Source organism: Coturnix japonica, chromosome 1, assembly GCF_054131305.1.
Source record: "Coturnix japonica strain WE chromosome 1, WE-NBRP24, whole genome shotgun sequence".
NCBI classification, from domain to species: Eukaryota; Metazoa; Chordata; class Aves; order Galliformes; family Phasianidae; genus Coturnix; species Coturnix japonica.
Genome location: NC_140663.1, coordinates 128,843,625 through 128,913,848, shown reverse-complemented (window position 1 = coordinate 128,913,848; position 70,224 = coordinate 128,843,625). Strand labels below are relative to the sequence as shown.

The window sequence follows — 70,224 nt, the reverse complement described above, 5'->3', positions numbered from 1 at the left end:
CAAGAGGATTATCAATTTGTCTTTTTGGTCATGTATTACTTAACTGCAGAAATTAATCGACATGATGTTTTGAACACTTGCTTTAGGTTCTTTAGGCCTCATAGTTCGTTTTTATTCAGCTGAAAGACAGAAAATATTTTTCTATCACTGCATGACCTCAGATACAGAAATACCAGGGCAGACTTTGTCGTAATTTGTTGCTGTTGAGTTGTATAAAATACAAAGGAAATCTCCAGTATGGCAAGATGTGAGAATTCACAATGAGACCCTGCACAAAACTAATGGTCTATTTGCTGCAACAGTTTTGAAATCCAACAGTGCAAATTTGGTTTCATAGTTTATCAAACAGACCCTGACAAAACACTAAAAATTTAAACTTGTAAATGGTTCTAGACAAGCAGTCTTTTTCAGATGAAATACATTACACAGCACAAAGAAGGTGCAGTAATATTCCTTGTAATAATCATAATGCATCTTCAGTGGAAAACCTGGAATTTTCAATTTGTAGTTAGTAGATGATGGAAAGATGTGCAGGAATGGCGTGCACTTACTGAACTGAGAGGATAGGATTCCAGTAGAAATGCTGCTTATCCTGGAGGTCTCTCTCTACTGCTTTGGAACATCTTTGTCTATACTCTTTAGTTTGTTTGTTTGTTTTTTGTAGAGATTCATTCTGAAGCTGAGTTTTTAATTCCAAAGGAATATGGTGTACTGGGTATAAACGGCACGATACCAGCTGCAGAGGTGGCCTCTGTGAGAAGAGACCAGCGGTTGCCCTGTGATGGATACAGCCATCTCCATTTCACTGGCCACAGCTGAGCCCAACAACAACTCTTGATGATAACATATTTTGTTATCATCATTTTGTTATTGTCAACTAAGTCAAAAATAGACCTAATGGTCAAATACATGCCAAGAGTAATCAGAAGTAAAGGCTGAGAAGAAGAGATGAAACAGTCTGAGCCTCTTGAGGCTCAGGGCAGTGGCTGATGTATCCAAAACAGATGAAGAATTGGCTGAGCTGAATGCAGAGTTGTCACTCCTGAAGTCTTATGGTACAGGAAGATGGGAGTCACTTGGGAAAAGGAATAAAAGACTGATTAAATGCAGAGAGGGGAGGGTGCTTCATTTCTCAGCAGATAGCTGGTAATTTCAGCAGATTGAAAAAAGTGCTTAGGAGAATTAATGCAAACTAAATACATGATCATCCTCTAGGGGAGTGGTGGGAGCCCAAGGGGAAGAGCCTGCAGGGAAAGGAGAGTTTTGCAGACTTTCTTGGCACAGCATTTGCTGTTGTCATCGGTAGGGATGAAGCTGTGCTTGGATAGACTATCACACCTATCCTGAGTGGCTTTCTGTGGTCCTACATGAATTCAAGGATGGAAGAAGAGAAACTAGTCCTTTAGGTTGATACTGGCATAGGAACATATACATTTAGGCTGGATATGGAAACATTTATTTTGGCAGCTCTGGTGTAATTAGCCATTAGAGTAACTCAGTCACAGATAATCTTTTCTGTGAGAGTGGTGAGGAGAAATGGCATTCAGTGCTCTAAGGGTCAAGCTCAGGACACTGTTGGAAGAAAGTTCTTTGATATGGCACTGCCAATAGAGTGGATGCACCAGTCAGCTCTCTCAAGGTCTTTGTTCCTGTAAGCTTCCAATCTAGATAATAAGAGGTCTCCTTTGGGAAGTGGCTTTGAGCCCAGACCTAGGCTCCAGTGCCAGAAATGCACGTGTAGAGATTAAAACATGAAATACAACAACAAATTTAAGTCACAGAATCACAGAATCACAGAATTACCCGGGTTGGAAGGGACCTCAAGGATCATGTAGTTCCAACCCCCCTGCCTAGCAGGGCCACCAAACATACACATTTACTAGATCAGGTTGCCCAGGGCCCTGTCCAACCTGGTCTTGAACACCTCCAAGGACGGGGCATCCACAACCTCACTGGGCAGCCTGTTCCAGGACCTAACCACCCTTCTAGTAAAGAACTTTCCCCTAACATCCAACCTAAATCTTCCCTCCTTCAACTTAAAACCATTTCCCCTAGTCCTGCTATTATCAGCCCTTTCGAAGAGTTTACTCCCCTCCTGGGAGTAAGTTCCCTTCAGGTATTGAAAGGCTGCAATGAGGTCACCTCGCAACCTTCTCTTCTCCAGGCTGAACAAACCCAACTCCCTCAGCCTGTCCTCATAGGGGAGGTGCTCCAGCCCCCTGATCATCTTCGTGGCCCTCCTCTGGACCCTTTCCAAAATCTCCATATCTTTTTTGTACTGAGGACTCCACACCTGGACACAGTACTCCAGATGGGGCCTCACAAGAGCAGAGTAGAGAGGGATGATCACCTCCCTATCCCTGCTGACCACCCCTCTCCTGATGGAGCCCAGGATCCCGTTTGCTTTCCGGGCTGCCAGAGCGCACTGCTGGCTCATGTTAAGTTTCTCATCTATCAGGACCCCTAGGTCTTTTTCAGCCGAGCTGCTCTCAAGGACAACTCCTCCCAGCCTGTACAGGTGCCTGGGGTTCTTCCGGCCCAAGTGCAAAACCTTGCACTTTGCCGTGTTGAACCTCATTAGGTTCACCCGAGCCCAGCTTTCCAGCCTGAAAGTCGTTAGCAAAGCTTGGCAATTCTCCCTTGAATGCTGGAATTGCAGCACTCTGAATCAGTAATTAAAGGTGCTGTTGCTCGCTGTTTATTAGGAAAGCTTTTAGCACCTGACATAGGAGCAAGGTACTTATGAAGAAAGCAGTGACCTTCCTTTTCTTTGACCTTCTCTGTAACTACTTGCACAGGCTTTAAGGATAAGAGGGAATTTGGCTGCGTCTCACGGAATCAGGTCATTAAAGGACTCATAACTGCCACAGCCATAAAAGCAGTTCTAGGGACAATCTAAAGAGAAGCTCTGCCGAGCATGAGTTTGCAGTAACTTGGAAGCTCCCTTCGTGGTTTCAGAAATCACAAAAATCTTGCACTTCAAGGATTTTCAGACACTCAGAGTCACTGGCAAAGCAAAAGTTTCCTGTCACTGTTGAGACAAATAACACAGGAATGTCAAACACGGTGAATTATCAGTAATGCAGAATCTCCTAATAAACAGAACTGCATGATTCCTTCCTTCCATTTGGAGATTATAAAAGAAGCAAAAGGGCCACAAATCATAAAGTCCTATGAAAAAAGCAGTCTACGAGCAGTCTCTGGTTTGTATTGACTGGGGAGTGAGGGAAGTCACCCATAAAGAAATCTGCTGTCTCTCACACAACACCAGGACTGCTGGAGACAGATGGGATGCACCTTTCTCACAGCAGAAAAAGGATTATTGTGCAGGAGATAGCAGGGCTGACTGTTGGAACTTTAAAGTACATTCACAGGGAGAAAGGGATGAAACCAGGCTTGCAAGTGATAAGCTATGGGACATCCCATACAAACTCAGCATCAGAAAGGAATGAAGACCAGAGCTTTTGAAACACTATTAAATCCCAAACCCACGAGCAGCTTCCACAAGTACCTGTTATCCACTGCTGTTGGTCAGAAACAAAGACAAGAACCTACAGTGCCTGCCTCGCAAGTGTTTTGCAGTAGAGCCAAATTTGCAGTCTTATTTGATTACTTTTGTACTAGACATTTTGCATCATGAGACCTTTGTATTTGCCATTTTAGCTTGCGCGATTGCGGCTTGGTTCTGCAAGTGCTAAAAGCATGGTTCTATTCTGTAATTATGCTAATAAAAATGTTTCCCACCAGGCTTGGGTAGTTGCTGATGTTGGGACTGGATGCATATTAACAGCATCTCAGAGCAGAGAGAAATGGATCTAGCAAAATCTCTCCTTCCCTCTCCAAAATATTCAAATGTGACTAGAATGAAACACATTCTTGATAATTACACCGATTAGTATCTTTGTACCAACCTGCCAACACAAAGATTGCTGCATTGCACATACGAGGATATTTAGGGCTTCAATCTCCCTCCTGCAATATTTGTGCAATAGAAACAGCAACAACTACAAGGACTATACATTTTTTTACATGTGCCTACAGCTGAGCACCAAGATTTAAAGAACTGACAGAACTGATGTGGCAATAACAATACACTGAAAATGCCTAAAATGAATAGCGAGTGAACAATCAGCCATTGAGGAGGTTTGGAAGAAGTCTGGTAGCTGCACTCAGATTTCTAGAGGCAACATGACTTGGCAGACCTCTAAATCAGATTCCTCAGAATAATTCAGATTTCTGCAATTTCTGCATCACTTGCCACATGGATCAGATTTTCTCCTGTCTGAATTGTTGCCTGCAAAAGCTTCCATAAGGCTGCATTGGCAGGTCCATTAAGTGAAAGACATGTGGAATGCCACCTACTGGAATTTGTAACAGTAGAAAATACTACAATAAAATTAAAAATACAACCCTGACTTGGAAAACTACAATGCATTGACAGGGTTTTGTAATTTTGCTATTAGTATACCACATCATAATATCATGTGAAGCATGGATAATTGTACCGAATGTGCAGCTGACAGAAGAAGACTACATATCCCAGAGAACATCACAGTCGGGGATAAGTCACTGGACAAGAACAATATAAAATCTCACTTCGGGGCTGCACTCAATCTACTGAATCCGCGACGCCAGGGGGGAGCGTATGGGAGCCTTCCAGCCGTTTAGCCTAGAGCTACAGTAGGCCTCTCGGTTTTGGGACTCACTCTCTCTCCTATTTTGCTTGATACGTTAGCCTTAATTTCAATTATATTGTGTTATATTGTGTTATCCTGTGTTTCGATATAGTATTTAGTAAATAAGTGTGCCTCCTTAGATCGTTGCTGCAGTTCTCTTTTCTAATTTCCCTTTTTTCCCTTTCCTTTTCGGCCAGCGACCCTGCGGGCCAGCTGTCCCGCCGTCACGGGTGCAGGTAGATTTTCGCTTAACCCGTGACATGCATAAAGCAGCACAAATTAATACTGTAGTCCTACTTGGTCTGCGTTTTAAATACAGAAGTCACACTTAGGCTGTATTATTCTGCACAGGAAACATAGCTATATTTGTCAGGGGATGGGATCAGTGCGATTGCTGTTGTTTTGCATCCTGATACACTTCAGTCTGCGGTGAAGCTTGAGATTCCTTCAATGTGTACAGATGAGCATGAAGACAGTATTGCACATCCAAACCAACTCTGCAGGAATACTAAAACAACGGGCCTTGTTTGGAAACTTACATCTTAATAAGGTGCTCAAGAAGTTCTAACTCAGAAAGGCCGAGCAGAGTTTTCTTGCCTCAAGGTGTGCCTCAAGAGGTGCATTGTGAGGTCATAATGGGCACCATGGTGACGTTCAGGAACCCCATACTGTGTCACGCCAGGAGGTACCAGTTGACCAGTCTTGCCTCTAGCCTGCAAGGAGGGTGCTTGCTGGTTGTGGACGAGAGGTAGCATGGGGCAACTACGGGAGACAACTGCTCCCAGCTGTTGCTTTTTGCTCTTCCTTCTCCTTTTCCTTGCGACTCCGTGTCATGGGCGACCCCGCAATGTCGCGTGGGAAGCACTGAGTCCAGGTAGGTTCGGCACTGAGCGAAGCAGAGGGGAAACAAACTCTTAAAGCTGCCTGGAAAGCAGCCTTGGGTGGTGGGTCTGCCAGGGAAAAAACAGGCTCTAACACTGACTCTGTTCCCTTTGAAAAAATGGCTTTCCAGCTTCACCAGGCATCCCACCATGGAGCAGAGAGGGACATCCTAGAGGGGAGAGCTGTGCCCACTGAGCACAGAGGGCCTGGAACACAGCAAACTTGATGGGTAAATGGTGCAGCAAGGAATATTGCATGGCATTTCTGCTTTTCTCTATTCCAGATTATCGTGTCGGTGACACGTATGAAGCAGATCCCATGGAAGGTGATCTGGAACGTCTCCAGGATTCCAGGGGTATGTTTTTACTTGGGGATGCACCTGATCCCTGGCCATGGCTCACCCAGGAATCTACTCTAGGCCTGGCAGAATCTGGACCTACGTGTGGCTCTCAAAACACTACGTGATCCCCTGCCAGGCTCTGCAGGCTCCTTATCTAGAAGCCCGGCACAATATGGAAAGGAAGCCTTTCTTCTGTTTCTTTATAGATCTGCCTGTAAGCCGTATAAATGGGATGCGCCGTTTTAATCGGCCTCAAGGCTACCCCAGGGGTGAGTGGTCTGTCTTTGTTCATTTCACAGCATCACCAGGTACTTTCAGCCTTGTCTTCCTGTGGAACATACCTTACAATGGTCTTTGCTGCTGCTGGGATGTGAAGAGGAGCAGAGTAGCAGTCAGGAGAGCACAGGCATACGGCCTGGGATTCTTTGTCCTGCACAGCAGTGTTTGTCAGCAGCTTCATCCCTGTGTCTCCTGAAGTGTTATCAGCAAAGGCAGAAGCATTTGGGGCATGGTTTAGAGCTTCCTTCTAAAAGGGACGTGGAGATTCAGAAAGCATGTATGTCCATGCTGCAGTTCAGGTCTCAGGCTGCAGAGAATGCCTGGTCCTGTCTCTGCTACAGGAGGGCAGCAGGGATACCGCCCGTGTGCGGTGTGAGCAAATGGATGATCTGCTCAGCCTGGTGGTAGAACTAAAGGGGGAAGCAGAATGGTTTAGGAGCATCCAGGATTGTGAGAGGGTGACTGACTGATGGAATCACTCTGCCATACCTACAAGAAGGGTGCACAGGAGATGCTCTTCAGGCAATAGGGGATAATCTACCCACTCACAGTCAGATGAGAGGGGGGGAACCTCAGAAACAGCAAAGGATGGAAAACAAGTCCCCGTTCAGGGCAGTGAGCAGATCGCCTCTCAACTTATCCCACCTTCCCACATGCTTTTACATAACAGCTATGAAGCTCTGGAGCTGCAAAACAAACTTGGATGGTGGGTCCACTGGAGAAACAACCAGGCTCTGACACAAAGTCTGCTCACCATTGCCCCAAGTAGGGGCTGGGATGGTGTCAGCAGAGCCATTCGCTGGCCAGCAGGTTCTGCACTCATGACTAATGGAAATGCACACTTTTGTCCTTATGTGCTCCCCATGTGTTTTACGTATGCTTCAAGGATGTCACAGGGTCCCCAGTGAGCAAGGGCAGACTGTCCTGCAGACAGGCTTAGGACTACAGGCTGTTTCCTCAAGACAGCATCTGGGGAGCTGCCGTGTCAAAGCCCACAGCTGAAACAGGCTCATGCAAGCACTGAAAGAATGTTCATACGTGTGTGGATTCTGCCTGTGGCTCACGCAATCCATCTCTGGTCACTGTGGATCCCTTAAGAAGCAGCATATCGTAATATGACCTGACAGATTTCTGCTTTTCTCTATTCCAGATGCTGATCGTGTTGGTGACACATATGAAGCATATCCCATGGAAGGTGATCTGGAACATCTCCAGGATTCCAGGGGTATGTTTTTCCTTGGGGATGCACCTGGTCCCCGGCCATGGCTCACTGAGGACTCTACTCTAGGCCTGGCAGAATCTGGACCTACGTGTGGCTCTCAAAACACTACGTGATCCCCTGCCATGCTCTGCAGGCTCCTTATCTAGAAGCCTGGCACAATATGGAAAGGAAGCCTTTCTTCTGTTTCTTTATAGATCTGCCTGTAAGCCGTATATCTGGGATGCGCCGTTTTCATCGGCCTCAAGGCTACCCCAGGGGTGAGTGGTCTGTCTTTGTTCATTTCACAGTGTCAGCAGGTACTTTCAGCCTTGTCTTCCTGTGGAACATACCTTACAATGGTCTTTGCTGATGCTGGGATGTGGAGAAGAGCAGAGTACCAATCAAGACAGCACAGGGACATGGTCTGTGATTCTTTGGCCTGCACAGCAGTGTTTGTCTGCAGCCCCAGCCTACTGTCTTTACAAGTGATGACAGCAAAGGCAGAAGCATCTGGAGAAGAGTATAGAACTTCCCAGGGATCCTTTTCCCTAGCTGATCTATACATGGTTTGTTTTGTGCCAATATGGTGCCTCTTTTGACACCTGGTACCCATTTGACCCATACTTGTGAGTGGAAGAGGGAGAGAAGTGTCTGTCAGTAGGAGTGTTTGTTGCCATTCAAGCCTGAACAGATTAATTGCAATGTATGTCAGGAGCTGCCTCTGCTTGTGGATGTGGCCTTCAGTGCTGGCTCTGCAGGTTCTCAAAGGGTTCCTTATTTTGAGTCTTGGAGGAATTGCATGGCTAAGAGCTGTGTGTAGGTTTCTTTTGAGAGATGCCAAGTGCATCCAGAAGGCCAGCCTGACCCTCCTGCAGTTATTGATAATGAAAATAGTTACCACCGTCTGTAATAAAACTGTTTCTCCTCTGTGTTTCCTTCTAGCTGTTGCACCTCAGATTCCTTATCCACGTTCTCAGTTGGATCTTGATTTTGGGCCTGAAGAGTATCCCAAAGGTATGTTGTCTGTGCTGATTTACATGAAGGAATAAACAGTTTCTTCCTGAGAGGAGGATACTATCAACTGCTGTGGAGAGCTTCTGTAGAGGATGTGTTTGCTGCCATTCAAAGCAGAAGAGGTGCATTCAAACATGCAACTGGAGCTGTTCTGCTGGTAGTGGTGGAGCTGGCAAAGTATGATTAGTAGTACCATTACAAGTAGGCTCTTACTCAGGTGGACTGTAAGACATCATCCTCATCCTCTGCTACTAAGGCACAAGAATCAGGGATGATAATGGTGTGAATACTACAATCACCTGCACTTCTTCACTACACTGTGATGCCGTCAGTAGTGCAGAACTCATGAGTGTGTTGCACTGTCTTGTGTTCTCCAGCTGCTGGAGGTGTGAGAACTGCAGAGCATGAGGAACAGAAACAAGGAGGATATAAATCTGCATTTGCAGTGCTTGCCGTTCTGTTCTTTCTGATGGTTCTGGCTGCTTTGGCTTACCTGGCAAAACGTCTGCTGATGAAGAGACAAAAGTGAGTTGTTTCTCCAGTACTCTTTCCTAGGTGGCTTCTTTGTGCAGGGAAGCTCTTGCAATGAGAGCCTCCCAGAGCACAGTGAGCAGTGGGCAGCCATCTGCTGGGATTTCTGTTCAGGGATCAAATTTGCATCTTCAGCCCTACAAATCTGGACTCTTGTCTAAAACTCCATTCTTTTTGTTGCAGAGATGCAATGCCATTTGAAGCTGTCATGAAAAATGAAGACCCAGCTCCAGCAGAAAAACGACAGCCTATAGCTCGAATTACCATAGAAATTCAAGATGTTTCTGGGAATTCACAGTCACATGCGCAGGGTCTTGTCCGATGTATATTCTCACCAATCACTGCCTTATTAAGACAGTCCCCAGAGCGATCCTCTAAGCTTGACCTTCGCAACCAGTCAGGAATCTCTGGTACAAGCAAAAAGGCACTAACATCAGGAAAAGAGGAGAAAAATACATCCCGATGGGGAAAAGCAGTGAAATTGGGTGAATCATAGAACTCCTGGTGGACTTTCCCAGTTCCAGCAGTCCATTTCATGATGTCCATACTTAAGGATGACCATTATAGCATTCACCGATTATTCCATATCATGACATCATGCCTAAGTTGTACAACACATATATGTATATCTAAACAGTCAATAAACTATAATTACCATCATATACAGATTTATGTACTTATGTGCATATATACCTAAAACTTCTGACTGTTCTCTCCCATCATCAAGTTTCCTTCCGGTACAAACTCAACATCCCTGTTTGGTTTTTGCATTTCCCACCATGTCCCTGAGCAAAATCAGTCCCACAGGTGGGCTGGCATTTGCCCGAGGCAGGGGTGACCCAAACTGTTCTCCCTCATAAATTCTTCTTATGTACCACAGGGACTCCATCCCGTTGTACAGTACATAGGAGGCTGGACTGAGCAGGGCTATCAAGACCAGCAGATCCCAGAGTGTTGACTAACCAGGTGGCTTCGGTTAAACGTTTATCCCAGTGCATGAATGTTCTGCCAACTATTGCTTTCAGTGAAGTTTTTAACTCTCCAAAGTATTGATTGCCTTTTCCAAAAGCTGGTGCATTGCAGAGTATGTGAAATATCCACTCAGTGACATCCTAATTGGCCCAGGAGTTTATGAGGTCATTATTAAAATGAGTTCCATTATCCTAAGATTTGCTTTCTGGAATTTTGGATGGAGGTATGGGACACGAGTGTTTCCAGACCTCAGATGTTTGCTTCCACCATTGCAAGCACATTGTGCTTTCCATGGCAGGTTTATGGGAGTGAGATAGAATTCACCTCCAGGCCTCCCCATATTTCTACTTAATCCACTGTCCCCCACACCAAAGAGTCTTCATGGGCTTGGCTTACTTTTATGGTTTTGCAATTTGGTCGGTGTTGGTATTCCACATCAGAACACCATGCTTCATAATGGGAGTAAAGGGGACAAGTTTTTTTTCTGTGAACTGCCTTAATGGGCATGTGGGGAGGGGCACCGGAAGGGAAGTGAGGAAGGGGAGGGGGTTGCTGGACCGGCTCCCTGCGAGGAGACAACGTGGTCAGAGCTTCCTGCCTTCCACAGCTCCATCGGTGAGATTGGGGACTTGGTATTCTCTTTGTTGAAACTCTCTTGTTGTTGTTTAGTGTTATTAGGTTATTAAACTGCCATTCGTTCTCAGATCACCTTTTTTTCTCCCTTATTTTTTTGTTAGACCTAATCGCAATCTCCCTTCCCTTCCCCTCTCCCGAAACGCACTTTGCCATACCGTGCCGTGAGAGAAAAGGGGGGGGGGGGGGGGGGGGGGGGCTTTTGTTCCTGCTGCCCCGGGTTTGTGACCACTGTCCCGGAGTGAGCTCTAGAGAGAACTCCGTGACACTTACTTATTTGCAGCACCAGATTCACATTCACAGATTACCTGTGCAAGAGTGTCCATGGTCAAGCCCACCCCTCAGTCCTGTGCCCATCCATATGTTGCATACCTTCCTTGATGGCTTCTGGTGTCATGAGGCCAGTGAGCTAGAAATGGCTTTTTATTACATTGCAGCGTAGATCTACCAGAGCACGAGACATTCAGCACACCCTGTGGACATTTTCACATTTGAAAGCATTTCTTTGGAGCTGTTTGCTTTCAAACAGGAAGGCCCAGGAATGTTTCCTGGCCAAAGACTGGCTGGGGCACCACTTCTGAAGATCAGCACCTCCTGACACCCAGGCAGTGCTGGATCAAAGCATGGTTAACTGCTTTGGTTTGCTGTTGTTAGGAAAATTTCTGCTCCAAGAAGCTTGCTCGATCATCTTTATCCCAAAAGGAGACAGAGGAGAGTCCTTGGATTTCTTTAGTCCAATAGCAAGAGAGTCCCCTAGGGCATAATGAAACATTTGATAGTTTTCCCTTAGAAGCTTTCCCAATTCCATTAGTTCATTTCATGATGTCCATACTTAACGACTTCTTCATGGAAAGGGTTGTGAAGCACTGGAACAGGCTCCCGGGGAAGTTGTTGAGTCACCATCCCTGCATGTGTTCAAAATCCATTTGGATGAGGTTCTCAGGGACATGACATAGCGGTGGGTTGTTACAGTTAGGTAGGGTGGTCAGGTTGAGGTTGGACTTGATCTTTAAGTTCTTTTCCAACTTGAGCGATTCTTTGATTCTATGAATGGCTAAACCAATAAGGATTTACAAGTGCTTGTTCTCGACCTGGTGGGCAAAGTGAATAACAGTCTCCCTTCATCTGCCTCCCCGGAGCAGATCCTATATATCACAACTTTGTCAGTGCTAGCTCCCATTGTAGCCCCCTTGGAAGAGTTAGTTAAGCTGGACTTAGGGCCTGGAGTGCAAAACCCTTCTGTCAGCACAAGAAGATGGATATGAGTGCACCTCAGCAAGTTTACAGATGACACCAAGCTGAACAGTGCAGTCAATGCATTAGATTGGAAGGGAAGACATCTAGAGGGACTTGGACAGGGTGGAGAAGTGGGCCCATGAGAATTTAGTGAGGTTCAGCAAGGCCAAGTACAGTGTGTTGCACTTGGGCTGGGGCAATCCCAGGTTTTTATACAGACTGGGGAAAGAACTCCTTGATGGCAGCCCTGCGGAGAAAGATGATCTTAGATGATCTCGTAGGTCTTTTCCAAGACTTGGTGATTCTGTGATTCTATAATTTGACAGCTACGTCAAGTGGAGACGCTGATATGATAAATGTGATAGACGTGATGAATGTGATAGTGTGAATGTGATTTGCGATTGTGGAGTCTGTGTAGTGATTATGGAGAGTGGTTGTATTTATTCTATTGTAATCTTGTGCACCAAGAGTGGTCGGGGCCAGTAATTTTCTCCAGAGTCAGCACTGGCTTTTCCAGTCACCGAGGGAAAAGCCTTGGATTCCTTGTTTGCAGAGGAGAGGTTCTTTGCCCCTGGCACTGCGGTCGACCCCCCACTTACACCAACTCCTTCTGCTCCTTCTGCACCACACCCACCCAACGTGCAGTTCAGGCGTCTCCTTATACATTACTATGCCATTGGCGGCTGTTGCCTTCACAGAGGCTCGCGGAGGGGGAGGGTGGTGGAGATGATTTACCACAGAGGCTGTTGGAGGAACTGCGGCAGCTTTCAGTTAACTCCAGACCGTTAGCTCAGGCAGTTCAAACTCGGGCTGCGCAACAACAGCGGCAGCGCAGGTCAGCAACGCCCCTTAAAGATCCGGTGGACTGTTGGCATGTGACCGTTAAGAACTGCGCACTTCAAGGAGATCTTTCAACCATCAGAGTGGGAAGGGCTGTTTGTACGCCCCGTGGTACGGGATCCTCAGGGCCGGCCCACTGAGGAGACTTTGGATTGGCAGCTAATTAAGGAGTTTCCTTGATCGCCGAGGATCGCGGCTCGGAGCTGTGTCAGACTGACCCTCTGCGGCTTTGAGCGAGGTAAAAGCGGGTGCGATTGCTTCCCTCATCAAGGGATTCCCGCGGCAACAGGGCGGCCCCCTGCCTATAAAAAGCCTACAAGAGGGCAGAGACGAAGAGGAGGTGTAAGAGGGTGAGAACCGCTGTGACGGAACTCCTCAGCAAGGTGTCGAGTGGTAAGTGCCGGGGCTCCTGTTAACAAACCCAGTAACGGGGTGAGAGCTGAGGCGGCAGCAGGGCAGAGCTGATCATTCGCACCCCCCCCAGGGCTTTTCTTTGTATTTGTATTGAGCCTGCTGGTTGCCATGGGTGCACCCATGTCCCCAGTGAGCAAGGGCTCACTGTCTGTCCTGCAGCCAGTCTTAGAACTGCAGGCTGTTTCCTCGAGGCAGCATCTGGGGAGCTGCCGTGTCAGAGCCCACAGCAGAAGCAGATTCATGCACGCACTGAAAGAATCTTCATACGTGTGTAGATTCTGCCTTTGGCTCACGCAATCCATCTCTGGTCACTGCGGATTCCTTAAGAAGCAGCATATTGCGACAGCTCTTGACAGCTTTTCCGGTTTTCTCTATTCCAGATGCTGATTGTGTTGGTGACACGTATGAAGCATATCCCATGGAAGGTGATCTGGAACGTCTCCAGGATTCCAGAGGTATGTCTTTCCTTGGGGAAGCACCTGATCCCTGGCCAGGGCTCACCCAGGACTCTACTCTAGGCCTAGCAGAATCTGGGCCTACGTGTGGCTTTCAAAACACTATGTGATCCCCTGCAAGGCTTTGCAGGCTCCTTATCTAGAAGCCTGGCACAATGTGGAAAGGAAGCCTTTCTTCTGTTTCTTTATAGATCTGCCTCTACACTGTATATCTGGGCTGCACAGCTTTGATCAGCCTCAAGGCTACCCCAGCGGTGAGTGGTCTGTCTTTGTGCATTTCACAGTGTCAGCAGGTACTTTCAGCCTTGTCTTCCTGTGGAAGATACCTTACAATGGTCTTTGCTGATGCTGGGATGTGGAGAGGAGCAGAGCAGCAGTCAGTAGAGCACAGAGACATGGCCTGGGATACTTTGCCCTGCACAGCAGTGTTTGCCAGCAGCCCCAGTGCTGTGTCTTCTGAAGTGCTGACAGCAAAGGCAGAAGCATTTGGAGAAGAGCTTAGAGCTTCCCGGGGATCCTTTTCCCTACCTGATCTATACATGGTTTGTTTTGTGCCAATATGGTGCCTGTTTTTAGCACCTGGTACCCATTTGACCCATACTTGTGAGTGGAAGAGGGAAAAAAATATAGCTCTGCTTTGGCTTACCTGGCAAAACAGCTTCTGATGAAGAGACAAGAGTGAGTTGTTTCTCCAGTAGTGTTTCCTAGGTGGCTGCTATGTGCAGGGAAGCTCTTGCAATGAGAGCCTCCCAGAGCACAGTGAGAGGACAGCCATCTGCTGGGATTTCTGTTCAGGGATCACTTTGCCTCATAAGTCCTACAATTTTGGACTCTTGTCTAAAACCCCTTTCTTTTTGTTGCAGAGATACAATGCCAAGTGAAGCTAACATGGAAAATGAAGACCCAGCTCCAGCAGAAAAAGGACAGAGTGTAGCTCGAATTACCATAGAAATTCAAGATGTTTCTGGGAATTCACAGTCACATCTGAAAGGTTTTCTCCGATATATATTCTCACCAATCGCTGCCTTATTCAGACAGTCCCCACAGCGATTCTCTAACCTAATGTTTGCAAGCAGTCAGGAATCGGTGATGCAAGCAAAAAGGCACTAATGTCAGGGAAAGAGGAGAAAAATATGTGCTGCTGTGGAAAAGCAGGGAAATTGGATGAATCGTAGAACTCCTGGTGGACCAAGAATGTAAAGATCTGCACCTCTGGGAACTGTGTGCCACTGAAGAGAGCACACAGTGTCCATGAGAGAAATATTAGACAAATGGGAGTGTTTCCTTACCATGGTGCAAGCTCGCCAATGCAGAGCAATAGGGAACATACATAAGGAATGTTCTTATATCAGTATGTCACTTTGTCTCTACCTCCTGGAGACAATGTGGGAAGGACTGGAGCATTTAGGAAACTCTTGTTCTCCCTTAGCAACTTTGCCAGTTCCAGCAGTCCATTTCATGATGTCCATACTTGTGGATAACCATGAACTGCTAAGATAACAACAGCGATACGAAGAAGCACCTCACCGGGTGCCCAATGATGTTATGGTTTATACATGGGAGGACTCTGGGAGTAGTAAGGGTCGTGCGTGGGGCTGCGTAGCATGTGTACAGGGCACGTGTGCGTGGAAGCCATATTAGTATATAAGCCATATGACGCAGCAATAAATTGAGAGAAGACCTCATGACATCCATGACTCTCTCCCCTTGTCTGTTGTTGTTCCGGAATGATTGGGCTATTTGACAGCTGTGTCACTTTCCTAGAGAGACAATAAAGCCTGACTGATGTGTAGTTTCTCAAGTCTTTCTTTTTGCTCTTTTTTAGATGAACATATTATTAATCCCCTCCTACTTGTCTGTTACTCTGTGACCTGTGCAATCTTTCAGATGATAGCAAGAGGTGTTGCAATGATGTCAGCCAATTTTTATCTCTCTCAATTGCATTACGTTATATGCATTAAATAATGCATTCTGCCATGGGTGTGTGTGAGCTTTTGGTGCTTATGGATGATTATATGGCTTCAGCGACACCTGCAGAAAGGCAGGGCATCAAATACTGTGGAATTCCACTGATAGCTGTGGTAGTTGTGCCACCTGGTGGAAAAACAGCAGCAGCTCAGGGGCTGGCAGCTCTTAGAGGCGGTCAGAAAAACTTTTTGAAAGCTTTTTAAAATCGTGTGTTCTGACACCGAAGCAGGCAAAACACAAACCTGTGAGCAGAGGAGAGGAGCAAAAAGCATAGTCTCCTTTGTGTCCATGTGTAGCCTATGCAGACCTGGCAGCTCACAAAGAGAACGCGGTAAAAGCAGCGGTGTTCAGCTTGCAGGCGTGACTCAGGCAAAATTTCCCTTGAAGTCAGTGGAAGTTCTGCCTGAATTAAAAACGGGACTGGTCCAGCATGAGTTTGGCCTCACCGTACCCTTGCAGAGCAACACATTGCATTCAGGAAGGATATGCAAGTTCCAGCACTAAACCAATGACAAAGCTGATTTTGAAATGGTTTTAATGATGGTCAATCTGCATACCAATTGACTCATTTGCATTTACGAATGCTTGGAACAATACCAGAGAAATATGTAGAAAGTCTGTAATGCTCTATGACAATAGCTTCCAAGTACACTGACCTTTGGTAAATGAAACAAACAGAAAGTACAGTACTCTTTTGATGAGGCATTAATGAAAGATTAAGAACGGATACAGCTGCATCACACGAGCACTTTGTTAGATATACTGTTTTCCCTCCATGCCTCTTCCATAATCACAGAAGAAGCACTCTGGAAGGCAGTCAGTGAACACATGCTGTACATGTTTCTATTTAGCTGCAAGCAGGATGTACAGAGCAGCACAGCACGGCTGACCCCAGGGATGCAGAGGAGGCCGGCCACAGAATGGACAGGGCTGCAGCTGTGGGTGCTCCTGTGCTGCTCTGAGGATATCCCAGCTGGGAGTGGGGGAGAAGTCAGGATGGCAAGATCCTGCCCACCTCTGCAGGTAGGACACCAGAATTACATCCCAGCCAGCCACACTGCTGCTATGCACTAAGGTGGGGTACACAGGAGACAGCAATACAACACCTAGGGCAAAAAAAACAAATAAACCAGTAAGTGAATGGAAAGGACATGAACACTCATGCAACTATTGTGTCACTAGGGCTGTGACGCTGCTTTTAGCAGCTGCAGAGAGCAGGGCTCATGGAGGGGCTTGTTGGCTGTACCTCAGCATCACGATGTGCAAAGCAATCTTCTAATGTACAGCTGACCCTACCCATACAAAAGATTCCAGCTGTTTGAAGCTGTCCTCAAACACTCACTAAGTGAGGAGTGACTATGTACATTTTTGTTCTTACCTCAATTCATTCCCTTGCTGTCCATCATGCTGGGAGTCATCCTATGTATGGATGAAAAAATAAACTATGTGTTTTTTCCTTTTTTAATATCATTACATTGTGTTTCTTTCAAGGTAATTTGTAAGGAAAGTGTTCTGTAAAATAGAAGCTGTGAATATGCCCAGAGACTTCCTATTTTAATAAAATAAACAGTTCAGTTCAGACACAGCTGATCTTTTTCTTGACTCTTCCCACTGTCACATCCCCAAGATAAGTACCATGGAGCCCAGGAAAAGATTTTGGTTTTGGGTTGGTTGGTTGGGTGGGTGGGTGGGTTTTTTTGATTCTTCATTTACGTTATCTGCTTTCCAGTTCTAACACCAGGTCTTTACAGATCCATAGTTCTGTACAAGAAAACAAAAATGCAAAATCAATAGGCCGTATCTGTCATTTTTATAAAAAAGAGGGAAAAAAAACCCAAAAAACAACCTGAGTGGTCTCTTTTGATCATTGGTTTCATTCCTGTAGAGATGGCAAAAGTGGAATAGAATCAGGTCCAATTATGTTTTGCAGGCCACCAGATCATTTTAACTTTATTCATGAATCTGCCAAGCTTTCCACTTCCTTCCTTCCCTCCTTCTTTCCCTCCTTCATTTCTTCCCCATGTCCCTCTTTCCCTCCCTCCTCTCCCCCCTTCCTCTCAAAAGACACTTTGTCTAATAAGGTATTTTAGCACGTAAACAGGTCTTTGGTAAGAGGTGTGTAAGGTACTATCAGAATAATACTGGATAGTCCATCCCACAGAGAGTTTACAGTCTAAGAAAAAATGACTACTAGAAACAGTAGGAATTTAATTTCTGATTTTGAATCAGTGACGGGATTAATTTAAAAATATCTTGTCACTGAATCCACTGGAAAATTAGAACTAGAGGCTGTGTAACTCTATAGGTTCAGAATGAAGATTCTGCAAATTGAAAATTTGGGGAGCCAAAAAGGTGAAGGGTAAAAGTCTGGGATGTGAAGAGAAGCAGAGTAGCAGTCAGGAGAGCACAGGCATATGGCCTGGGATTCTTTGCCCTGCACAGCACTGTTTGCCAGCAGCCCCAGCTTACTGTCTCTACCAGTGATGCCAGCAAAGGCAGACGCATTTGGGGCAGAGTGTAGAACTTCCTGAGGATCCTGTTCCACAGACAATCTGTACATGGTTTATTTTGTGCCAATATGGTGCCTCTTTTGGCACCTGGTACCCATCTGACACATACTTGTGAGTGGAAGAGGGAAAGAAGTGTCTGTCAGTAGGAGTGTTTGTTGCCATTCAAGGCTGAACAGATTAATTGCAATGTATGTCAGGAGCTGTTATCTTCTACCTTTGGTTGCAGATGTGAACTTGGGTGTTGGCTCTGCAGCTTCTCAAAGGGTTCCTTATTTCGAGCCTTGGAGGAATCGCATGGCTGACTGGCAGGGAATATGGAAATGTTTAGGAAAAATCTTAGAAGCATGGGGACCCGCAGTGCCGTGGGATTTCACTCTTGAACACCTAAGGGACCCTGAGAAATTAAGTGAGTATTTGGGTCAGAGATCTAAGGAAGTAAACCTCATTTGGGGTTTGGCTTATGCATACCGTGCTCTGTATCATACTGTTCTGGAAAAAGAGAGTTTCCAATCTGAGATTCAAGCCAAAAAAGAAAAATCCCAAGTTAACTCTGATCAGTCACAGGAGGCATCATTAGCAATATCAGTTGCCCCTGTGGAAGGCAAGAAATGGAAATGGGTGTCCACGTGTCTAGAACGAAAAGAAGGAGAAGCAGAGGAGGAGGAAGCAGAAGACCCAGGTGCCAGGCATGGATCAGTACCGAGATAGGCAAAAAGAAAAACCAAGAGGCATGAAGAAGAGACTGATGAGGAGGAAGAAATAACTTATCATCTACCTCTGATACTGACTGAAATCCAAGGCTCAAGAAAGGAGTTTACGCGGCGTCAAGATGAAGGTATCCTTGCTTGGTTGCTTCGCTGCTGGGACAACGAGGCCAACAGCTTGTCTCTAGATGGTAATGAAGCTCGCCAACTAGGAAGCATTGCCCGAGATGCAGGTGTCGACAGAGGGATTAACAGATGTTCCGATGGAGCTGCCACTCTCTGGAGCCGGCTGTTAGAAGCCATGCTTTGAAGCCTAAAATTATTAGTTGGGATATCATCCAAAAAGGTATCCAGTACCTGAGGGAAATGGCCATGATGGAAATGTTGTACAACCCTGATCCAAATGAACATGATCCTGAGAGAGTGAAGACCGATCCTGACATGTGGCAGAAAATCACAAGTACAGCACCAGAGAGAATCACAGTCATTGGTAACAGCATCTAGAGGATTTGGGGACAGATGGCCCCGAGTTATTGAACTGATTATAATACTTAAAACCGCCGATCAGCAGCTTCCCCCACTGTGTGCCGCAGTTTCTGCCATCTCATGGCTAGAAGACCGACTAGATGAAATGTACAAGAAATTGTTTCCATCAACTAATTGTAATGATCCCGTAATAGTATCAGAAACGACTGATGAAGGCCAATCCTTGTACGGGCCACCAGGTCTAATGAAGGATCTGATCAAAGTATTCCAGTCCTACTCCTCACCTGTATCATCAAAAGTCTCAGCTATTAGACGCACACGCTTCCCAGCTCGAGCAAGGAACAACAGTACGATTGCACCACGTGATTCCATGTGGCACTACCTACGTGACAATGGAGAAGACATGAGGAAGTGGCATGACCAGCCTACTTCTGTACTACGTGGAAGTATTACTTCTCAGAAAGGGTAGTCAGGTATTGGAATGCACTGCCCAGGGAGGTGGTGGAGTTACCGACCATGGGAGTGTTCAAGAAACGTTTGGATGTTGTGTTGATGAATATGATTTAGCTGGGAAGTATTGGTAATGGTTGGACTAGATGATCTTCTAGGTCTTTTCCAACCTTGATAATTCTGTGATTCTGTGACTCTGTATGAGCACGGGTGAGAGAACTACAAGACGTACCAACCACCAGTGGAGTTGCTCCAGTCATCACAGGTAACCAATAGAGGGGCCCTGCCCTCACTCAGGGGAGGGAGAGAGATAATAGAGTTTATTGGACTGTGTGGATTCGATGGCCTGGCACATCAGAACCACAGGAATATAAGGCGCTGGTGGATACCGGTGCACAGTGCACCCTAATGCCCTCCAGTCATGAAGGGACAGAATCAAGCCATATTTCTGGAGTGACTGGGAGCTCTCAAGATTTGACTGTGCAGGAGGCTGAAATAAGCTTCACTGGCAAAGACTGGCAAAAAAATCCTATTGTGACTGGCCCAGGGGCTCCATGTATACTGGGTATCGATTACCTCAGAAGGGGGCATTTCAAGGATCCTAAGGGGTATCGATGGGCCTTTGGAATACCTGCCGTAGATATGGACAACATTAAGCAGCTGTCTGTTTTGCCTGGCCTGTCAGAAAACCCGTCTGTTGTGTGGCTGCTACGAGTAAAAGAGCAGCAGGTAACGATTGCTACAAAGACAGTGCACAGACGGCAGTATCGCACCAAAAGGGATTCCTTGATCCCCGTTCATGATTTGATTCGAAAACTGGAGAATCAGGGAGTGATCAACAAAACTCACTCACCTTTTAACAGCCCCATATGGCCACTGCATAAAGCCAGCAGACAATGGAGGCTGACAGTAGACTACCGTGGCCTGAATAAGGTCACACCCCCATTGAGTGCTGCTGTGACGGACATGTTGGAAGTCCAGTATGAGTTGGAGTCAAAAGCAGCCAAATGGTATGCCACCATTGACATTGCCAATGCCTTCTTCTCTATTCCTTTGGCCGAGTTAGGTAACTAACTCCGAGAATAGGTAAATCTAGGTAACCCGTGACACTTGCCTCACAGACCAGATTTTCTCCCGTCTGAATTGTTGCCTGCAAAAGCTCCCATAAGGCGGCATTGGCAGGTCCATTAAGTGAAAGACATGTGGAACGCTACCTACTGGAATTTGTATCAGTAGAAAATACTACCATAAAATTAAAAATACAACCCTGACTTAGAAAACTACAATGCATTGTCATGGTTTTGTAATGTTGCTATCAGTATTCCACATCATAACATCATGTAAAGCATGGATAATTTTACCGAATGTGCAGCTGACAGAAGAAGACTATATATCCCAGAGAACATCACAGCCGGGGATAAGTCATGGGACAAGGACACTATATAATCTTACTTCAGGACTGGACTCACCCTCTTGAAACCTTGGAGCCAGGTGGGAGCGTGTGGGAGCCTTCCTGCTGTCTCACCTAGAGCTACAGTAGGCCTCTCGGTTTTGGGACTCACTCTCACTCCTATTATGCTTAATGCGTTAGCCTTAATTTCAATTATATTGTATTATATAGTGTTATCCTGTATTTCGATATAGTATTTAGTAAATAAGTGTGCGTCCTTAGATTGTTGCCGCTCTTTTCTAATTTCCCTTTCCTTTTGGGCCAGCAACCCCCTGTCAAGGGCGCAGGTAGATTTTTGCTTAACCCGTGACATGCATAAAGCAGCACACATGAATACTGCAGTCCTACTTGGTCTGTGTTTTAAATACAGAAGTCACACTTAGGCTGTATTATTCTGCACAGGAAACATAGCTATATTTGTCAGGGGATGGGATCAGTGGGATTTCTGTTGTTTTGCATCCTGATACACTTCAGTCTGCGGTGAAGCTTGAGATTCCTTCAATGTGTACAGCTGAGTATGAAGACAGTATTGCACATCCAAACCAACTCTTCAGGAATACTAACACAACAGGCCTTGTTTGGAAACTTACTCCTTAATAAGGTGCTCAAAAAGTTCTAACTCAGAAAGGCCGAGCAGAGTTTTCTTGCTTCAAGGTGTGCCTCAAGAGGTGCTTTGTGAGGTCATAATGGGCACCATGGTGACGTTCAGGAACCCCATACTATGTCATGCCAGGAGGAACCAGTTGACCAGTCGTGCCTCAAGCCTGCAAGGAGGGTGCTTGCTGGTTGTGGACGAGAGGTAGCATGGGGCAACTACGGGAGACAACTGCTCCCAGATGTTGCTTTTTGCTCTTACTTCTCCTCTTTCTTGTGACGCCATGTCATGGGCAACCCCAGAATGTCGCGTGGGAAGCACTGAGTCCAGGTGGGTTGGGCACTGACTGAAGTAGAGGGGAAACAAACACTTAAAGCTGCCTGGAAAGCAGCCTTGGACGGTGGGTCTGCCAGGGAAAAAAACTGGCTCTTGCCTGTGGCTCACGCAATCCATCTCTGGTCACTGCGGATCCCTTAAGAAGAAGCATATCGTGACAGGACTTAAAAGAATTTCTGCTTTTCTCTATTCCAGATGATCGTGTTGACGACATACAAGAATCATATCCCATTGAAGGTGATCAAGAACGTCTCCAAGATTCCAGGGGTATGTTTTTCATTGGGGATGCACCTGATCCCTGGCCATGGCTCACCCAGGACTCTAGGCCTGGCAGAATCTGGACCTACATGTGGCTCTCAAAACACTACGTGATCCCTCCCAGGCTCTGCAGGCTCCTTATCTAGAAGCCTGGCACAATATGGAAAGGAAGCCTTTCTTCTGTTTCTTTATAGATCTGCCTGCACACCATATATCTGGGATGTACCGTTTCCATCAGCCTCAAGGCTACCCCAGGGGTGAGTGGTCTGTCTTTGTGCATTTCACAGCGTCAGCAGGTACTTTCAGCCTTGTCTTCCTGTGGAACATACCTTACAATGGTCTTTGCTGATGCTGGGATGTGAAGAGGAGCTGAGTAGCAGTCAGGAGAGCAAAGGCATATGGCCTGGGATACTTTAGCCTGCACAGCAGAGTTTGCCAGCCGCCCCAGCCTACTGTTTCTACAAGTGATGCTAGCAAAGGCAGAAGCATTTGGGGCAGAGTATAGAACTTCCTGAGGATCCTGTTCCACAAACAATCTGTACATAGTTTATTTTGTGCCAATATGGTGCCTCTTTTGGCACCTGGTACCCATTTGACACATACTTGTGAGTGGAATAGGGAGAGAAGTGTCTGTCAGTAGGAATGTTTGTTGCCATTCAAGGCTGAACAGATTAATTGCAATGTATGTCAGGAGCTGTTCTACCTTTGGTTGCAGATGTGGCCTTGGGTGTTGGCTCGGCAGCTTCTGAAAGAGTTTCTTATTTTGAACCTAGGAGAAATCGAATGGCTAAGAGCTGTGTGTAGGTTTCTTTAGAAAGTTGCCAAGTGCATCCAGAAGGCCAGCCTGACCCTCCTGCAGTTGTTGATTATGAAAATAGTTATCACCATCTGGTATAAAAACGTTTCTCCTCTGTGTTTCCTTCTAGCTGTTGCACCTCAGATTCCTAATCCACGTTCTCAGATGGATCTTGGTTTTGGGCCTGAAGAGTATTCCAGAGGTATGTTGTCATTGCCGATTTACCTGAAGGAATAAACAGTTCCTTACTGAGAGGAGGATACTATCAACTGCTGTGGAGAGCTTCTGTAGAGGATGTGTTTACTGCCATTCAAAGCAGAAGAGGTGCATTCAAACATACAACTGGAGCTGTTTTGATGGTACTGGTGGAGCTGGCCAAGTAGGATTAGTACTACCATTGCAAGTAGGCTTGTGCTCAGGTGGACTGTAAGACATCATCCTCATCCTCTGCTACCATGATACAAGTATCAGGGATGATAATGGTGTGAATAGTCCAATCACCTGCACTTCTTCAAGACACTGTGATGCCGTCAGTAGTGCAGAACTCATGAGTGTGTTGCACTGTCTTGTGTTCTCCAGCTGCCGGGGGTGTGAGAACTACGATGCGTGTGGAACAGAAACGGGGAGAATATAACTCTGCATTTGCAGTGCTTGCCATCCTGTTCTGTCTGGTCATTCTGGCTGCTTTGGCTTACCTGGCAAAACGTCTGCTGATGAAGAGACAAGAGTGAGTTGTTTCTCCAGTACTGTTTCCTTGGTGGCTGCTTTGTGCAGGGAAGCTCTTGCAATGAGAGCCTCCCAGAGCACAGTGAGCAATGGACAGCCATCTGCTGGGATTTCTGTTGAGCGATCACTTTCCCTCTTATGTCCTACAAATCTGGACTCTTGTCTAAAACACCTTTCTTTTTGTTGCAGAGATGCAATGCCATATGAAGCTGTCAGGAAAAATGAAGACCCAGATCCATCAAATGACGAGCAAACCACCGTGAGATTTATGGTAGAAATTGAAGATCTTTCTGGGGATTCAATGTCAAATCTGAAGGGTCTCCTCTCTGCTATCTCACAAATCACTGACATATTCAGTCAGTCCCCACAGCGATCCTCAAAGCAGTCAGGAATCGCTGAAAGAAGCAAAAAGGCACAAAAGTCACGAGAAGAGGAGAAAAATACATGCTGCTGTGGAAGAGCAGTGAAATTCGGTGAATCATAGAACTCCTGCTGGACTTTCCCAGTTCCAGCAGTCCATATCATGATGTCCATACCTAAGGATGACCATTATAGCATTCACTGCTTATTCCATATCATGACATCATGCCCAAGTTTTACAACAGATATATGTCATCTATACAGTCAATAAACTATAATTATCATTAAAGACAGATATATGTACTTACGTGCACATATACCTAAAACTTCTGACTGTTCTCTCCCATCATCAAGTCTCCTTCCGGTACAAACTCAACATCCCTGTTTTGTTTTTTCCATTTCCCACCATGTCCCTGAGCAAAATCAGTCCCACAGGTGGGCTGGCATTTGCCCGAGGCAGGGGCGACCCAAACCGTTTTCCCTCGTATACTGCTCTTATGTACTACATGGACTCCATCCCGTTGTTCAGTACATTAGAGGCTGGACTGAGCAGGGCCATCACGACTGACAGATCCCAGAGTGCTGACTAACCAGGTGGCTTGGGCTAAACGTTTATCCCAGTGCATGAATGTTCTGCCATCTATTGCTTTCAGTGTAGTTTTTAACACTCCAAAGTATTGCCATTTCCAGAAGCTGGTGCATTGCAGAGGGTATGAAATGTCCACTCAGTGACATCCTCATTGGCCCAGGTGTTTATGAGGGCATTATTAAAATGATTTCTATTATCCTACGATTTGCTATTTAGGTATTTTGGGTGGAGGTATGGGAAATGGGGTGTTTCCAGACCTCAGATGTTTGCTTCCACCATTGCAAGCACATTGTGCTTTCCATGGCAGGTTTATGGGAGTGAGACAGAATTCACCTCCAGGCCTCCCCATATTTCTACGTAATCCACTGTATTCTGCACCATAGAGTGTTCATGGGCTTGGCTTACTTATTTGCAGCACCAGCTTCACATTCACAGATTACCTGTGCAATAGTGTCCATGGTCAAGCCCACCCCTCAGTCCTGTTCCCATCCATATGTTGCATACCTTTCTTGATGGCTTCTGGTGTCATGAGGCCAGTGAGCTAGAAATGATTTTCTGTTACATTGCCAGCATAGATCTACCAGAGCACGAGACATTCAGCACACCCTGTGGACATTTTCAGATTTGAAAGCATTTCTTTGGAGCTATTAGCTTTCAAACAGGAAGGCCCAGGAATGTTTCCTGACCGAAGACTGGCTGGTGCACCACTTCTGAAGATCAGCACCCCCTGACACCCAGGCAGTGCTGGATCAAAGCATGGTTAACTGCTTTGGTTTGCTGTTGTTAGGAAAATTTCTGCTCCAAGAAGATTGCTCAATCATCTTTATCCCAAAAAGAGACAGAGGAGAGTCCTTTGATTCCTTTATTCCAATAGCGAGAGAGTCCCCTAGGGCATAATGAAACATTCTATAGTTCTCCCTTAGCAGCTTTCCCAATTCCAGTAGTTCATTTCATGATGTCCATACTTAATGACTTCTTCATGGAAAGGGTTGTGAAGCACTGGAACAGGCTCCCAGGGAAGTTGTTGAGTCACCATCCCTGCATGTGTTCAAAATCCATTTGGATGAGGTTCTCGGGGACATGACTTAGCAGAGGTTTGTTACAGTTAGGTAGTGTGGTTAGGTTGATGTTGGACTTGATCTTTAACTTCTTTTCCAACTTGAGCAATTCTTTGATTCTTAATGGCTAAACCAATAAGGATTTACAAATGCTTGTTCTCGACCTGGTGGGCAAAGTGAATAACAGTCTCCCTTCATCTGCCTCCCCGGAGCAGATCCTATATATCACAACTTTGTCAGTGCTAGCTCCCATTGTAGCCCCCTTGGAAGAGTTAGTTAAGTTGGACTTAGGGCCTGTAGTGCAAAACCCTTCTGTCAGCACAAGAAGATGGATATGAGTGCACCTCAGCAAGTCTGCAGATGACACCAAGCTGAGCAGTGCAGTCAGTGCTTTAGATTGGAAGGGAAGACATCTGGAGAAACTTGGACAGGGTGGAGAAGTGGGCCCATGAGAATTTAGTGAGGTTCAGCAAGGCCAAGTACAGTGTGTTATACTTGGGCTGGGGCAATCCCAGGTATTTATACAGACTGGGGAAAGAACTCCTTGAGGGCAGGCCTGAGGAGAAAGATGATCTTGGATGATCTCGTAGGTCTTTTCCAAGACTTGGTGATTCTGTGATTCTGTAATTTGACAGCCACGTCAAGTGGAGACCTCGACATGATAAACGTGACAGACGTGATGAATGTGATAATGTGAATGTGATTTGCGACTGTGGAGTCTGTGTTGTGACTGTGGTGAGATGTTGTATTTATTCTTTTGTAGAGTCTGGTGCACCAGTGAAGAGAGCGGACGGGGCCACTAAGTTTCACCAGAGTCAGCACTGGCTTTTCCAGTCACCGAGGGAAAAGCCTTGGAATCCTTGTTCGCAGAGATGTTGTTTGCCCCTGGCATTGTGGTCGCCCCCCCACTGAAGGTGGTGAATGATAGGGAATATGATAAATCCATTCAGTGCCATGATTTTTGGCCCAAGTAGTTACAAGGGAATTCTTGAAATGAGTCCCATTATCTGATTCAATTCTTTCCGGAGTGCCATGCCACCACAGGATTTGCTTCTCCAACAGTAATATTGTGTTTCAGGCGGTAACATGGGGTACTGTGTATGTTTCAAGCCGCCCAGTGGTTGCCTCCACCATGGTGAGTACATAACCATTACCATTGCAAGATCGTGGCAAGGTGATATAATCAACCTGCCATGCCTCTCCATATTTATACTTTTGCCATCGCCCTTTCCCCCCAGAAAGGTTTCCTCCTCTTGGCTTTTTTAATTATGGCGCATGTTTCAAAGGCATGAAAAACCCGAGCAAATGCGTCCATAATTAAGTCCACCCCTCGGTCTCTGGCCCACTTATATGTTGCATCCTTTCCTTGATGACCTGAAGTCTCACGGGCCCACCAAGCTAGAAATAATTTACCCTTGTTCTGCCAGTCCAAGTCTATATGAGCCACCTCAGTTTTGGCAGCTCAATCAACCTGATGGTTATTTTTATGTTCTTACAGTAGGCACATGAGCATCTACATGGTGCACCTTTACAACAATGTTCCTTATTCGGGCAGCAATGTCTTTCCATAGTTCAGCAGCCCAATTAGGTTTACCCCTTCATTGCCAGTTGTTTTTTTCCCACTGCTATAAGCACCCCCATAAGGCATTTGCCACCATCCATGAGTCGGTGTAATGATGAAGCATTGGTCACCTCTCCCGTTCAGCAACATCCAAGGCCAGTTGGACAGCTTTTACCTCTGCAAACTGACTTGATTCTCCTTTACCTTCAGTGGCCTCTGCAACCTGTCGTGTTTACATCCTGTCCTGTCCATACTGACCCCATGGCCACGGCATAAGCTATCTCCTGTTTAATTTGTTCAAAAGGCTGCTGCTGCTCAGAACTCTATGTAAAATCATTCTTTTTCTGCATCACCTGATAAAGGGGGATTACAATGAGGCTATAGTTTGGAATAGGTATCCTCCAAAAGTCCCCTGTGCCAAGAAAAGATTGTGTCTCTTTCTTTTTAGTGGGTGGAGACATAGCAGTGATTTTGTTGATCACATCTGTTGGGATATGGCAACATCCATCCTGCCACTTTATAACGAGGAATTGAATTTCCCAAGCAGGTCCTTTCACTTTGTTTCGCTTAATTCAAAGCCTGCATGTAGAAGGATCTGGATTATTTGTTCTCCTTTCTCAAAAACTTCCCTTGCTGTATTGCCCCACACAATAATGTCATCGATTTACTCTAAGTGCTCAGGAGCACTGCCCTGTTCCAGTGCAGTCTGGATCAACCCATGGCAAATGGTTGGGCTGTGTTTCCACCCCTCGGGTGAACAATTCCAGGTATACTGAATGCCTCTCCAGGTGAAGGCAAACTGTGGCCTGCATTCTATGGCCAAAGGAGTGGAGAACAATGTGTTGGCAATGGCAGTAGTGGCATACCATTTGGCTGCTTTTGATTCCAGTTTGTACTGGAGTTCTAGCATGTGTGGCACAGAAGCACTCAGTGGGGATGTGACTTCATTTGGGCCACGATAGTCTACTGTTAGCCGCCATTCTCCGCTGGCTTTAGGCATTGGCCATATGGGGCAGTTAAAAGACAAGAGAGTTTTACTAATCACTCCCTGACTCTTCAGTTGACGAATCAACTCATGAATGGGGAGCAAGTAATCCAGTAATCCCTGTTGGTGCAGTACTGCTGCCTGTGCACCGTCTTTGTGGCAATCGGTACCTGCTGCTCTTTTACTCGTAGCAGCCCCACAACAGATGGATCTTCCAACAAGCCAGGCGAAACAGACAACTGCTTAACACCTTCTGTGTCTACAGCAGCCACTCCAGATGCCCATCAATACCCGTTGGGATTTTTAAAATACCCCATTCTGAGGTAATCAATACCAAGTATACAGGGAGCCCCTGGGCCAGTCACAATAGGATGTTTCTAGTCTTTACCAGAGAGGCTCATTTCCACCTCCAACATAGTCAGCTCTTGGGAACCCCCAGTCACTCCATGAATATGATTTTGTCCAGTGGTGACTCGAGGCCATTAGGGTGCACTGTGCACCAGTGTCCATTAGAGCCTTATATTTCTGTGGTCATTTTTATGTTCTTCAGTAGCCTTACTTTTGGGCACATGAGCATCTACATGGTGCACCTTTACAACAATGTTCCTTATTCGGGCAGCAATGTCTTTCCACAGTTCAGCAGCCCAAATAGGTTTACCCTTTCGGTGCCAGTTGCCATCTTCCCACTGCTGCAACCACCCCCAAAAGGCATTTGCCACCATCCATGAATCAGTATAAAGATGAAGCATTGGCCACCTCTCCCATTCAGCCACATCTGAAGCCAGCTGAACATCCTTTACCTGACTTGATTCTCCTTTACCTTCAGTGGCCTCTGCAACTTGTCGTGTGGGGCTCCATACAGCAGCTTTCCATCTGCGATACTTCCCTACAATACGACATGATCAGTCTGTGAATAGGGCAAATTTCTTTTCATTTTCTGGTAGCTCATTGTATGGTGGTGCCTCTTTAGCACGTGATACCTCTTCTGTAGGTGATGTTTCAAATTTTTTACCCTCAGGCCAGTCCATGATCACTTCTAGGATGCCAGGACAGATGAGTTTTCCCATTTGAGCTCGTTGTGTAATGAAATCCACTTACTCCAAGTGGCATCAGTAGCATGATGGGTGGAAGGAACCTGTCCTTTAAACATCTGGTTTATTACTGTCAAGCGAGGTGCTAGAAGAAGCTGAACCTCTGTCCCAACTACTTCGGAAGCATCCCGAACCCCCTCATACACGGCTATAATCTCCTTCTCAGTCGGAGTGTAGCGTTCCTCAGACCCTTCATATGCTCGACTCCAAAATCCCAGGGGTTGGCCTCGGGTCTCTCCTGAGGCTCTTTGCCACAAACTCCAAGTGGGACCTTTCTCTCCAGCAGCAGTGTAGAGGATGTTCTTCACATCCTGTCCCATCCGTACTGGCCCCAAGGCCACAGCACGGGCTATCTCTTGTTTTATCTGCTCAAAAGCCTGCTGCTGCTCAGGACCCCATGAGAAATTATTCTTCTTCCGTGTTACCTGATAGAGGGGGCTCACTCTGTGGCTGTAGTTTGGGACATGCATTCTCCAAAAGCTCACTGCTCCCAGAAAAGACTGGGTCTCAGTCTTGTTGGTGGGCGGAGACATAGCAGTGGTTTTGTCAATCACATCTGCTGGGATGTGACGATGTCCATCTTGCCATTTTATACCTAAGAACTGGATTTCCTGGGCAGGCCCCTTCACTTTGCTGCGCTTAATGGCAAAACCAGCTTGCAAAAGAATTTGGATTATCTGTTTTCCTTTCTTGAAAACCTCTGCTGCTGTATGGCCCCACACAACAATATCATCAATATACTGCAAGTGTTTGGGAGCATTACCCTGCTCTAAGACAGCTTGGATCAACCCATGGCAAATGGCTGGGCTGCGCTTCCACCCTTGGAGTAAACGGTTCCAGGTATACTGAACAACTCTCCAGGTAAAAGCAACCTGTGCCCTACATTTTGCAGCCAATGGGATGGAAAAGAAGGCATTAGCAATGTCAATGGTGGCATACCACCTAGCTTCTTTTGACTCCAGTTCATACTGGAGTTCCAACATGTCTGGTACAGCAGCACTCAATGCAGGTGTGACTTCATTCAGGCTGCGGTAATCCACCATCAGCCTCCATTCTCCACTGGCTTTACACACTGACCATACGGGGCTGTTAAAAGGCGAGTGAGTTTTGCTAATCACTCCCTGATTCTCTAATTGGCGAATTAGCTTGTGAATGGGGAGAAACGAGTCCCTATTGGTGCGGTACTGCCGTCTGTGAACCCCTTTTTTTAGCAATTGGTACCTCTTGGTCTTTTACCTGGAGCAACCCCACAGCAGAAGGATCATCTGACAGACCAGGTAAAGCTGACAGCTGCTTAACACCGTTTGTGTTAACAGCAGCGATCCCAAAGGCCCATCGATACCCCTTGGAATCCTTAAAATATCCCATCCTAAGGTAATCGATACCCAGAATACATGGAGCCTCTGGACCAGTCACAATAGGATGTTATTAAACCATGACATATAGTTATACATTTAGTTATGTTACATTTAATTGTACTATTTAGCTATCATAGTTTTACATACGTGTATATATGTATATATATTAACCATGATGTAATAATGTAGAATAAGGGGTGGAATGTCATGGTTTTGTAATTTTGTAATTTTGCTATCAGTATTCCACATAATAATATCATGTAAAGCATGGATAATTTTATCGAATGCGCAGTTCACAGGAGAAGACTAGATATCTCAGAGAACATCACAGTCAGGGATAAATTATGGGACCAGGACACTATATAATCTCGCTCCCAGGCTGGAGTTCTCTCTCTCTCGGACTTCTCAGAGAGTGGGAAGCATTCCAGCCATGTCGCCCAGAGTTCACAGTAGGCCTCTCGATTTTCGGGGACTCTCTCTCTCTGTTTCGTTCTATTTATTAGCCTCAATTATTTTATATAATATTGTGTTATCCTTTATTCCGATATCATATTTAGTAAAATAAGTTTTCCTCCTTAGATTGCTGCTGTTTTTATCCCATTCCCCTTTTTTTCTTTACTTTCTGGGCCAGGGAAGCCCTTCGGGGTCGCTCCCCCCTATCACAGTCATAGGTAAATCTAGGTAACCCGTGACACTTGCCTCACGGACCAGATTTTCTCTCGTCTGAATTGTTGCCTGCAAAAGCTCCCATAGGGCTGCATTGTCAGGTCCATTAAGTGAAAGACATGTGGAATGCTACCTACTGGAATTTGTAACAGTAGAAAATACTACAAAAAAATTAAAAATAAAACCCTGACTTAGAAAACTACAGTGCATTGTCATGGTTTTGTAATGTTGCTATCAGTATTCCACATCATAACATCATGTAAAGCATGGATAATTGTACCGAATTTGCAGCTGACAGAAGAAGAAGACGACTACATATCCCAGAGAACATCATGGTCGGGGATAAGTCACGGGACAAGGACACTATATAATCTCATTTCTGGGCTGGACTCGCCCTCTTGAATCCTCGGAGCCAGGGGGGAGAGTGTGGGAGCCTTCCAGCCGTTTAGCCTAGAGCTACAGTAGACCTCTCGGTTTTGGGACTCACTCTCTCTCCTATTTTGCTTGATTCGTTAGCCTTAATTTCAATTATATTGTATTATATTGTGTTATCCTGTATTTCGATATAGAATTTAGTAAATAAGTGTGCCTCCTTAGATTGTTGCCGCTGTTTTCTTTTCTAATTTCCATTTTTTCCCTTTCCTTTTGGGCCAAAGACCCTGCATGCCAGCTGTCCCCCCGTCACTGGCACAGGTAGATTTTCGCTTAACCCGTGACATGCATAAAGCAGCACACATTAATACTGTAGTCCTACTTGGTCTGCGTTTTAAATACAGAAGTCACACTTAGGCTGTAATATTCTGCACAGGAAACATAGCTATATTTGTCAGGGGATGGGATCAGTGGGATTTCTGTTGCTTTGCATCCTGATACGCTTCAGTCTGCGGTGAAGCTTGAGATTCCTTCAATGTGTACAGATGAGCATGAAGACAGTATTGCACATCCAAACCAACTCTGCAGGAATACTAAAACAACGGGCCTTGTTTGGAAACTTACTTCTTAATAAGGTGCTCAAGAATTTCTAACTCAGAAAGGCTGAGCAGAGTTTTCTTGCCTCAAGGTGTGCCTCAAGAGGTGCTTTGTGAGGTCATAATGGGCACCATGGTGACGTTCAGGAACCCCATACTATGTCACGCCAAGAGGTACCAGTTGACCAGTCTTGCCTCAAGCCTCCAAGGAGGGTGCTTGCTGGTTGTGGACGAGAGGTAGCATGGGGCAACTACGGGAGACAACTGCTCCCAGCTGTTGCTTTTTGCTCTTCCTTCTCCTTTTCCTTGTGACTCCGTGTCATGGGCGACCCCGCAATGTCGCGTGGGAAGCACTGAATCCAGGTAGGTTGGGCACTGAGCGAAGTAGAAGGGAAACAGACTCTTAAAGCTGCCTGGAAAGCAGCCTTGAATGGTGGGTCTGCCAGGGAAAAAACAGGCTCTTTAATCGACTCAGTTCCCTTTGAAATGATGGATTTCCAGCTTCACCAGGCATCCCACCATGGAGCAGAGAGGGACATCCTAAAGGGGAGAGCTGTGCCCTCTGAGCACAGAGGGCCTGGAGCACAGCAAACTTGATGGGTAAATGGTGCAGCAAGGAATATTGCATGGCATTTCTGCTTTTCTCTATTCCAGATTATCGTGTCGGTGACACGTATGAAGCAGATCCCATGGAAGGTGATCTGGAACGTCTCCAGGATTCCAGGGGTATGTTTTTCCTTGCAAATGCACCTGGTCTCCAGCCATGGCTCATCCAGGACTCTACTCTAGGCCTGGCAGAATCTGTACCTACGTGTAGCTTTCAAAACGCTACATAATCCCCTGCCAGGCTCGGCAGGCTCCTTATCTAGAAGTCTGGCACAATATGGAAAGGAAGCCTTTCTTCTGTTTCTTTATAGATCTGCCTGTACGCCATATATCTGGGCGGCACCGTTTTCATCGGCCTCAAGGCTACGCCAGGGGTGAGTGGTCTGTCTTTGTTCATTTCACAGCGTCAGCAGGTACTCTCAGCCTTGTCTTCCTGTGGAACACACCTTACAATAGTCTTTGCTGATGCTGGGATGTGGAGAAGAGCAGAGTGCCAATCAGGAGAGCACAGGGATATGGCCTGGGATTCTTTGCCCTGCACAGCAGTGTTTGCCAGCAGCTTCATCCCTGTGTCTCCTGAAGTGTTATCAGCAAAGGCAGAAGCATCTGGGGCAGAGTTTAGAGCTTCCTTCTAAAAGGGATGTGGAGATTCAGAAAGCATGTATGTCCATGCTGCAGTTCAGGTCTCAGGCTGAAGAGAATGCCTGGTCCTGTCTCTGCTACAGGAGGGCAGCAGGGGTACCACCCTAGTGCAGTGTTTTCAAATGGATGATCTGCTCAGCCTGGTGGTAGAACTGAAGGGGGAAGTAGAAAAGCTTAGGAGCATCCAGGATAGAGACAAGGTGACTGACTGATGGAATCACTGTGCCATACCTACAAGAAGGGTGCACAGGAGATGCTCTTCAGGCAACAGGGGATAATCTACCCACTCACAGTCAGATGAGAAGGGGGGAACCTCAGAAACAGCAAAGGATGGAAAACAAGTCCCTGTTCAGGGCAGCAAGCAGATCGCCTCTCAGCTAATCCCACCTTCCCACATGCTCTTACATAACAGCTATGGAGCTCTGGAGCTGCAAAACAGACTTGGATGGTGGGTCCACTGGAGAAACAACCAGGCTCTGACACAAAGTCTGCTCACCTGTGCCCCAAGTAGGGGCTGGGATGGTGTCAGCAGAGCCATTCGCTGGCCAGCAGGTTCTGCACCCATGAGCAATGGAAATGCACACTTTTGTCCTTACGTCCTCCCCACGTGGTTTACGTATGCTGCAAGGATGTCACAGGGTCCCCAGTGAGCAAGGGCAGTCTGTCCTGCAGACAGGCTTAGAACTGCAGGCTGTTTGCTCGAGACAGCATCTGGGGAGCTGTCATGTCAAGCCCACAGCTCAAAAGGGCTCATGCTCGCATTGAAAGAATGTTCACACGTGTTTAGATTCTACCTGTTGGTCACACAATCCATCTCTGGTCACTGCGGATCCCTTAAGCAGCAGCATATTGCGACAGGTCTTGACAGATTTCTGCTTTTCTCTATTCCAGATGCTGATCGTGTCGGTGACACATATGAAGCATATCCCATGGAAGGTGATCTGGAACGTCTCCAGGATTCCAGGGGTATGTTTTTCCTTGGGGATGCACCTGATCCCTGGCCATGGCTCACCCAGGACTCTACTCTAGGCCGGGCAGAATCTGGACCTACGTGTGGCTCTCAAAACACTACGTGATCCCCTGCCAGGCTCTGCAGGCTCCTTATCTAGAAGCCTGGCACAATATGGAAAGGAAGCCTTTCTTTTGTTTCTTTATAGATCTGCCTGTACGCCGTATATCTGGGATGCGCCGTTTTCATCAACCTCAAGGCTACCCCAGGGGTGAGTGGTCTGTCTTTGTTCATTTCACAGCGTCAGCAGGTACTCTCAGCCTTGTCTTCCTGTGGAACATACCTTACAATGGTCTTTGCTGCTGCTGGGATGTGTAGAGGAGCAGGGTAGTAGTCAGGAGAAAACAGGGATATGGCCTGGGATTCTTTGCCCTGCACAGCAGTGTTTTCCAGCAGCCCCAGTGTTGTGTAGGCAGAAGCATTCAGAGAAGAGCTTAGAGCTTCCCAGGGATCCTTTTCCCTAGCTGCTCTATAAATGGTTTGTTTTGTGCCAATATGGTGCCTCTTTTGGCACCTGGTACCATATTGACCCATACTTGTGAGTGGAATAGGGAAAGAAGTGTCTGTCTGTAGCAGTGTTTTTTGCCATTCAAGGCTGAACAGATTAATTGCAATGTATGTCAGAAGCTGTTATTATCTGCCTTTGGTTGCAGATGTGGCCTTGGGTGCTGGCTCTGCAGCTTCTCAAAGGGTTCCTTATTTTGAGTCTTGGAAGAATCGCATGGCTAAGAGCTGTGTGTAGGTTTCTTTTGAGAGATGCCAAGTGCATCCAGAAGGCCAGCCTGACCCTCCTTCAGTTGTTGATTATTAAAAGAGTTATCACCATCTGAAATAAAAATGTTTCTCCTCTGTGTTTCCTTCTAGCTGTTGCACCTCAGATTCCTTATCCACGTTCTCAGATGGATCTTGGTTTTGGGCCTGAAGAGTATCCCAAAGGTATGTTGTCATTGCCGATTTACCTGAAGGAATAAACAGTTCCTTCTTGAGAGGAAGGAACTAGTAATTGCTGTGGAGAGCTTCTGTAGAGGATGTGTTTACTGCCATTCAAAGCAGAAGAGGTGCATTCAAACATGCAACTGGAGCTGTTTTGATGGTAGTGGTGGAGCTGGCCAAGTAGGATTAGTAGTACCATTGCATGTAGGCCCTTGCTCAGGCAGACTGTAAGACATCATCCTCATCCTCTGCTACTAACGCACAAAAAACAGGGATGATAATGGTGTGAATTCTACAATCACCTGCACTTCTTCAAGACACTGTGATGCCATCAGTATTGCAGAACTCATGAGTGTGTTGCACTGTCTTGTGTTCTCCAGCTGCCGGAGGTGTGAGAACTGCAGAGCATGTGGAACAGAAACAAGGAGGATATAACTCTGCATTTGCAGTGCTTGCCATCCTGTTCTGTCTGGTCATTCTGGCTGCTTTGGCTTACCTGGCAAAACATCTGCTGATGAAGAGACAAAAGTGAGTTGTTTCTCCAGTAGTGTTTCCTAGGTGGCTGCTTTGTGCAGGGAAGCTCTTGCGATGAGAGCCTCCCAGAGCACAGTGATCTGTGGGCAGCCATCTGCTGGGATTTCTGTTCAGGGATCACTTTGCCTCATAACTCCTACAAATTTGGACTCTTGTCTAAAATCCCTTTCTTTTTGTTGCAGAAAAACAATGAAATTTGAAGCGATCATGAAAAATGAAGACCCAGCTCCAGCAGAAAAAAGAAAGCGTGTAGCTCGAATTACCATAGAAATTCAAGATGTTTCTGGGAATTCACGGTCACGTCGGAAGGGTCTTCTCCGATGTATATTCTCACCAATCACTGCCTTATTAAGACAGTCCCCACAGCGATCCTCTAAGCTTGACGATCAGAAGCAGCCAGGAATCGCTGATACAAGCAAAAAAGCACTAACGTCAGGAAAAGAGGAGAAAAATACATCCTGATGTGGAAAAGCAGTGAAACTGGGTGAATCATAGAACTCCTGGTGGACTTTCCCAGTTCCAGCAGTCCATTTCATTCTGTCCATACTTAAGGATGACCATTATAGCATTCACCGCTTATTCCATATCATGACATCATGCCCAAGTTGTACAACACATATATGTATATCTAAACAGTCAATAAACTATAATTACCATCATATACAGATATATGTATTTATGTGCACGTATACCTAAAACTTCTGACTGTTCTCTCCCATCATCAAGTCTCCTTCCATTACAAACTCAACATCCCTGTTTGATTTTTGCATTTCCCACCATGTCCCTGAGCAAAATCAGTCCCACAGGTGGGCTGGCATTTGCCGGAGGCAGCGGTGACCCAAGCCGTTTTCCTTCATAAATTCTTCTTATGTACTACATGGACTCCATCCCGTTGTTCAGTACATATGAGGCTGGACTGAGCAGGGCCATCATGACTGACAGATCCCAGAGTGCTGACTAACCAGGTGGCTTGGGCTAAACGTTTATCCCAGTGCATGAATGTTCTGCCAACTACTGCTTTCAGTGTAGTTTTTAACTCTCCAAAGTATTGCCTTTTCCAGAAGCTGGTGCATTGCAGAGGGTATGAAATGTCCACTCAGTGACATCCTCTTTGGCCCAGGAGTTTATGAGAGCATTATTTAATGAGTTCTATTATCCTAAGATTTGCTTTCTGGTATTTTGGGTGGAGGTATGGGTCACAGGGTGTTTCCATACCTCAGATGTTTGCTTCCACCATTGCAAGCACATTGTGTTTTCCATGGCAGGTTTATGGGAGTGAGATAGAATTCACCTCCAAGCCTCCCCATATTTCTACTTAATCCACTGTCCCCCGCACCAAAGAGTCTTCATGGGCTTGGCTTACTTATTTGCAGCACCAGCTTCACATTCACAGATTACCTGTGCAAGAGTGTCCATGGTCAAGCCCACCCCTCAGTCCTGTGCCCATCCATATGTTGCATACCTTCCTTGATGGCTTCTGGTGTTATGAGGCCAGTGAGCTAAAAATGGCTTTTTATTACAGTGCCAGCATAGATCTACCAGAGCACGAGACATTCAGCACACCCTGTGGACATTTTCACATATGAAAGCATTTCTTTGGAGCTGTTTGCTTTCAAACAGGAAGGCCCAGGAATGTTTCCTGGCTGAAGACAGGCTGGTGCACCACTTCTGAAGATCAGCACCCCCTGACACCCAGGCAGTGCTGGATCAAAGCATGGTTAACTGCTTTGGTTTGCTGTTGTTAGGAAAATTTCTGCTCCAAGAAGATTGCTCAATCATCTTTATCCCAAAAAGAGACAGAGGAGAGTCCTTTGATTCCTTTATTCCAATAGCGAGAGAGTCCACTAGGGCATAATGAAACATTCTATAGTTCTCCCTTAGCAGCTTTCCCAATTCCAGTAGTTCATTTCATGATGTCCATACTTAATGACTTCTTCATGGAAAGGGTTGTGAAGCACTGGAACAGGCTCCCAGGGAAGTTGTTGAGTCACCATCCCTGCATGTGTTCAAAATCCATTTGGATGAGGTTCTCGGGGACATGACTTAGCAGAGGTTTGTTACAGTTAGGTAGTGTGGTTAGGTTGATGTTGGACTTGATCTTTAACTTCTTTTCCAACTTGAGCAATTCTTTGATTCTTAATGGCTAAACCAATAAGGATTTACAAATGCTTGTTCTCGACCTGGTGGGCAAAGTGAATAACAGTCTCCCTTCATCTGCCTCCCCGAAGCAGATCCTATATATCACAACTTTGTCAGTGCTAGCTCCCATTGTAGCCCCCTTGGAAGAGTTAGTTAAGTTGGACTTAGGGCCTGTAGTGCAAAACCCTTCTGTCAGCACAAGAAGATGGATATGAGTGCACCTCAGCAAGTCTGCAGATGACACCAAGCTGAGCAGTGCAGTCAGTGCTTTAGATTGGAAGGGAAGACATCTGGAGAAACTTGGACAGGGTGGAGAAGTGGGCCCATGAGAATTTAGTGAGGTTCAGCAAGGCCAAGTACAGTGTGTTATACTTGGGCTGGGGCAATCCCAGGTATTTATACAGACTGGGGAAAGAACTCCTTGAGGGCAGGCCTGCGGAGAAAGATGATCTTGGATGATCTCGTAGGTCTTTTCCAAGACTTGGTGATTCTGTGATTCTGTAATTTGACAGCCACGTCAAGTGGAGACCTCGACATGATAAACGTGACAGACGTGATGAATGTGATAATGTGAATGTGATTTGCGACTGTGGAGTCTGTGTTGTGACTGTGGTGAGATGTTGTATTTATTCTTTTGTAGAGTCTGGTGCACCAGTGAAGAGAGCGGACGGGGCCACTAAGTTTCACCAGAGTCAGCACTGGCTTTTCCAGTCACCGAGGGAAAAGCCTTGGAATCCTTGTTCGCAGAGATGTTGTTTGCCCCTGGCATTGTGGTCGCCCCCCCACTGAAGGTGGTGAATGATAGGGAATATGATAAATCCATTCAGTGCCATGATTTTTGGCCCAAGTAGTTACAAGGGAATTCTTGAAATGAGTCCCATTATCTGATTCAATTCTTTCCGGAGTGCCATGCCACCACAGGATTTGCTTCTCCAACAGTAATATTGTGTTTCAGGCGGTAACATGGGGTACTGTGTATGTTTCAAGCCGCCCAGTGGTTGCCTCCACCATGGTGAGTACATAACCATTACCATTGCAAGATCGTGGCAAGGTGATATAATCAACCTGCCATGCCTCTCCATATTTATACTTTTGCCATCGCCCTTTCCCCCCAGAAAGGTTTCCTCCTCTTGGCTTTTTTAATTATGGCGCATGTTTCAAAGGCATGAAAAACCCGAGCAAATGCGTCCATAATTAAGTCCACCCCTCGGTCTCTGGCCCACTTATATGTTGCATCCTTTCCTTGATGACCTGAAGTCTCACGGGCCCACCAAGCTAGAAATAATTTACCCTTGTTCTGCCAGTACAAGTCTATTTGAGCCACCTCAGTTTTGGCAGCTCAATCAACCTGATGGTTATTTTTATGTTCTTACAGTAGGCACATGAGCATCTACATGGTGCACCTTTACAACAATGTTCCTTATTCCGGCAGCAATGTCTTTCCATAGTTCAGCAGCCCAATTAGGTTTACCCCTTCATTGCCAGTTTTTTTTTTTTCCCACTGCTATAAGCACCCCCATAAGGCATTTGCCACCATCCATGAGTCAGTGTAAAGATGAAGCATTGGTCACCTCTCCTGTTCAGCAACATCCAAGGCCAGTTGGACAGCTTTTACCTCTGCAAACTGACTTGATTCTCCTTTACCTTCAGTGGCCTCTGCAACCTGTCAAGTTTACATCCTGTCCTGTCCACACTGACCCCATGGCCACGGCATAAGCTATCTCCTGTTCAATTTGTTCAAAAGGCTGCTGCTGCTCAGAACTCTATGTAAAATCATTCTTTTTCTGCATCACCTGATAAAGGGGGATTACAATGAGGCTATAGTTTGGAATAGGTATCCTCCAAAAGTCCCCTGTGCCAAGAAAAGATTGTGTCTCTTTCTTTTTAGTGGGTGGAGACATAGCAGTGATTTTGTTGATCACATCTGTTGGGATATGGCAACATCCATCCTGCCACTTTATAACGAGGAATTGAATTTCCCAAGCAGGTCCTTTCACTTTGTTTCGCTTAATTGCAAAGCCTGCATGTAGAAGGATCTGGATTATTTGTTCTCCTTTCTCAAAAACTTCCCTTGCTGTATTGCCCCACACAATAATGTCATAGATTTACTCTAAGTGCTCAGGAGCACTGCCCTGTTCCAGGGGAGTCTGGATCAACCCATGGCAAATGGTTGGGCTGTGTTTCCACCCCTCGGGTGAACAATTCCAGGTATACTGAATGCCTCTCCAGGTGAAGGCAAACTGTGGCCTGCATTCTATGGCCAAAGGAGTGGAGAACAATGTGTTGGCAATGGCAGTAGTGGCATACCATTTGGCTGCTTTTGATTCCAGTTTGTACTGGAGTTCTAGCATGTGTGGCACAGAAGCACTCAGTGGGGATGTGACTTCATTCGGGCCACGATAGTCTACTGTTAGCCGCCATTCTCCGCTGGCTTTAGGCATTGGCCATATGGGGCAGTTAAAAGACAAGAGAGTTTTACTAATCACTCCCTGACTCTTCAGTTGACGAATCAACTCATGAATGGGGAGCAAGTAATCCAGTAATCCCTGTTGGTGCAGTACTGCTGCCTGTGCACCGTCTTTGTGGCAATCGGTACCTGCTGCTCTTTTACTCGTAGCAGCCCCACAACAGATGGATCTTCCAACAAGCCAGGCGAAACAGACAACTGCTTAACACCTTCTGTGTCTACAGCAGCCACTCCAGATGCCCATCAATACCCCTTGGGATCTTTAAAATAACCCCATTCTGAGGTAATCAATACCAAGTATACAGGGAGCCCCTGGGCCAGTCACAATAGGATGTTTCTAGTCTTTACCAGGGAGGCTCATTTCCACCTCCAACATAGTCAGCTCTTGGGAACCCCCAGTCACTCCATGAATATGATTTTGTCCAGTGGTGACTCGAGGCCATTAGGGTGCACTGTGCACCAGTGTCCACTAGAGCCTTATATTTCTGTGGTCATTTTTATGTTCTTCAGTAGCCTTACTTTTGGGCACATGAGCATCTACATGGTGCACCTTTACAACAATGTTCCTTATTCGGGCAGCAATGTCTTTCCACAGTTCAGCAGCCCAAATAGGTTTACCCTTTCGGTGCCAGTTGCCATCTTCCCACTGCTGCAACCACCCCCAAAAGGCATTTGCCACCATCCATGAATCAGTATAAAGATGAAGCATTGGCCACCTCTCCCATTCAGCCACATCTGAAGCCAGCTGAACATCCTTTACCTGACTTGATTCTCCTTTACCTTCAGTGGCCTCTGCAACTTGTCGTGTGGGGCTCCATACAGCAGCTTTCCATCTGCGATACTTCCCTACAATACGACATGATCAGTCTGTGAATAGGGCAAATTTCTTTTCATTTTCTGGTAGCTCATTGTATGGTGGTGCCTCTTTAGCACGTGATACCTCTTCTGTAGGTGATGTTTCAAATTTTTTACCCTCAGGCCAGTCCATGATCACTTCTAGGATGCCAGGACAGATGAGTTTTCCCATTTGAGCTCGTTGTGTAATGAAATCCACTTACTCCAAGTGGCATCAGTAGCATGATGGGTGGAAGGAACCTGTCCTTTAAACATCTGGTTTATTACTGTCAAGCGAGGTGCTAGAAGAAGCTGAACCTCTGTCCCAACTACTTCGGAAGCATCCCGAACCCCCTCATACACGGCTATAATCTCCTTCTCAGTCGGAGTGTAGCGTTCCTCAGACCCTTCATATGCTCGACTCCAAAATCCCAGGGGTTGGCCTCGGGTCTCTCCTGAGGCTCTTTGCCACAAACTCCAAGTGGGACCTTTCTCTCCAGCAGCAGTGTAGAGGATGTTCTTCACATCCTGTCCCATCCGTACTGGCCCCAAGGCCACAGCACGGGCTATCTCTTGTTTTATCTGCTCAAAAGCCTGCTGCTGCTCAGGACCCCATGAGAAATTATTCTTCTTCTGTGTTACCTGATAGAGGGGGCTCACTCTGTGGCTGTAGTTTGGGACATGCATTCTCCAAAAGCTCACTGCTCCCAGAAAAGACTGGGTCTCAGTCTTGTTGGTGGGCGGAGACATAGCAGTGATTTTGTCAATCACATCTGCTGGGATGTGACGACGCCCATCTTGCCATTTTATACCTAAGAACTGGATTTCCTGGGCAGGCCCCTTCACTTTGCTGCGCTTAATGGCAAAACCAGCTTGCAAAAGAATTTGGATTATCTGTTTTCCTTTCTTGAAAACCTCTGCTGCTGTATGGCCCCACACAACAATATCATCAATATACTGCAAGTGTTTGGGAGCATTACCCTGCTCCAAGACAGCTTGGATCAACCCATGGCAAATGGCTGGGCTGCGCTTCCACCCTTGGAGTAAACGGTTCCAGGTATACTGAACACCTCTCCAGGTAAAAGCAAACTGTGCCCTACATTTTGCAGCCAATGGGATGGAAAAGAAGGCATTAGCAATGTCAATGGTGGCATACCACCTAGCTTCTTTTGACTCCAGTTCATACTGGAGTTCCAACATGTCTGGTACAGCAGCACTCAATGCAGGTGTGACTTCATTCAGGCTGCGGTAATCCACCATCAGCCTCCATTCTCCACTGGCTTTACACACTGACCATACGGGGCTGTTAAAAGGCGAGTGAGTTTTGCTAATCACTCCCTGATTCTCTAATTGGCGAATTAGCTTGTGAATGGGGAGAAACGAGTCCCTATTGGTGCGGTACTGCCGTCTGTGAACCCCATTGGTGGCAATTGGTACCTCTTGGTCCTGGAGCAACCCCACAGCAGAAGGATCATCTGACAGACCAGGTAAAGCTGACAGCTGCTTAGCACCGTTTGTGTTAACAGCAGCGATCCCAAAGGCCCATCGATACCCCTTGGAATCCTTAAAATATCCCATCCTAAGGTAATCGATACCCAGAATACATGGAGCCTCTGGACCAGTCACAATAGGATGTTATTAAACCATGACATATAGTTATACATTTAGTTATGTTACATTTAATTGTACTATTTAGCTATCATAGTTTTACATACGTGTATATATGTATATATATTAACCATGATGTAATAATGTAGAATAAGGGGTGGAATGTCATGGTTTTGTAATTTTGTAATTTTGCTATCAGTATTCCACATAATAATATCATGTAAAGCATGGATAATTTTATCGAATGCGCAGTTCACAGGAGAAGACTAGATATCTCAGAGAACATCACAGTCAGGGATAAATTATGGGACCAGGACACTATATAATCTCGCTCCCAGGCTGGAGTTCTCTCTCTCTCGGACTTCTCAGAGAGTGGGAAGCATTCCAGCCATGTCGCCCAGAGTTCACAGTAGGCCTCTCGATTTTCGGGGACTCTCTCTCTCTGTTTCGTTCTATTTATTAGCCTCAATTATTTTATATAATATTGTGTTATCCTTTATTCCGATATCATATTTAGTAAAATAAGTTTTCCTCCTTAGATTGCTGCTGTTTTTATCCCATTCCCCTTTTTTTCTTTACTTTCTGGGCCAGGGAAGCCCTTCGGGGTCGCTCCCCCCTATCACAGTCATAGGTAAATCTAGGTAACCCGTGACACTTGCCTCACGGACCAGATTTTCTCTCGTCTGAATTGTTGCCTGCAAAAGCTCCCATAGGGCTGCATTGTCAGGTCCATTAAGTGAAAGACATGTGGAATGCTACCTACTGGAATTTGTAACAGTAGAAAATACTACAAAAAAATTAAAAATAAAACCCTGACTTAGAAAACTACAGTGCATTGTCATGGTTTTGTAATGTTGCTATCAGTATTCCACATCATAACATCATGTAAAGCATGGATAATTGTACCGAATTTGCAGCTGACAGAAGAAGAAGACGACTACATATCCCAGAGAACATCATGGTCGGGGATAAGTCACGGGACAAGGACACTATATAATCTCATTTCTGGGCTGGACTCGCCCTCTTGAATCCTCGGAGCCAGGGGGGAGAGTGTGGGAGCCTTCCAGCCGTTTAGCCTAGAGCTACAGTAGGTCTCTCGGTTTTGGGACTCACTCTCTCTCCTATTTTGCTTGATTCGTTAGCCTTAATTTCAATTATATTGTATTATATTGTGTTATCCTGTATTTAGATATAGAATTTAGTAAATAAGTGTGCCTCCTTAGATTGTTGCCGCTGTTTTCTTTTCTAATTTCCATTTTTTCCCTTTCCTTTTGGGCCAAAGACCCTGCGGGCCAGCTGTCCCCCCGTCACTGGCACAGGTAGATTTTCGCTTAAGCCGTGACATGCATAAAGCAGCACACATTAATACTGTAGTCCTACTTGGTCTGCGTTTTAAATACAGAAGTCACACTTAGGCTGTAATATTCTGCACAGGAAACATAGCTATATTTGTCAGGGGATGGGATCAGTGGGATTTCTGTTGCTTTGCATCCTGATACGCTTCAGTCTGCGGTGAAGCTTGAGATTCCTTCAATGTGTACAGATGAGCATGAAGACAGTATTGCACATCCAAACCAACTCTGCAGGAATACTAAAACAACGGGCCTTGTTTGGAAACTTACTTCTTAATAAGGTGCTCAAGAATTTCTAACTCAGAAAGGCTGAGCAGAGTTTTCTTGCCTCAAGGTGTGCCTCAAGAGGTGCTTTGTGAGGTCATAATGGGCACCATGGTGACGTTCAGGAACCCCATACTATGTCACGCCAAGAGGTACCAGTTGACCAGTCTTGCCTCAAGCCTCCAAGGAGGGTGCTTGCTGGTTGTGGACGAGAGGTAGCATGGGGCAACTACGGGAGACAACTGCTCCCAGCTGTTGCTTTTTGCTCTTCCTTCTCCTTTTCCTTGTGACTCCGTGTCATGGGCGACCCCGCAATGTCGCGTGGGAAGCACTGAATCCAGGTAGGTTGGGCACTGAGCGAAGTAGAAGGGAAACAGACTCTTAAAGCTGCCTGGAAAGCAGCCTTGGATGGTGGGTCTGCCAGGGAAAAAACAGGCTCTTTAATCGACTCAGTTCCCTTTGAAATGATGGATTTCCAGCTTCACCAGGCATCCCACCATGGAGCAGAGAGGGACATCCTAAAGGGGAGAGCTGTGCCCTCTGAGCACAGAGGGCCTGGAGCACAGCAAACTTGATGGGTAAATGGTGCAGCAAGGAATATTGCATGGCATTTCTGCTTTTCTCTATTCCAGATTATCGTGTCGGTGACACGTATGAAGCAGATCCCATGGAAGGTGATCTGGAACGTCTCCAGGATTCCAGGGGTATGTTTTTCCTTGCAAATGCACCTGGTCTCCAGCCATGGCTCATCCAGGACTCTACTCTAGGCCTGGCAGAATCTGAACCTACGTGTAGCTTTCAAAACGCTACATAATCCCCTGCCAGGCTCGGCAGGCTCCTTATCTAGAAGTCTGGCACAATATGGAAAGGAAGCCTTTCTTCTGTTTCTTTATAGATCTGCCTGTACGCCGTATATCTGGGCGGCACCGTTTTCATCGGCCTCAAGGCTACGCCAGGGGTGAGTGGTCTGTCTTTGTTCATTTCACAGCGTCAGCAGGTACTCTCAGCCTTGTCTTCCTGTGGAACATACCTTACAATAGTCTTTGCTGATGCTGGGATGTGGAGAAGAGCAGAGTGCCAATCAGGAGAGCACAGGGATATGGCCTGGGATTCTTTGCCCTGCACAGCAGTGTTTGCCAGCAGCTTCATCCCTGTGTCTCCTGAAGTGTTATCAGCAAAGGCAGAAGCATCTGGGGCAGAGTTTAGAGCTTCCTTCTAAAAGGGATGTGGAGATTCAGAAAGCATGTATGTCCATGCTGCAGTTCAGGTCTCAGGCTGAAGAGAATGCCTGGTCCTGTCTCTGCTACAGGAGGGCAGCAGGGGTACCACCCTAGTGCAGTGTTTTCAAATGGATGATCTGCTCAGCCTGGTGGTAGAACTGAAGGGGGAAGTAGAAAAGCTTAGGAGCATCCAGGATAGAGACAAGGTGACTGACTGATGGAATCACTGTGCCATACCTACAAGAAGGGTGCACAGGAGATGCTCTTCAGGCAACAGGGGATAATCTACCCACTCACAGTCAGATGAGAAGGGGGGAACCTCAGAAACAGCAAAGGATGGAAAACAAGTCCCTGTTCAGGGCAGCAAGCAGATCGCCTCTCAGCTAATCCCACCTTCCCACATGCTCTTACATAACAGCTATGGAGCTCTGGAGCTGCAAAACAGACTTGGATGGTGGGTCCACTGGAGAAACAACCAGGCTCTGACACAAAGTCTGCTCACCTGTGCCCCAAGTAGGGGCTGGGATGGTGTCAGCAGAGCCATTCGCTGGCCAGCAGGTTCTGCACCCATGAGCAATGGAAATGCACACTTTTGTCCTTACGTCCTCCCCACGTGGTTTACGTATGCTGCAAGGATGTCACAGGGTCCCCAGTGAGCAAGGGCAGTCTGTCCTGCAGACAGGCTTAGAACTGCAGGCTGTTTGCTCGAGACAGCATCTGGGGAGCTGTCATGTCAAGCCCACAGCTCAAAAGGGCTCATGCTCGCATTGAAAGAATGTTCACACGTGTTTAGATTCTACCTGTTGGTCACACAATCCATCTCTGGTCACTGCGGATCCCTTAAGCAGCAGCATATTGCGACAGGTCTTGACAGATTTCTGCTTTTCTCTATTCCAGATGCTGATCGTGTTGGTGACACATATGAAGCATATCCCATGGAAGGTGATCTGGAACGTCTCCAGGATTCCAGGGGTATGTTTTTCCTTGGGGATGCACCTGATCCCTGGCCATGGCTCACCCAGGACTCTACTCTAGGCCGGGCAGAATCTGGACCTACGTGTGGCTCTCAAAACACTACGTGATCCCCTGCCAGGCTCTGCAGGCTCCTTATCTAGAAGCCTGGCACAATATGGAAAGGAAGCCTTTCTTTTGTTTCTTTATAGATCTGCCTGTACGCCGTATATCTGGGATGCGCCGTTTTCATCAACCTCAAGGCTACCCCAGGGGTGAGTGGTCTGTCTTTGTTCATTTCACAGCGTCAGCAGGTACTCTCAGCCTTGTCTTCCTGTGGAACATACCTTACAATGGTCTTTGCTGCTGCTGGGATGTGTAGAGGAGCAGGGTAGTAGTCAGGAGAAAACAGGGATATGGCCTGGGATTCTTTGCCCTGCACAGCAGTGTTTTCCAGCAGCCCCAGTGTTGTGTAGGCAGAAGCATTCAGAGAAGAGCTTAGAGCTTCCCAGGGATCCTTTTCCCTAGCTGCTCTATAAATGGTTTGTTTTGTGCCAAAATGGTGCCTCTTTTGGCACCTGGTACCATATTGACCCATACTTGTGAGTGGAATAGGGAAAGAAGTGTCTGTCTGTAGCAGTGTTTTTTGCCATTCAAGGCTGAACAGATTAATTGCAATGTATGTCAGAAGCTGTTATTATCTGCCTTTGGTTGCAGATGTGGCCTTGGGTGCTGGCTCTGCAGCTTCTCAAAGGGTTCCTTATTTTGAGTCTTGGAAGAATCGCATGGCTAAGAGCTGTGTGTAGGTTTCTTTTGAGAGATGCCAAGTGCATCCAGAAGGCCAGCCTGACCCTCCTTCAGTTGTTGATTATTAAAAGAGTTATCACCATCTGAAATAAAAATGTTTCTCCTCTGTGTTTCCTTCTAGCTGTTGCACCTCAGATTCCTTATCCACGTTCTCAGATGGATCTTGGTTTTGGGCCTGAAGAGTATCCCAAAGGTATGTTGTCATTGCCGATTTACCTGAAGGAATAAACAGTTCCTTCTTGAGAGGAAGGAACTAGTAATTGCTGTGGAGAGCTTCTGTAGAGGATGTGTTTACTGCCATTCAAAGCAGAAGAGGTGCATTCAAACATGCAACTGGAGCTGTTTTGATGGTAGTGGTGGAGCTGGCCAAGTAGGATTAGTAGTACCATTGCATGTAGGCCCTTGCTCAGGCAGACTGTAAGACATCATCCTCATCCTCTGCTACTAACGCACAAAAAACAGGGATGATAATGGTGTGAATTCTACAATCACCTGCACTTCTTCAAGACACTGTGATGCCATCAGTATTGCAGAACTCATGAGTGTGTTGCACTGTCTTGTGTTCTCCAGCTGCCGGAGGTGTGAGAACTGCAGAGCATGTGGAACAGAAACAAGGAGGATATAACTCTGCATTTGCAGTGCTTGCCATCCTGTTCTGTCTGGTCATTCTGGCTGCTTTGGCTTACCTGGCAAAACATCTGCTGATGAAGAGACAAAAGTGAGTTGTTTCTCCAGTAGTGTTTCCTAGGTGGCTGCTTTGTGCAGGGAAGCTCTTGCGATGAGAGCCTCCCAGAGCACAGTGATCTGTGGGCAGCCATCTGCTGGGATTTCTGTTCAGGGATCACTTTGCCTCATAACTCCTACAAATTTGGACTCTTGTCTAAAATCCCTTTCTTTTTGTTGCAGAAAAACAATGAAATTTGAAGCGATCATGAAAAATGAAGACCCAGCTCCAGCAGAAAAAAGAAAGCGTGTAGCTCGAATTACCATAGAAATTCAAGATGTTTCTGGGAATTCACGGTCACGTCGGAAGGGTCTTCTCCGATGTATATTCTCACCAATCACTGCCTTATTAAGACAGTCCCCACAGCGATCCTCTAAGCTTGACGATCAGAAGCAGCCAGGAATCGCTGATACAAGCAAAAAAGCACTAACGTCAGGAAAAGAGGAGAAAAATACATCCTGATGTGGAAAAGCAGTGAAACTGGGTGAATCATAGAACTCCTGGTGGACTTTCCCAGTTCCAGCAGTCCATTTCATTCTGTCCATACTTAAGGATGACCATTATAGCATTCACCGCTTATTCCATATCATGACATCATGCCCAAGTTGTACAACACATATATGTATATCTAAACAGTCAATAAACTATAATTACCATCATATACAGATATATGTATTTATGTGCACGTATACCTAAAACTTCTGACTGTTCTCTCCCATCATCAAGTCTCCTTCCATTACAAACTCAACATCCCTGTTTGATTTTTGCATTTCCCACCATGTCCCTGAGCAAAATCAGTCCCACAGGTGGGCTGGCATTTGCCGGAGGCAGCGGTGACCCAAGCCGTTTTCCTTCATAAATTCTTCTTATGTACTACATGGACTCCATCCCGTTGTTCAGTACATATGAGGCTGGACTGAGCAGGGCCATCATGACTGACAGATCCCAGAGTGCTGACTAACCAGGTGGCTTGGGCTAAACGTTTATCCCAGTGCATGAATGTTCTGCCAACTACTGCTTTCAGTGTAGTTTTTAACTCTCCAAAGTATTGCCTTTTCCAGAAGCTGGTGCATTGCAGAGGGTATGAAATGTCCACTCAGTGACATCCTCTTTGGCCCAGGAGTTTATGAGAGCATTATTTAATGAGTTCTATTATCCTAAGATTTGCTTTCTGGTATTTTGGGTGGAGGTATGGGTCACAGGGTGTTTCCATACCTCAGATGTTTGCTTCCACCATTGCAAGCACATTGTGTTTTCCATGGCAGGTTTATGGGAGTGAGATAGAATTCACCTCCAAGCCTCCCCATATTTCTACTTAATCCACTGTCCCCCGCACCAAAGAGTCTTCATGGGCTTGGCTTACTTATTTGCAGCACCAGCTTCACATTCACAGATTACCTGTGCAAGAGTGTCCATGGTCAAGCCCACCCCTCAGTCCTGTGCCCATCCATATGTTGCATACCTTCCTTGATGGCTTCTGGTGTTATGAGGCCAGTGAGCTAAAAATGGCTTTTTATTACAGTGCCAGCATAGATCTACCAGAGCACGAGACATTCAGCACACCCTGTGGACATTTTCACATATGAAAGCATTTCTTTGGAGCTGTTTGCTTTCAAACAGGAAGGCCCAGGAATGTTTCCTGGCCAAAGACTGGCTGGTGCACCACTTCTGAAGATCAGCACCCCCTGACACCCAGGCAGTGCTGGATGAAAACATGGTTAACTGCTTTGTTTTGCTGTTGATAGGAAAACTTCTGCTCCAAGAAGCTTGCTCTAACATCTTTATCTCATAAAGAGACAGAGGAGAGTCCTTTGATTCCTTTATTCCAATAGCGAGAGAGTCCACTAGGGCATAATGAAACATTCTATAGTTCTCCCTTAGCAGCTTTCCCAATTCCAGCAGTTCATTTCATGATGCCCATACTTAATGACTTCTTCATGGAAAGGGTTGTGAAGCACTGGAACAGGCTCCCAGGGAAGTTGTTGAGTCACCATCCCTGCATGTGTTCAAAATCCATTTGGATGAGGTTCTCGGGGACATGACTTAGCAGAGGTTTGTTACAGTTAGGTAGTGTGGTTAGGTTGATGTTGGACTTGATCTTTAACTTCTTTTCCAACTTGAGCAATTCTTTGATTCTTAATGGCTAAACCAATAAGGATTTACAAATGCTTGTTCTCGACCTGGTGGGCAAAGTGAATAACAGTCTCCCTTCATCTGCCTCCCCGAAGCAGATCCTATATATCACAACTTTGTCAGTGCTAGCTCCCATTGTAGCCCCCTTGGAAGAGTTAGTTAAGTTGGACTTAGGGCCTGTAGTGCAAAACCCTTCTGTCAGCACAAGAAGATGGATATGAGTGCACCTCAGCAAGTCTGCAGATGACACCAAGCTGAGCAGTGCAGTCAGTGCTTTAGATTGGAAGGGAAGACATCTGGAGAAACTTGGACAGGGTGGAGAAGTGGGCCCATGAGAATTTAGTGAGGTTCAGCAAGGCCAAGTACAGTGTGTTGCACTTGGGCTGGGGCAATCCCAGGTATTTATACAGACTGGGGAAAGAACTCCTTGAGGGCAGGCCTGCGGAGAAAGATGATCTTGGATGATCTCGTAGGTCTTTTCCAAGACTTGGTGATTCTGTGATTCTGTAATTTGACAGCCACGTCAAGTGGAGACCTCGACATGATAAACGTGACAGACGTGATGAATGTGATAATGTGAATGTGATTTGCGATTGTGGAGTCTGTGTTGTGACTGTGGTGAGATGTTGTATTTATTCTTTTGTAGAGTCTGGTGCACCAGTGAAGAGAGCGGACGGGGCCACTAAGTTTCACCAGAGTCAGCACTGGCTTTTCCAGTCACCGAGGGAAAAGCCTTGGAATCCTTGTTCGCAGAGATGTTGTTTGCCCCTGGCATTGTGGTCGCCCCCCCACTGAAGGTGGTGAATGATAGGGAATATGATAAATCCATTCAGTGCCATGATTTTTGGCCCAAGTAGTTACAAGGGAATTCTTGAAATGAGTCCCATTATCTGATTCAATTCTTTCCGGAGTGCCATGCCACCACAGGATTTGCTTCTCCAACAGTAATATTGTGTTTCAGGCGGTAACATGGGGTACTGTGTATGTTTCAAGCCGCCCAGTGGTTGCCTCCACCATGGTGAGTACATAACCATTACCATTGCAAGATCGTGGCAAGGTGATATAATCAACCTGCCATGCCTCTCCATATTTATACTTTTGCCATCGCCCTTTCCCCCCAGAAAGGTTTCCTCCTCTTGGCTTTTTTAATTATGGCGCATGTTTCAAAGGCATGAAAAACCTGAGCAAATGCGTCCATAATTAAGTCCACCCCTCGGTCTCTGGCCCACTTATATGTTGCATCCTTTCCTTGATGACCTGAAGTCTCACGGGCCCACCAAGCTAGAAATAATTTACCCTTGTTCTGCCAGTACAAGTCTATTTGAGCCACCTCAGTTTTGGCAGCTCAATCAACCTGATGGTTATTTTTATGTTCTTACAGTAGGCACATGAGCATCTACATGGTGCACCTTTACAACAATGTTCCTTATTCGGGCAGCAATGTCTTTCCATAGTTCAGCAGCCCAATTAGGTTTACCCCTTCATTGCCAGTTTTTTTTTTTTTCCCACTGCTATAAGCACCCCCATAAGGCATTTGCCACCATCCATGAGTCAGTGTAAAGATGAAGCATTGGTCACCTCTCCTGTTCAGCAACATCCAAGGCCAGTTGGACAGCTTTTACCTCTGCAAACTGACTTGATTCTCCTTTACCTTCAGTGGCCTCTGCAACCTGTCAAGTTTACATCCTGTCCTGTCCACACTGACCCCATGGCCACGGCATAAGCTATCTCCTGTTTAATTCGTTCAAAAGGCTGCTGCTGCTCAGAACTCTATGTAAAATCATTCTTTTTCTGCATCACCTGATAAAGGGGGATTACAATGAGGCTATAGTTTGGAATAGGTATCCTCCAAAAGTCCCCTGTGCCAAGAAAAGATTGTGTCTCTTTCTTTTTAGTGGGTGGAGACATAGCAGTGATTTTGTTGATCACATCTGTTGGGATATGGCAACATCCATCCTGCCACTTTATAACGAGGAATTGAATTTCCCAAGCAGGTCCTTTCACTTTGTTTCGCTTAATTGCAAAGCCTGCATGTAGAAGGATCTGGATTATTTGTTCTCCTTTCTCAAAAACTTCCCTTGCTGTATTGCCCCACACAATAATGTCATAGATTTACTCTAAGTGCTCAGGAGCACTGCCCTGTTCCAGGGGAGTCTGGATCAACCCATGGCAAATGGTTGGGCTGTGTTTCCACCCCTCGGGTGAACAATTCCAGGTATACTGAATGCCTCTCCAGGTGAAGGCAAACTGTGGCCTGCATTCTATGGCCAAAGGAGTGGAGAACAATGTGTTGGCAATGTCAGTAGTGGCATACCATTTGGCTGCTTTTGATTCCAGTTTGTACTGGAGTTCTAGCATGTGTGGCACAGAAGCACTCAGTGGGGATGTGACTTCATTCGGGCCACGATAGTCTACTGTTAGCCGCCATTCTCCGCTGGCTTTAGGCATTGGCCATATGGGGCAGTTAAAAGACAAGAGAGTTTTACTAATCACTCCCTGACTCTTCAGTTGACGAATCAACTCATGAATGGGGAGCAAGTAATCCAGTAATCCCTGTTGGTGCAGTACTGCTGCCTGTGCACCGTCTTTGTGGCAATCGGTACCTGCTGCTCTTTTACTCGTAGCAGCCCCACAACAGATGGATCTTCCAACAAGCCTGGCGAAGCAGACAACTGCTTAACACCTTCTGTGTCTACAGCAGCCACTCCAGAAGCCCATCAATACCCCTTGGGATCTTTAAAATAACCCCATTCTGAGGTAATCAATACCAAGTATACAGGGAGCCCCTGGGCCAGTCACAATAGGATGTTTCTAGTCTTTACCAGGGAGGCTCATTTCCACCTCCAACATAGTCAGCTCTTGGGAACCCCCAGTCACTCCATGAATATGATTTTGTCCAGTGGTGACTCGAGGCCATTAGGGTGCACTGTGCACCAGTGTCCATTAGAGCCTTATATTTCTGTGGTCATTTTTATGTTCTTCAGTAGCCTTACTTTTGGGCACATGAGCATCTACATGGTGCACCTTTACAACAATGTTCCTTATTCGGGCAGCAATGTCTTTCCACAGTTCAGCAGCCCAAATAGGTTTACCCTTTCGGTGCCAGTTGCCATCTTCCCACTGCTGCAACCACCCCCAAAAGGCATTTGCCACCATCCATGAATCAGTATAAAGATGAAGCATTGGCCACCTCTCCCATTCAGCCACATCTGAAGCCAGCTGAACATCCTTTACCTGACTTGATTCTCCTTTACCTTCAGTGGCCTCTGCAACTTGTCGTGTGGGGCTCCATACAGCAGCTTTCCATCTGCGATACTTCCCTACAATACGACATGATCAGTCTGTGAATAGGGCAAATTTCTTTTCATTTTCTGGTAGCTCATTGTATGGTGGTGCCTCTTTAGCACGTGATACCTCTTCTGTAGGTGATGTTTCAAATTTTTTACCCTCAGGCCAGTCCATGATCACTTCTAGGATGCCAGGACAGATGAGTTTTCCCATTTGAGCTCGTTGTGTAATGAAATCCACTTACTCCAAGTGGCATCAGTAGCATGATGGGTGGAAGGAACCTGTCCTTTAAACATCTGGTTTATTACTGTCAAGCGAGGTGCTAGAAGAAGCTGAACCTCTGTCCCAACTACTTCGGAAGCATCCCGAACCCCCTCATACACGGCTATAATCTCCTTCTCAGTCGGAGTGTAGCGTTCCTCAAACCCTTCATATGCTCGACTCCAAAATCCCAGGGGTTGGACAGAGGAGAGTCTTCAGGTTTCTTTATTCCAATAGCGAGAGAGTCCACTGGGGCATAATGAAACATTTCATATGGCTTCTTGGTGGAACATCAGGTGAAGCTGCCATTGACATCAGAAAAAAAGACCCTGCTCTTCTAGAGGAATAGCCAAAATGAAGAATTACCACAGACACCAATGATCTTTCATGCACATCAAACCCACATCTGAAGGCTCTTTTCAATGCCACATTCTCAGCACTCCCTGCCCTGATTTTTCATACTCACAGCAGTCATCTCTCAGTCTGCTTTCACAGACCGAAAAAGATTGGTAAGCTCCTCTGCTGAGCTGCAAGCAAAGAGACACCACATGTGGGAAAAGAGAGGAGTAATGTGGGCTGCAGTGGAACTAAAGAGAAGTGGGGTGCACCAGACACTCACTAGCAGAACAAACCCCACGGCAGCATGGCAAATGGCAGAAGACACTGTCCCCTTCCATCACCATCAAACGTGCAGAGGAGGTCCACAGTTGACGTGTTTCCCAGATCCACTGCCTAAAGAGAAGGCTGTGCAGGAGATGACAGAAGTTACTGATCTTGCTTTGGCTTGCTTGGAGTATGTTCCTGCTCAGTCCTTGATTTTCCACACAGGAACTTTCCTGGTCCCTGAATTTAGCCTACAGACACATGAGAACCTCAGGGTCTTCTGGAGACGAGGTCCAGTTGCCCTGAGGAATGCCCAGCAACCCTCTGAGAAACATGAGGATGCCTGTTGTTTTTAGGCAGGGATTAAGCTAAAGAAGATTAGTAGGGTGTATCTGAGGAAGTTCCAGAGGCCGCTACTGTGCTTTAGAGGCTCCTAAGGAGTGAGATTAGGTTTGCATCAAGGAAACACCATGGGGCCATGAGCTCAACACAGATGCAAGACTACCGTGGCCAAACAGCCTACTAGCGGAGGAGCCTTGCCACCAGTCCTGCTGTTCATAAACTGTGAAGGGTTAGTGGGAGATGTGTTGTTTGGCATCTGTATTGGACAGAAGTGACCACAAAACTGTAGAGTTCTCAATTCCTGGTGAAGTCAGGAGGTGGGAAGGGTGGGGGAGGTTCGGGGGTGGCAGCATAACTGCTTCACTGGACTTCCAGAGGGCGGGCACATAACTGTACAGGACCCTGCTAGTGAAGGTCTAAGAGACTGAAGAGGCGTATTTCTGGCTCACACTCTGTGACAGTACTATACAGAACTGTAACGTGAATTCTCAGTCTCTTTCTGCACACTCTGCCTGGCAACACCTCCTGGCCCAGCTGAAGGGGACCATCATATGAAAGGCATTGCAAACTTCACAGCTGGCAGTGCTCACCCCACCACGTCCTCAATCACCCCAAAAGAAGAAGGTAGAGTAGGACAGACGCTCAGGGCATCACAGGGTCCACAGTGGTGACTGTGTGTTTTCTTCCCCCTCTCTCTCCTTTTCTTCTCTTTTTCCTTTCTTTTTCCTTTTTTGATCTCCTGTATTTTAATAAATTAAAGCACAGGCACTAAGTTAAACCACAGGCAATATAAAATTGGGTAGCATAGAAGAGGAGGAGCCCTTCCCCCCATCTGTCCCAGCACCAAACTAGCACAGGCTCGGGAGAGACTCAGTATAGAACTGAGCCCCCAAGACAGATGGGACCTCTTAGTAATGAGAAATTGAACTATGATGAGGAAAAGGGAGGGATCAGTCAACACTTACAAGCAAAGACTCAGCCCAGGAGCTGGCTGAACTGCAGTGGAAGTACAGCAGGAATGCTAAGGAGACAGACAGAACTTATGTGGAGAGGTTCCCTAATGGGAGGGGACTTCATACTTTTAATTGAGGAGGAGGCAGAAGGTTATTGGGGCCTGGTGTTTCCTTAACTACTGGGAACTACCAGGCCCCATGGTCCCTGACTCAGAAGGCAGCTCACTAGGCAGGAAGCCTCTACGCCACAGAAAAACACGACTGGGTTACAGTTCTGCAGGGGCTTGACCAAATGACTTGGAGTATTCAGAAAGCAGTCTGCTCACTTTAATGCATGAAAGAGCCTTAGTGTCAATCCAGAAATTTCCAGTGACAATACTGGTTGACCCAGAGAGAGGTTGGATATCAGGAAAAACTCCTCTATGTAAAGGGTTGTGAAGCACTGGAATAGGCTCCCCAGGGTCGTGGTTGAGTCACCATCCCTGGATGTGTTTAAAATCCATCTGGGTGTGGTGCTCAGGGTTATAATTTAGTGGAGGGTTGTTAGGGTTAGGTTAGTATGGTTAGGTTGAGGTGGGACTCGATATTTAAGGTCTTTTCCAACCCAAACAATTCTATGATTCTATGAAAACGCTGTTGATGTGGTCTACCTAGACTTCAGCAATGCCTTTGACACTGTCTCCCGCAGTATTCTCCTGCAGAAGCTGGCAGCCTGTGGCTTGAACAGGTAACACTCTTGGCTGGGTAAGGAGGTGGCTGAAGGGCCGGGCCCAGAGAGTGGTGGTGAATGGAGCTAAATCCAGAGGGCAACTGGTCACGAGTGGTGTTCCCCAGGTGTCGGTGCTGGGGTCTGTCCTCTTCAATATCTTTACTGATGCCCTGGATGAGGGCATTGAGTGCACCCTCTGTAAGTTTGCAGATGACACCAAGTTGGCTGTGAGTGTTGATCTACCTGGGGGTAGTGAGGCTGTACAGGATCTGGACAGGCTGGATAGCTGGGCTGAAACCAGTGTGATGAGGTTCAATAAGACTAAATGCCAAGCACAGCACTTTGGCCACAACAACTCCAGGCATAGTGCTACAGGTTTGGGGCAGAGTGGATGGAAGACTGTATAGAGAAAATGGACCTGGGGGTAATGATTGTTGATCAGCTGAACATGAGCCAGCAGTGTGCCCAAGCGGCCAAGAAAGGCAATGGCATCCTGGCCTGCATCAGAAACTGTGTTGCCAGCAGGAACAGGGCAGTGACAGCCCCCTGTTTTCAGCTCTGGTGAGGCCACACCTCAAATTCTGTGTTTAGTTCTTGGCCCCTCACAAGAAAGACCTCGAAGACCTGGAGCATCTTCAAAGAAGGGCAACAAGGCTGGTGAAGGCTCTGGAGCACAGGCCATGTAAGGAGTGGTTGAATGAGGGGTTGTTCAGCCTGGAGGAGGCTCAGGGGAGACCTCATTGCTCTCTGTAACTACTTGAAGGGAGGTTGTTGCAAGCTGAGGGTTGGCCTCTTCTCTGGTGTAACTGGTGATAGGACTAGAGGCTTCAAGCTGTGCCAGGGGAGATTTAGGCTGGACATGAGGAAATGCTATTCTTCAAAAGAGTGGTCAGGCAGACAAATGGGCTGCCCAGGGAAGTGCTGGAGTCACCGACCCTGGAGGTGTTTAAGAAATATTTGGATGTTGTGTTGAGGGACGTGGTTTAGTGAGAACTCTTGGTGATGGGTGGATGATTGGACTGAATGATCTTGTAGGTCTTTTCTAACCTTGGTGATTCTGTGATTCCTGCACAGCATAACAGACCTCACCACTGTCTCAGTGTCTCTGGTTAGACTGAAGTCTTTCAGCTGACTGCAGTGTTCCAGCTGAAGCCCAGAATAAAGCAACTTTCTTTTGATATACTGGGCTGTGCTTTAGGCTGTCCTGAACACAGAGCAAAAGCAAGGATTTGCAGCTCAAAATCCAAGGCTGAAATTCCTGAAATAGCCTTTAGGGGACAGCAAAGAATTGCAAATGAAATGTTTTCATTTCTGGCCTGGGTCTGAGATCCTTAGGGCATGATTGGGGAGTGGGGGGGAAGCAGGAGAGAGGGCTGTGTTTGTTTTTAGTTGTTGTTTTGTTTTGTTTTTTTTTAATATGGGTTATGAGTCCTGATTTAAAAGGCAGCCCGTGTGTTTGTTCTGTATTTAAAATGCAGACTAGATGTGACTACTGTGTTAATATGTGCTGGTGTATGTGTTATGGCTTTCTAAGTCAAGGCTCTATTTTTATTTATATTTCATGTTACTTATCAGTATTTCTCAGTTTCCACTGTAATATCCATGTCTCTGTTGTCTTTTGCTTGCTAAGCTGCAATTCATACTGCTCAAACTGCCATGCTGTCAAAAGGGTTTGAGTGTTTCATACCCAGATCTAATGGAAAAGAGAACAGAGTGCCCTGACAAGAAGATATTGGTGCTGCTGTCACAGTCCATAGTGATCCTGGCCTTTCACATGGAGTCATTAAGTCCATGAGAAATTTACTTTCTAGGTTCAAATACTGCAATTCTCCCTCCAGTGGAAAATTTGGGCCAAGTGCGTTAAGAGTTGTATCTAGGTTACAGCCTGGTTTTGATCGAAATTAGTTGAGTCTGGAGTGGGCCTGTCAGCACCAGCTGCCCTACACAGCAGATACTTGGCTGTTTCAGGACGCTGTTTGCTGCTATTGATATAATCTATGTCCAGTAATGTACAGTGTGGTTCAGTGCTGGTCTGGCCTGCATCATATGTATGATACCAGAATAAATGTTGATGTTGCCTGTTTGCCTGTGTTGGACCTGAGCTGTCTCCCCGATATGATGAGGCAGCCCCAGGAGGGCCGGGGCAGTGGGTCAGGGCCAGTTTCCTTGTGGCCCAGGAGCCTTCAGAAAGACAGTCCCATCTGGGCAAGGGCATGGTCTGTTTTAGGCTGACCTGTTCACAGTGGAGATCCTGAAGTTTGTAGGCAGGAGTTTGATGATAATTTTACCTGAGGTAAAGGCATGGCCACCTCTTCCAGCTGCTCTGGCCCAGAACTCCTTCTGCCTGCCTGCTTATGCTCAGCCTGATGCCCAGAGACCCGGGCTCGCAGCCCAGGCCAGGGGACATGGCTGCTGCTTTCCCTTTTGCAGGCACAGCTTGTAGCAGTGCAGAGTAGGTATCTCAGAGACATGCACACATAGAAAGGACACTGACAAGATGCTAACAAGCTGACTCAGCCAAGGGCTGCCTTCAACGGGACTCACGTAGCTAAGACACAGTACAAGGCATGAGGGCTGTGACCTGCAGCCTCGCTGCAGCCATTGATGTGGAGCTCTAAGCTGGCCTCACTCACCACAGCACTGCCCATAGCTGATGTGGGAACACACACCATTCCTGCCCCAGTGGCTGGGATGGGAAAACCACAATCCATTCAGCCTGTGGCACCAGTCTGCAGGCCTACACCACAGGCCTGACTCCACTAGCTGCTTCACTCTCACACACACACAGCCCCCACCAACGACTGGCACTTTGTTATGCTTTAATAAATGATGTTAAAAAATAAAATGAGCTTTGTCACTTTTATGCATTACCTATATCGTATATCTTATGAGGGCTACTCCCAAACTAATGCCCCCTACTGTATATGTTAGCCCAAAACATCAGAGGTGGATGTGCATCCTTACACAGCACTATTGTGCTCTTTGTAGCAGTTGTAGTTTCCATGGAAATAAGTAGGAGGCATTAATTTTGGATCAACCTACATATACGTGTCCCAAGACAATTCCTCTTCACTCAGTGCAGCCCAGGCACACCAAAAGCTTGGGCAGTCATGCCCTACACACTCCAGTAGCTGGCACCAGAGCCTTGCTCCCCTGCGCCTGACTCCAGGAGATGACACCAGCCAGCTGGTTCACAGTATCCCGTGCTGCAAAGCCCAGGTAGCCCATCAACTAGCATGACTGGGAAGTTTGTCACTGTCCCTGTGTTTGCTTTGTCTCTGCCTCAGCATTTTGCTCTAACCTCCAGTCAAGACTGCTTGCAGATCAACATTTAAAATAATGAACCGAGTCACTGAAAATTAGCTTTCTCATTCTGTCTGTGTCTGCACTGTTTTGTTAAAGAGCCTTAGCTAGAACAAGAGGATTATCAATTTGTCTTTTTGGTCATGTATTACTTAACTGCAGAAATTAATCGACATGATGTTTTGAACACTTGCTTTAGGTTCTTTAGGCCTCATAGTTCGTTTTTATTCAGCTGAAAGACAGAAAATATTTTTCTATCACTGCATGACCTCAGATACAGAAATACCAGGGCAGACTTTGTCGTAATTTGTTGCTGTTGAGTTGTATAAAATACAAAGGAAATCTCCAGTATGGCAAGATGTGAGAATTCACAATGAGACCCTGCACAAAACTAATGGTCTATTTGCTGCAACAGTTTTGAAATCCAACAGTGCAAATTTGGTTTCATAGTTTATCAAACAGACCCTGACAAAACACTAAAAATTTAAACTTGTAAATGGTTCTAGACAAGCAGTCTTTTTCAGATGAAATACATTACACAGCACAAAGAAGGTGCAGTAATATTCCTTGTAATAATCATAATGCATCTTCAGTGGAAAACCTGGAATTTTCAATTTGTAGTTAGTAGATGATGGAAAGATGTGCAGGAATGGCGTGCACTTACTGAACTGAGAGGATAGGATTCCAGTAGAAATGCTGCTTATCCTGGAGGTCTCTCTCTACTGCTTTGGAACATCTTTGTCTATACTCTTTAGTTAGTTTGTTTGTTTTTTGTAGAGATTCATTCTGAAGCTGAGTTTTTAATTCCAAAGGAATATGGTGTACTGGGTATAAACGGCACGATACCAGCTGCAGAGGTGGCCTCTGTGAGAAGAGACCAGCGGTTGCCCTGTGATGGATACAGCCATCTCCATTTCACTGGCCACAGCTGAGCCCAACAACAACTCTTGATGATAACATATTTTGTTATCATCATTTTGTTATTGTCAACTAAGTCAAAAATAGACCTAATGGTCAAATACATGCCAAGAGTAATCAGAAGTAAAGGCTGAGAAGAAGAGATGAAACAGTCTGAGCCTCTTGAGGCTCAGGGCAGTGGCTGATGTATCCAAAACAGATGAAGAATTGGCTGAGCTGAATGCAGAGTTGTCACTCCTGAAGTCTTATGGTACAGGAAGATGGGAGTCACTTGGGAAAAGGAATAAAAGACTGATTAAATGCAGAGAGGGGAGGGTGCTTCATTTCTCAGCAGATAGCTGGTAATTTCAGCAGATTGAAAAAAGTGCTTAGGAGAATTAATGCAAACTAAATACATGATCATCCTCTAGGGGAGTGGTGGGAGCCCAAGGGGAAGAGCCTGCAGGGAAAGGAGAGTTTTGCAGACTTTCTTGGCACAGCATTTGCTGTTGTCATCGGTAGGGATGAAGCTGTGCTTGGATAGACTATCACACCTATCCTGAGTGGCTTTCTGTGGTCCTACATGAATTCAAGGATGGAAGAAGAGAAACTTGTCCTTTAGGTTGATACTGGCATAGGAACATATACATTTAGGCTGGATATGGAAACATTTATTTTGGCAGCTCTGGTGTAATTAGCCATTAGAGTAACTCAGTCACAGATAATCTTTTCTGTGAGAGTGGTGAGGAGAAATGGCATTCAGTGCTCTAAGGGTCAAGCTCAGGACACTGTTGGAAGAAAGTTCTTTGATATGGCACTGCCAATAGAGTGGATGCACCAGTCAGCTCTCTCAAGGTCTTTGTTCCTGTAAGCTTCCAATCTAGATAATAAGAGGTCTCCTTTGGGAAGTGGCTTTGAGCCCAGACCTAGGCTCCAGTGCCAGAAATGCACATGTAGAGATTAAAACATGAAATACAACAACAAATTTAAGTCGTTAGCAAAGCTTGGCAATTCTCCCTTGAATGCTGGAATTGCAGCACTCTGAATCAGTAATTAAAGGTGCTGTTGCTCGCTGTTTATTAGGAAAGCTTTTAGCACCTGACATAGGAGCAAGGTACTTATGAAGAAACCAGTGACCTTCCTAGTCTTTGACCTTCTCTGTAACTACTTGCACAGGCTTTAAGGATAAGAGGGAATTTGGCTGCGTCTCACGGAATCAGGTCATTAAAGGACTCATAACTGCCACAGCCATAAAAGCAGTTCTAGGGACAATCTATAGAGAAGCTCTGCCGAGCATGAGTTTGCAGTAACTTGGAAGCTCCCTTTGTGGTTTCAGAAATCACAAAAATCTTGCACTTCAAGGATTTTCAGACACTCAGAGTCACTGGCAAAGCAAAAGTTTCCTGTCACTGTTGAGACAAATAACACAGGAATGTCAAACACGGTGAATTATCAGTAATGCAGAATCTCCTAATAAACAGAACTGCATGATTCCTTCCTTCCATTTGGAGATTATAAAAGAAGCAAAAGGGCCACAAATCATAAAGTCCTATGAAAAAAGCAGTCTACGAGCAGTCTCTGGTTTGTATTGACTGGGGAGTGAGGGAAGTCACCCATAAAGAAATCTGCTGTCTCTCACACAACACCAGGCCTGCTGGAGACAGATGGGATGCACCTTTCTCACAGCAGAAAAAGGATTATTGTGCAGGAGATAGCAGGGCTGACTGTTGGAACTTTAAAGTACATTCACAGGGAGAAAGGGATGAAACCAGGCTTGCATGTGATAAGCTATGGGACATCCCATACAAACTCAGCATCAGAAAGGAATGAAGACCAGAGCTTTTGAAACACTATTAAATCCCAAACCCACGAGCAGCTTCCACAAGTACCTGTTATCCACTGCTGTTGGTCAGAAACAAAGACAAGAACCTACAGTGCCTGCCTTGCAAGTGTTTTGAAGTTGAGCCAAATTTGCAGTCTTATTTGATTACTTTTGTACTAGACATTTTGGATCATGAGACCTTTGTATTTGCCATTTTAGCTTGCGCGATTGCGGCTTGGTTCTGCAAGTGCTAAAAGCATGGTTCTATTCTGTAATTATGCTAATAAAAATGTTTCCCACCAGGCTTGGGTAGTTGCTGATGTTGGGACTGGATGCATATTAACAGCATCTCAGAGCAGAGAGAAATGGATCTAGCAAAATCTCTCCTTCCCTCTCCAAAATATTCAAACGTGACTAGAATGAAACACATTCTTGATAATTACACCGATTAGTATCTTTGTACCAACCTGCCAACACAAAGATTGCTGCATTGCACATACGAGGATATTTAGGGCTTCAATCTCCCTCCTGCAATATTTGTGCAATAGAAACAGCAACAACTACAAGGACTATACATTTTTTTACATGTGCCTACAGCTGAGCACCAAGATTTAAAGAACTGACAGAGCTGATGTGGCAATAACAATACACTGAAAATGCCTAAAATGAATAGCGAGTGAACAATCAGCCATTGAGGAGGTTTGGAAGAAGTCTGGTAGCTGCACTCAGATTTCTAGAGGCAACATGACTTGGCAGACCTCTAAATCAGATTCCTCAGAATAATTCAGATTTCTGCAATTTCTGCATCACTTGCCACATGGATCAGATTTTCTCCCGTCTGAATTGTTGCCTGCAAAAGCTTCCATAAGGCTGCATTGGCAGGTCCATTAAGTGAAAGACATGTGGAATGCCACCTACTGGAATTTGTAACAGTAGAAAATACTACAATAAAATTAAAAATACAACCCTGACTTGGAAAACTACAATGCATTGACAGGGTTTTGTAATTTTGCTATTAGTATACCACATCATAATATCATGTGAAGCATGGATAATTGTACCGAATGTGCAGCTGACAGAAGAAGACTACATATCCCAGAGAACATCACAGTCGGGGATAAGTCACTGGACAAGAACAATATAAAATCTCACTTCGGGGCTGCACTCAACCTACTGAATCCGCGACGCCAGGGGGGAGCGTATGGGAGCCTTCCAGCCGTTTAGCCTAGAGCTACAGTAGGCCTCTTGGTTTTGGGACTCACTCTCTCTCCTATTTTGCTTGATACGTTAGCCTTAATTTCAATTATATTGTGTTATATTGTGTTATCCTGTGTTTCGATATAGTATTTAGTAAATAAGTGTGCCTCCTTAGATCGTTGCTGCAGTTCTCTTTTCTAATTTCCCTTTTTTCCCTTTCCTTTTCGGCCAGCGACCCTGCGGGCCAGCTGTCCCGCCGTCACGGGTGCAGGTAGATTTTCGCTTAACCCGTGACATGCATAAAGCAGCACACATTAATACTGTAGTCCTACTTGGTCTGCGTTTTAAATACAGAAGCCACACTTAGGCTGTATTATTCTGCACAGGAAACATAGCTATATTTGTCAGGGGATGGGATCAGTGCGATTGCTGTTGTTTTGCATCCTGATACACTTCAGTCTGCGGTGAAGCTTGAGATTCCTTCAATGTGTACAGATGAGCATGAAGACAGTATTGCACATCCAAACCAACTCTGCAGGAATACTAAAACAACGGGCCTTGTTTGGAAACTTACTTCTTAATAAGGTGCTCAAGAATTTCTAACTCAGAAAGGCCGAGCAGAGTTTTCTTGCCTCAAGGTGTGCCTCAAGAGGTGCATTGTGAGGTCATAATGGGCACCATGGTGACGTTCAGGAACCCCATACTGTGTCACGCCAGGAGGTACCAGTTGACCAGTCTTGCCTCAAGCCTGCAAGGAGGGTGCTTGCTGGTTGTGGACGAGAGGTAGCATGGGGCAACTACGGGAGACAACTGCTCCCAGCTGTTGCTTTTTGCTCTTCCTTCTCCTTTTCCTTGCGACTCCGTGTCATGGGCGACCCCGCAATGTTGCGTGGGAAGCACTGAGTCCAGGTAGGTTCGGCACTGAGCGAAGCAGAGGGGAAACAAACTCTTAAAGCTGCCTGGAAAGCAGTTTTGGACGGTGGGTCTGCCAGGGAAAAAACAGGCTCTAACACTGACTCTGTTCCCTTTGAAAAAATGGCTTTCCAGCTTCACCAGGCATCCCACCATGGAGCAGAGAGGGACATCCTAGAGGGGAGAGCTGTGCCCACTGAGCACAGAGGGCCTGGAACACAGCAAACTTGATGGGTAAATGGTGCAGCAAGGAATATTGCATGGCATTTCTGCTTTTCTCTATTCCAGATTATAGTGTCGGTGACACGTATGAAGCAGATCCCATGGAAGGTGATCTGGAACGTCTCCAGGATTCCAGGGGTATGTTTTTACTTGGGGATGCACCTGATCCCTGGCCATGGCTCACCCAGGAATCTACTCTAGGCCTGGCAGAATCTGGACCTACGTGTGGCTCTCAAAACACTACGTGATCCGCTGCCAGGCTCTGCAGGCTCCTTATCTAGAAGCCCGGCACAATATGGAAAGGAAGCCTTTCTTCTGTTTCTTTATAGATCTGCCTGTAAGCCGTATAAATGGGATGCGCCGTTTTCATCGGCCTCAAGGCTACCCCAGGGGTGAGTGGTCTGTCTTTGTTCATTTCACAGCATCACCAGGTACTTTCAGCCTTGTCTTCCTGTGGAACATACCTTACAATGGTCATTGCTGCTGCTGGGATGTGAAGAGGAGCAGAGTACCAGTCAGGAGAGCACAGGCATACGGCCTGGGATTCTTTGTCCTGCACAGCAGTGTTTGTCAGCAGCTTCATCCCTGTGTCTCCTGAAGTGATATCAGCAAAGGCAGAAGCATTTGGGGCATGGTTTAGAGCTTCCTTCTAAAAGGGACGTGGAGATTCAGAAAGCATGTATGTCCATGCTGCAGTTCAGGTCTCAGGCTGCAGAGAATGCCTGGTCCTGTCTCTGCTACAGGAGGGCAGCAGGGATACCACCCGTGTGCGGTGTGAGCAAATGGATGATCTGCTCAGCCTGGTGGTAGAACTAAAGGGGGAAGCAGAATGGTTTAGGAGCATCCAGGATTGTGAGAGGGTGACTGACTGATGGAATCACTCTGCCATACCTACAAGAAGGGTGCACAGGAGATGCTCTTCAGGCAATAGGGGATAATCTACCCACTCACAGTCAGATGAGAGGGGGGGAACCTCAGAAACAGCAAAGGATGGAAAACAAGTCCCCGTTCAGGGCAGTGAGCAGATCACCTCTCAACTTATCCCACCTTCCCACATGCTTTTACATAACAGCTATGAAGCTCTGGAGCTGCAAAACAAACTTGGATGGTGGGTCCACTGGAGAAACAACCAGGCTCTGACACAAAGTCTGCTCACCATTGCCCCAAGTAGGGGCTGGGATGGTGTCAGCAGAGCCATTCGCTGGCCAGCAGGTTCTGCACTCATGACTAATGGAAATGCACACTTTTGTCCTTATGTGCTCCCCATGTGTTTTACGTATGCTTCAAGGATGTCACAGGGTCCCCAGTGAGCAAGGGCAGACTGTCCTGCAGACAGGCTTAGGACTACAGGCTGTTTCCTCAAGACAGCATCTGGGGAGCTGCCGCGTCAAAGCCCACAGCTGAAACAGGCTCATGCACGCATTGAAAGAATGTTCATACGTGTGTGGATTCTGCCTGTGGCTCACGCAATCCATCTCTGGTCACTGTGGATCCCTTAAGAAGCAGCATATCGTAATATGACCTGACAGATTTCTGCTTTTCTCTATTCCAGATGCTGATCGTGTTGGTGACACATATGAAGCATATCCCATGGAAGGTGATCTGGAACATCTCCAGGATTCCAGGGGTATGTTTTTCCTTGGGGATGCACCTGGTCCCCGGCCATGGCTCACTGAGGACTCTACTCTAGGCCTGGCAGAATCTGGACCTACGTGTGGCTCTCAAAACACTACGTGATCCCCTGCCATGCTCTGCAGGCTCCTTATCTAGAAGCCTGGCACAATATGGAAAGGAAGCCTTTCTTCTGTTTCTTTATAGATCTGCCTGTAAGCCGTATATCTGGGATGCGCCGTTTTCATCGGCCTCAAGGCTACCCCAGGGGTGAGTGGTCTGTCTTTGTTCATTTCACAGTGTCAGCAGGTACTTTCAGCCTTGTCTTCCTGTGGAACATACCTTACAATGGTCTTTGCTGATGCTGGGATGTGGAGAAGAGCAGAGTACCAATCAAGACAGCACAGGGACATGGTCTGTGATTCTTTGGCCTGCACAGCAGTGTTTGTCTGCAGCCCCAGCCTACTGTCTTTACAAGTGATGACAGCAAAGGCAGAAGCATCTGGAGAAGAGTATAGAACTTCCCAGGGATCCTTTTCCCTAGCTGATCTATACATGGTTTGTTTTGTGCCAATATGGTGCCTCTTTTGACACCTGGTACCCATTTGACCCATACTTGTGAGTGGAAGAGGGAGAGAAGTGTCTGTCAGTAGCAGTGTTTGTTGCCATTCAAGCCTGAACAGATTAATTGCAATGTATGTCAGGAGCTGCCTCTGCTTGTGGATGTGGCCTTCAGTGCTGGCTCTGCAGGTTCTCAAAGGGTTCCTTATTTTGAGTCTTGGAGGAATTGCATGGCTAAGAGCTGTGTGTAGGTTTCTTTTGAGAGATGCCAAGTGCATCCAGAAGGCCAGCCTGACCCTCCTGCAGTTATTGATAATGAAAATAGTTACCACCGTCTGTAATAAAACTGTTTCTCCTCTGTGTTTCCTTCTAGCTGTTGCACCTCAGATTCCTTATCCACGTTCTCAGTTGGATCTTGATTTTGGGCCTGAAGAGTATCCCAAAGGTATGTTGTCTGTGCTGATTTACATGAAGGAATAAACAGTTTCTTCCTGAGAGGAGGATACTATCAACTGCTGTGGAGAGCTTCTGTAGAGGATGTGTTTGCTGCCATTCAAAGCAGAAGAGGTGCATTCATACATGCAACTGGAGCTGTTCTGCTGGTAGTGGTGGAGCTGGCAAAGTATGATTAGTAGTACCATTACAAGTAGGCTCTTACTCAGGTGGACTGTAAGACATCATCCTCATCCTCTGCTACTAAGGCACAAGAATCAGGGATGATAATGGTGTGAATACTACAATCACCTGCACTTCTTCACTACACTGTGATGCCGTCAGTAGTGCAGAACTCATGAGTGTGTTGCACTGTCTTGTGTTCTCCAGCTGCTGGAGGTGTGAGAACTGCAGAGCATGAGGAACAGAAACAAGGAGGATATAAATCTGCATTTGCAGTGCTTGCCGTTCTGTTCTTTCTGATGGTTCTGGCTGCTTTGGCTTACCTGGCAAAACGTCTGCTGATGAAGAGACAAAAGTGAGTTGTTTCTCCAGTACTCTTTCCTAGGTGGCTTCTTTGTGCAGGGAAGCTCTTGCAATGAGAGCCTCCCAGAGCACAGTGAGCAGTGGGCAGCCATCTGCTGGGATTTCTGTTCAGGGATCAAATTTGCATCTTCAGCCCTACAAATCTGGACTCTTGTCTAAAACTCCATTCTTTTTGTTGCAGAGATGCAATGCCATTTGAAGCTGTCATGAAAAATGAAGACCCAGCTCCAGCAGAAAAACGACAGCCTATAGCTCGAATTACCATAGAAATTCAAGATGTTTCTGGGAATTCACAGTCACATGCGCAGGGTCTTGTCCGATGTATATTCTCACCAATCACTGCCTTATTAAGACAGTCCCCAGAGCGATCCTCTAAGCTTGACCTTCGCAACCAGTCAGGAATCTCTGGTACAAGCAAAAAGGCACTAACATCAGGAAAAGAGGAGAAAAATACATCCCGATGGGGAAAAGCAGTGAAATTGGGTGAATCATAGAACTCCTGGTGGACTTTCCCAGTTCCAGCAGTCCATTTCATGATGTCCATACTTAAGGATGACCATTATAGCATTCACCGCTTATTCCATATCATGACATCATGCCTAAGTTGTACAACACATATATGTATATATCTAAACAGTCAATAAACTATAATTACCATCATATACAGATTTATGTACTTATGTGCATATATACCTAAAACTTCTGACTGTTCTCTCCCATCATCAAGTTTCCTTCCGGTACAAACTCAACATCCCTGTTTGGTTTTTGCATTTCCCACCATGTCCCTGAGCAAAATCAGTCCCACAGGTGGGCTGGCATTTGCCCGAGGCAGGGGTGACCCAAACTGTTCTCCCTCATAAATTCTTCTTATGTACCACAGGGACTCCATCCCGTTGTACAGTACATAGGAGGCTGGACTGAGCAGGGCTATCAAGACCAGCAGATCCCAGAGTGTTGACTAACCAGGTGGCTTCGGTTAAACGTTTATCCCAGTGCATGAATGTTCTGCCAACTATTGCTTTCAGTGAAGTTTTTAACTCTCCAAAGTATTGATTGCCTTTTCCAAAAGCTGGTGCATTGCAGAGTATGTGAAATATCCACTCAGTGACATCCTAATTGGCCCAGGAGTTTATGAGGTCATTATTAAAATGAGTTCCATTATCCTAAGATTTGCTTTCTGGAATTTTGGATGGAGGTATGGGACACGAGTGTTTCCAGACCTCAGATGTTTGCTTCCACCATTGCAAGCACATTGTGCTTTCCATGGCAGGTTTATGGGAGTGAGATAGAATTCACCTCCAGGCCTCCCCATATTTCTACTTAATCCACTGTCCCCCACACCAAAGAGTCTTCATGGGCTTGGCTTACTTTTATGGTTTTGCAATTTGGTCGGTGTTGGTATTCCACATCAGAACACCATGCTTCATAATGGGAGTAAAGGGGACAAGTTTTTTTTCTGTGAACTGCCTTAATGGGCATGTGGGGAGGGGCACCGGAAGGGAAGTGAGGAAGGGGAGGGGGTTGCTGGACCGGCTCCCTGCGAGGAGACAACGTGGTCAGAGCTTCCTGCCTTCCACAGCTCCATCGGTGAGATTGGGGACTTGGTATTCTCTTTGTTGAAACTCTCTTGTTGTTGTTTAGTGTTATTAGGTTATTAAACTGCCATTCGTTCTCAGATCACCTTTTTTTCTCCCTTATTTTTTTGTTAGACCTAATCGCAATCTCCCTTCCCTTCCCCTCTCCCGAAACGCACTTTGCCATACCGTGCCGTGAGAGAAAAGGGGGGGGGGGGGGGGGGGGGGCTTTTGTTCCTGCTGCCCCGGGTTTGTGACCACTGTCCCGGAGTGAGCTCTAGAGAGAACTCCGTGACACTTACTTATTTGCAGCACCAGATTCACATTCACAGATTACCTGTGCAAGAGTGTCCATGGTCAAGCCCACCCCTCAGTCCTGT

At 46.2% G+C, this 70,224-nt stretch overlaps 4 protein-coding genes across 7 annotated transcripts; all 4 read left to right on the top strand.

Annotated features, from left to right (window-relative positions):
* Nucleotides 1-7,662: 7,662 nt before the first annotated feature.
* Nucleotides 7,663-9,571, top strand: LOC146762714 (uncharacterized). The gene is made up of 3 exons (XM_085535494.1): nt 7,663-8,392; nt 8,770-8,917; nt 9,107-9,571. The coding sequence occupies exons 1-3, from the start codon at nt 8,080-8,082 to the stop codon at nt 9,417-9,419; spliced, it is 774 nt and encodes a 257-aa protein (XP_085391620.1). The 5' UTR covers nt 7,663-8,079; the 3' UTR covers nt 9,420-9,571.
* A 3,084-nt stretch (nt 9,572-12,655) lies between these two features.
* LOC107307710 (uncharacterized) lies at nt 12,656-36,771 on the top strand. 4 transcript variants are annotated; one of them, XM_085535555.1, is made up of 5 exons: nt 12,656-12,842; nt 13,399-13,473; nt 13,665-13,727; nt 35,510-35,581; nt 35,959-36,771. In XM_085535555.1, the coding sequence occupies exons 2-5, from the start codon at nt 13,437-13,439 to the stop codon at nt 36,108-36,110; spliced, it is 324 nt and encodes a 107-aa protein (XP_085391681.1). In that variant the 5' UTR covers nt 12,656-12,842; nt 13,399-13,436; the 3' UTR covers nt 36,111-36,771. The 4 variants fall into 4 exon arrangements, 2 of the variants coding, with proteins under 2 accessions (XP_085391681.1, XP_085391674.1); XM_085535548.1 differs by having other exon boundaries at nt 12,656-12,997; XR_014941875.1 differs by lacking the exons at nt 35,510-35,581; nt 35,959-36,771 and adding an exon at nt 14,337-15,265 and having other exon boundaries at nt 12,656-12,997.
* On the top strand, nt 21,528-24,401 carry LOC107307709 (uncharacterized). The gene is made up of 6 exons (XM_085510579.1): nt 21,528-21,966; nt 22,168-22,239; nt 22,425-22,487; nt 23,157-23,228; nt 23,606-23,753; nt 23,801-24,401. Exons 1-6 carry the CDS (start codon nt 21,846-21,848, stop codon nt 24,234-24,236), a joined length of 912 nt encoding a protein of 303 aa, XP_085366705.1. The 5' UTR covers nt 21,528-21,845; the 3' UTR covers nt 24,237-24,401.
* A 30,236-nt stretch (nt 36,772-67,007) lies between the features above and the next one.
* Nucleotides 67,008-68,898, top strand: LOC146762713 (uncharacterized). Its single transcript, XM_085535450.1, has 3 exons — nt 67,008-67,737; nt 68,115-68,262; nt 68,452-68,898. The coding sequence occupies exons 1-3, from the start codon at nt 67,425-67,427 to the stop codon at nt 68,762-68,764; spliced, it is 774 nt and encodes a 257-aa protein (XP_085391576.1). The 5' UTR covers nt 67,008-67,424; the 3' UTR covers nt 68,765-68,898.
* The last annotated feature ends 1,326 nt before the right edge of the window (nt 68,899-70,224 follow it).

Excerpts from the sequence above, each read along its gene's own strand:
- LOC107307709 (XM_085510579.1), top strand. The coding sequence starts at position 21,846 with ATGGGGCAACTACGGGAGACAACTGCTCCCAGATGTTGCTTTTTGCTC. Across the intron at positions 22,240-22,424 it reads ACGTCTCCAAGATTCCAGGG|ATCTGCCTGCACACCATATA; the intron begins GTATGTTTTTCA and ends GTTTCTTTATAG. Across the intron at positions 23,229-23,605 it reads GCCTGAAGAGTATTCCAGAG|CTGCCGGGGGTGTGAGAACT; the intron begins GTATGTTGTCAT and ends TGTGTTCTCCAG.
- LOC107307710 (XM_085535555.1), top strand. The coding sequence starts at position 13,437 with ATGGAAGGTGATCTGGAACGTCTCCAGGATTCCAGAG. Across the intron at positions 13,474-13,664 it reads ACGTCTCCAGGATTCCAGAG|ATCTGCCTCTACACTGTATA; the intron begins GTATGTCTTTCC and ends GTTTCTTTATAG. Across the intron at positions 13,728-35,509 it reads GCCTCAAGGCTACCCCAGCG|CTGTTGCACCTCAGATTCCT; the intron begins GTGAGTGGTCTG and ends GTTTCCTTCTAG.
- LOC146762713 (XM_085535450.1), top strand. The coding sequence starts at position 67,425 with ATGTATGTCAGGAGCTGCCTCTGCTTGTGGATGTGGCCTTCAGTGCTG. Across the intron at positions 67,738-68,114 it reads GCCTGAAGAGTATCCCAAAG|CTGCTGGAGGTGTGAGAACT; the intron begins GTATGTTGTCTG and ends TGTGTTCTCCAG. Across the intron at positions 68,263-68,451 it reads CTGCTGATGAAGAGACAAAA|AGATGCAATGCCATTTGAAG; the intron begins GTGAGTTGTTTC and ends TTTTTGTTGCAG.
- LOC146762714 (XM_085535494.1), top strand. The coding sequence starts at position 8,080 with ATGTATGTCAGGAGCTGCCTCTGCTTGTGGATGTGGCCTTCAGTGCTG. Across the intron at positions 8,393-8,769 it reads GCCTGAAGAGTATCCCAAAG|CTGCTGGAGGTGTGAGAACT; the intron begins GTATGTTGTCTG and ends TGTGTTCTCCAG. Across the intron at positions 8,918-9,106 it reads CTGCTGATGAAGAGACAAAA|AGATGCAATGCCATTTGAAG; the intron begins GTGAGTTGTTTC and ends TTTTTGTTGCAG.